The 71,633-nt window shown below is 49.2% G+C and overlaps 2 protein-coding genes and 1 long non-coding RNA gene across 3 annotated transcripts; all 3 read right to left on the reverse strand.

Annotated features, from left to right (window-relative positions):
* Positions 1–14,759: 14,759 nt before the first annotated feature.
* Positions 14,760–22,834, reverse strand: LOC149344943 (uncharacterized). Its single transcript, XM_089547323.1, has 2 exons — positions 21,880–22,834; positions 14,760–14,785 (listed from the first exon to the last, which is right to left on the reverse strand). Exons 1-2 carry the CDS (start codon positions 22,832–22,834, stop codon positions 14,760–14,762), a joined length of 981 nt encoding a protein of 326 aa, XP_089403449.1.
* A 10,357-nt stretch (positions 22,835–33,191) lies between these two features.
* Positions 33,192–41,509, reverse strand: LOC149344944 (uncharacterized). Its single transcript, XM_089547324.1, has 2 exons — positions 39,407–41,509; positions 33,192–33,338 (listed from the first exon to the last, which is right to left on the reverse strand). Exons 1-2 carry the CDS (start codon positions 41,507–41,509, stop codon positions 33,192–33,194), a joined length of 2,250 nt encoding a protein of 749 aa, XP_089403450.1.
* A 22,451-nt stretch (positions 41,510–63,960) lies between these two features.
* Positions 63,961–66,030, reverse strand: LOC149344945 (uncharacterized). Its single transcript, XR_016282802.1, has 3 exons — positions 65,624–66,030; positions 64,949–65,005; positions 63,961–64,849 (listed from the first exon to the last, which is right to left on the reverse strand). It is a non-coding gene; the product is annotated as an uncharacterized LOC149344945 (long non-coding RNA).
* Positions 66,031–71,633: the final 5,603 nt, after the last annotated feature.

The following is a 71,633-nucleotide window of genomic DNA, read 5'->3' on the forward strand; positions in this document are numbered from 1 at the left end:
TGCTTTGGTATGGAGGCTTATATGTTAAGCAATATGGACTTCCTGTCTGGCTGTCTTTACTATGCAGGTGTATTTCTCCCGGAATTTTTTATCTGCGGACAGATTGGTTGCTTGATGCTGGTGTGACTACGTATGACGGGTTTGCGCCATGCGGCTTGGTTAAGCAAAGCTTTAAGCCTGTCGGTGTTTTACTTTCATGCAGTAAAGAAGAAAATGTGCCTGCGTGGCCTATGGGTAGCGTGTTGGATTCACAACCGAAGGATCAACGGTTCAACAGCCCATTGATTTCCTTCGTTTTCTTTGCAGCGCTATTAAAATACTCTATATTCTTTGCATGTCGCTATGACGTTTTAGTCATGTGCCGACCTTTTAATCACACTTATGGAATGTTTTAATCGCTTTTGAATTCTGCCGCTCCACGTGCGGCGTCACAAAAGTTTCGACCAACTCAGATCTTCCGCTCACAACTCCAGCGATTACTACACAGATGACGCCGGATTTTCGCCACAACGAGAGCTTTAACGCGGTCACGTTAAAAGGCGCCACAGTTTTTTTGTGTGCTCTCAGAACATCCGCACGGTGGTGATGGAATAGGGTCCACAAGAAACTTAAAGCAGTTCTGTCACAATAGGAACTATATAGATAAATGCTGGAAGTCTGATGTTTCAATAGAGCTTATGATTAACGAGTATTGTCTTTCTTACTCTGTAGGGTACAACTGAATGCTACCTACGCGCCGTTTAATAAAACTAGCGGTAAACCATCTACTGCATTCGTTGACCGAGGTAAGTTGCTCAACACGTATCACTGCTAGAGAAAACTGTTGCGACGCCAGACTAACAGTTGAGGATGTCATTTTCCGTGCGACCTTGCATAACCTTGTTTGTGCTTTCGGCGCCAGAGTAACTAACACCGCCTCGTGGTAGGCGAGCTGGTGCCAGGCCGTGCAGGTCTGATTCGGAAGCAGAGGTACGGATATTTGGATGGGCTCAATACCAACGCGGTGGTAGAAATGGAAATGCTTCAAATAAGGACAGGCTTTCCGGCGACTATTGCATGTAGAAAAGGGATAGAGATTAAAAAAAAAGGCGGGGGTGAGGAGTGTACACAGGTGGATGCGGCGAAAAGCGCTTTTCTCGGAGATGGTAAGAAATTCTGATAAATAGGGAGGGTACAATAATATTGCCTACTGTTGTCGCAGTGTAGACTTAATTCCTGTTTGACGAGGACAATAACATGCCCACGTTGGTGGAGCAGGACAAGCGGTCCAAGGCGCCTGGGTTCGATGTTCGCAGGCGAGGAAGTACATTCTTTCATTTCTGTAATCTAAGGATGACCGTACATTGACCTTCTTGTGATTGTACGGGGACGAAGTTGGGCACGCACCTTGATCACATCGTCCTCGTTCAGCTTCCACATCCACAAACGTTTGCGCCTGAGAAACAGACTGTGCATGAGGATTTATCTTCGCGCAAGCTTAAGTAAAAAAAATCGACAATTTGTTTTTTGAGATAATGCCACCTACAACACATGCTTTAAGAAATCTTTAATTTCGATTGTGAAGAAAAGGAGCACTTGCAACATCAAGTGTGCGCCTAAAAACCATGGTAGCTACGGCTTCTATACATTACGTCTTTTTCTCTGTTTCCTGCCTTTTATAGGCCCTAAGGCCACTACAATCTACACATTCCTTCGCACCAATAAATACTGCGCTGTTGTCAACAAGTGGAAACGGCCAGCAGAAGAAGGTAAAGAACACAATTTCATAAATAAGTTCTTCATAATGACCGGGCGTACATTTAGGTCAACGCAATATGCACGCTTCCACGTAACATTTTTATACGCCATATCAGCATGGGAACAGAAGTTATCCGTTCACACATTCTGATCTCGAATATAACCTTTCAAATCACATATCGCAGCGATGGCACTCAGTGGTTTCCCAGGAACTTAGCAGGTTATCGTCCTGCTCTGCGCCGCCGCGGTGGCTCAGTGGTTATGGTGCTCAGCTGCTGACCCGAAAGACGCGGGTTCGATCCCGGCCGCGGCGGTTGAATTTCTTTGGAGGAGAAATTCTAGAGACCCGTGTACTGTGCGATGTCAGTACACGTAAAGGAACCCCAGGTGGTCGAAATTTCCGGAGCCCTCCACTACGGCGTCTCTCATAGCCTTCAACAGAATGGTGTAGGTTGTTCATGATGGAAATTTGTGGGCGCTTATCCACCGCTTATCCACCGCTTATCACATGGCCTTAGACACGTGGCAAAAGATATGATGTCAAATAAGCCTTATCCGCCCCTTTGAAATTAGGTAGATTATGCCCCCTTGTACAAAAAAAGGTGTGAAAGGTTGACCGTATTTCCCGCGCATGCACAGTCAAACACCGGGCTCCGTTTGTGCGCTGTGAAACAGGAGTGGTGTACAAGATCCTTTTTCTCTGTGGTCTGGTGTACACAGGGCAGACTGGGCGTTGTTTGAACATTCGCCTTAAAGAGCACAACAATGGCAGTGCCTCAGGGGTAAGGGAACACCTCGACGAATGCAATAATTGCCGGCCTATCTTTGTGGCAACAGAGGTTCTATTCCGTCCCCCTGAACAAAGAATCAGAGAGGTGATGGAAGCTTTCCACATTGCCTCGCACGGTAATTGCGTGAGTAAGCCGTCAGTATCGCTCACGAAAAAAGGACATAGGTTATCTGCGTGAATTTTGAGTTTGTTCAGTCATAACATGGAATCTTAACTGTTTTTATCTGTACCTACCTGCGATATGTTTTCATATTTGAGTGTTTGTTGCCTTCCCATTAAACTAGTTGTGAAAAAGGCGCTTGTCCTGTGGTTTCTTCGCTGTCTTTTGTTTGTTCGCGCCCACAAATTTTCATCTCATAGCCTTAGTCGCTTTGGGACGTTAAACCCCATAAACCAAACCAAACCAAATCGTCCTGCTCTGTGCTGCTCGTGCATTGCAATCACGTTAGCGGTTGCCTCTTGGGAATGGGGAGTGGCAGCTGCACGACTAGATGCACAGCAGCCATTGTATTAGCCTAGGCCAATACGTCTAAATTAACTTTTTAACTATTACCAAGTAGACAAGTAAAGGGAAAGGATGTGCTCGTTATGACTTACATGACGGAAGCGAACAGTCACGGAGACCAAGGAGCGTAGGGAATATTTCAGTGTTAATTACTGGAAATTAGCAAATGATTTTATTGCTTTAAAGATAATTGATAAAAAACAAGAAAAAATAACCACATGCCGCAGATTCGATCTCAAACCACGACCTCCGAATTTCGCAACCAGTGCTTCCTCAACCGAACTACACGACGGCTGTCGAATCTTCTGCTTTCGGGTGCATTTATGTCTAGTGTACCCGAACCTTGACAGTGTTCGCCAGCGCCACCCCCATCCATAGCGGCGGACGTAGTACGTCCTGTATAACCGCGAGTACCACGCAGGAACGTGGTCAAGCGGTGAGGGCGGAAGCTGTGCGAGAACCCCTATATGCTACCTATTGCATCAAGACTGCCAGATTCGAGGCCCTCGATAGCTGTTGACCAGACAAGAGAAGAGAAAAGAGGAGAATGAAAATAAAACACCACAAACTTGAAGAAAAACATTCCGTATGCTCATTGGTTTTGGTTACTTTTCACTTCCGTCATGTATGTCATAACGAGCCTATCTTTTCATTCCGCTGTCGGCTGAATAGTTAAACGCGGGGCTCGAATTCGGCGGTCTTGTTGCCATAGGTAGAGCAAGAGGGTCTCTCACAGCTTCCGTCCACACCTTTCCATAATGTTCCTACGTGGTACCCGCGGTAATAGAGGACGTGCTACGTCCAGCGCTATGGACGAGGGTGGCGCTGGCGAACACTCTCAAAGCGATTACACTAGACACAGATGCCCCCGAAAGCACTAAATTGGAGCGCCGTCACCACAGATCAGTTGCAGTGCACCAGACGCGAAATTCCGTGGTCGTGGCTTCGGATCCAACCGACAGAATGTGGTTGTTCTTTTCTTATGAAAGGGACAAAAAATCCTTTTGTACCTTGAAAAGGACAAAAATCACAGTATCAATCTCGAATAATTACCACCACGAACTGCGGAGAGAAATAAAAACATCCCCTATGCTCCTTCGTTTCGGTGACTGTTGGCTTCCGTCATGTTTAACTATTATCATTAGTCTCTTCATTTATTGCGAGGCGTGCAGCCCAAGATTGCTAATATCCCTATCAGTTTTTACAATTTCGAAAACGCTGTTACTTTCAGCTTTCTGGCCGAACGAATTTTGCCTTCATCGCGCCATCCAGTGCGCTTCACTCGTCGAAATAGCCAAATTTGTTTGGGCACTGTGCCGAAAGTAACTGCATTTTCAAAATTCTACCAGCTGAGAGGAATATTGCTTACACGCCTCTCAATAAGTTAGGAGACTTAAACATGATAATGTCCGAAATTGCTTAAACATGATAACGCGATAGCGTTAAGACTGCGTTAAGCAGAAAATCCGGTGCCGGCGTTCTCAGCGATATATAGCGTAGAGTAGGCTGTTTCTGGCAGATAACCCCGGAGAAGCAACCTATGTGGGCTACCTAGGTCACGTGACATTGAGGCGACGTCACAACAGACCAACCTGATTTTGATCGAATTAAGCACCCTGTCAGGTGGCACTTAAATTAACGGTTGATCGCGAGGGGTTGCTCGGGAAGAGCAACTTGGGTCGCACAAGACCCACCGGCGGCAGCACCTGCCATCGCCGGGCAGTGGGGAATTTCTTAACCGCTGCGCCACTGTGCAAGGAGTGCAATGAGGACTCCTGTGGACATGCGAATGCAAAGTTGGAAATTACCAATTCCCTCTATCCCCTTCAGCGGCGGTGTGTACAATTGTACACATCAAATTTGGCGCCGCGTGGCGCTCCGCCCTTGCATCAAACGGGATGGTACATCACGTGGGCATCTACACATGCCTCCTAAGTGGACATCTAGCACCATCTAGTTTTTTTGCAGCAAAGCTGAAGCCCAAGCAGACATTGAAAATGGACGCCACCGCCTTTTACGGAGCAGCGCGTGAGTGCATTGCAATAGACGATATGCGAAATGCGCAGCGTCATCTCTCGACGCTCCGAGAACTAAGTCCTCCATGTTGGCACGGTACAGAAAACGAAACCGCTGCCCAGCGTTGGGTTAAAACGGCTGCGCTTCGTTTGAAAAGTAAAATGCCGATGCAGTGTTGCGCTACCCTCTCCACTGTGAAAAGACACTACGATGCGTGCCAGAACTAGGTGCGTTCCAGCTTTTCGCTTTTCTATTTTTTTACTCCGTTCCAACGTTTTAGTAACACAAAACGCCATGCGAGGTATCATGTGTCAGCACGCGGATCAGTGCGCAGCTTTCGCTTTCTGCGCTGATTTTTGACAAATCTCTCGAGGTGATTTGCGTTTAAATTAAGATAAGGACCACAGTCTTTGTTGTCTCTGATCAAAATTAGAAGCCGATTTCGTGCATTTATCAACTCCCCGGTCGGGCGTGAATATATATAGACGCATACTTGAACAACGTAATAGAGAAGGTAATTTTTTTGAGCGGGCCAATCGCTCGTGCCGTGGCGAAATAAGTTCACTCGAAGAACCATATGCCGATTACTGCTTAGTTTGCTACGTGTTGAGTTAAGTTTTTCCCGCGTTCAATTAGTTTTAGAAGGGCGAGCAAACTCTCTGGACATTACGCATATGAAGCAATACACCCTACGTATAAAAACTGAGGTGCGAATGCTTTATTTCTTGAGGATTCCTATACCTTCCATATCTGCGGCGACGAAAATCTAAAAAAAAAGAAGCGAATAATATAGCTACTTTATTATGAAGGAGGGACGCATTTCTAAGCTAGAAAGTTCGTGCAACAGTGTTCTGAAAACGCTTCAGGCCATCAGATTTTATTATCGTTGTGGCAAGCTTCAACAGCTTGCTTCGCAACAAAGCCATTTGTCCAAGTTTGGGAGTAAGCTAATTAAGTTTCGGAAGCAACCGAACATGCTAATTTCGCCCCTGCACACACAGCTTGACCAGCGTATCGAGTCCGTGCAGGCACCTACAGCTGTAGGCTCTTTCTCTAATCAAGCCGCCGCGGTAGCTCAGTGCTTATCTGAAAAAAAAAACTGCGTCTTTGCTTACATTTTGAATTATATATGCCCACTTTCCTCTTGGTAATAACGACTGACAACATCGCAATACTCGCTTCAACTGCGTCTTAAGCAAGACGCGGTTTAAACGAATTGCGGCGAAAATCAACCGACGCCGGGCTCTGAAACGGTGACGTTGAAAACCGCAGATGCGCATTGCACATTACAGTAAAGGAATCGAATTACGCAGCTGGTCGAGGGTCTTGTGTGATTATACTGCAATGCACGAAGCTCCTGGCGTCGGCGCGAACGAAAGTTCGCACTATCACAGAAGTTTGTCAACACACGTGCGCACTCACCGCAAAATAACCGCTCGCTACCCTACCAGATGAATTCACATCCACCTGGGAATAAAATAGCCATGGTAATGCGTGATGCTTGAACTGGTGCTTTAATGCGAGCATTAAAACGACAACAGCACACGGTCACGGTTCGACTTTCCAACCCACTTTCGAGTGCCGATTATTGCGATCATCAGCGCCAGACTTCAAGCGAAGCTGAGGACGCGGTAGGAGTAAGCTGGCGCTTATTGAAAGCACCTACATTTAGTCAAAGATCAGCTGTGAAAACAACGCAGCAGCTGAAGCTTGCCTGTTGAAATTCCACTCGCAAGAAGAAAGTACGCATAGCAAACGATGCACCAGCTCGACGAGCTCGACCGCGCCAAGATGGAAACCGGAAGTTGTGGGCGCGGTGTTGCCAGACCGCCAAGCAATTTCGCATATCGTCTATTCTTTATCTTTTTTCGCTTGTAAATTATATTTAGAACAATGATGTTTTATATCAGCGTAATATATAAGGTTTGTGCTTTTCACATGCAAAATGTTTTTGCAGCATGTGTTAAGGATGGCTGTGCGCCGCAGAGTGAAAGATGCGTGTGTACAATTGTACACATGGCGCCTCAAGGCCGCCTCACCTGATAACGCTGTTTATGCTTTTTATTTCGTATCTAAGTGGTAATGGAGAACTTATGCACATCTGTTATGTAGTATAGGTCTTAGAGAGTACTCAGTATGCCGTCAAACAGCATCGACTACGTCCGCTCAAGCTCTTTTGGCCAGAATAGCCGATGGAAACATCTCGGATGGGGACTTCTCAGACGATGAATTCGAAGAATCTGCCGAAATTGTGTTAAGTTTTGCCACTACCCGAAAGCAGTTTTAAAATTTACTTCATGGTTAAACGCCACATCGGAAGAAATCAGTTTTCATTGGCATTATGATACGCATGGGAATCTTGCAATTTCCGAGAGTCAGGATGTATTGGCAGGAGGACACAAGAATACCATGTATTGCTGATGCAATGACATGCAACTTCATGGTTTTATAACTCTTTTATTTTATTCTAGCCTGCTTAAAACGGAGATCCTGTGCTAGTCGACCACAACATCAGTAGCAGTGACGATGAAGAGAATGTGCAGCCGCCGCCAACGAAAAGAAAGAAAATCGTGGTCAAGTGGATTAAGAAGAAATTCTGACCGCTGGACACTGAGTGCAAGTTCATCCCTAACAGAGGATCAGCTGTCCTTGAGCCGCTTGAGTACTTTCTGAAGTACTTCCCAGAGAAAATGTTTGATGACCTGGCACATTTTACGAACATTTACGCGCTGCAAAGGGATGGAGTTGAGTTAAACGCCACATCGGAAGAAATCAAAGTTTTCATTGGCATTATGATACGCATGGGAATCTTGCAATTTCCGAGAGTCAGGATGTATTGGCAGGAGGACACAAGAATACCATGTATTGCTGATGCAATGACATCCAAACGATTTTTCAAGCTGCGAGCGGCACTACATGTTACTGATGTCAACGCTCCATAAGATCCACCCCATAACAAGTTTTGGAAAGTGGCACCAATAATTGAAGCCGTCAGAAGTCGATGTCTTGCTTCGGAACCCCTTGCAGACAGCAGCGTTGACGAACAGATTGTGCCCTTTACAGGAAGGGTCCCCACTAAGCAGTCTGTGAAGAACAAGCCAAACCCCGCAGGAATTAAAGTATTTGGCCGCTGCAGTTCGGACGGGATGGCTCATGACTTTGAGTTATATTAAGGGATAGGCACTGGCGTAAGCAGCGACCATTCACACTTGGGCCTCGGCGGATCAGTTGTGATGCGGCTCGTGGAGGCGCTCCCACATGGTCTCAGCATGAGATGCTGCATGGACAATTATTTTTCTTCGGTGCCGCTTTTCCGAGAGCTGCAATTGCTTGGGATTTTGGCCTCTGGTACGATCAGGGCCAACAGACTTCTAGGCTGTGAGCTCAAGAGTGAAAAGGAATTGAAAAAGGCGGGGCGCGGAAGCTACGACTTCAGGATTGCTGAAGAAGAAGAAGACGTAGTGATTGTTCGCTGGCACGACAATGGTCCAGTAAACATGGTCTCTACATTAATAGGAATAAGCAACACCACTAAGGCGAAAAGGTGGAATGAAGCAGCAAAAAAACATGTAGAGATCGATTGTCCGCAGGTAATCGCCCAGTACAATCAATTTATGGGTGGCGTGGACAAGCTCGACTTTTTGATGTCCTTGTAACCCACCATTCAGAGACAATGGCCAGTGAGAGTAATCGCCCACTTCATCTCCTTCTCCATCTGCAACAGTTGGCTTGAGTACATTCGCGATGCTAATGCAGAGGGACTTCTCAAAAGGGAAGTAAAGGATGTAATGGCGTTTCAGTCAGACATTGCACAGAGCTTGATTGCAAGCAACAGAACTGCGCCGAACAGGAGGGGAAGACCAAGCACGAGCACAGCAAAGCCTGCCCGAAAATCACATGTCGGCTCACCTCTGCCGACAAACTCCACAAGATTTGACGGAAACAACCACTGGCCCATTCACATCAATGCCAACTTTCCGCAAAGGTGCCGAAACGCGGGCTGTCTGTCAAAGTCTCGAATCTGCTGTCGTAAATGCGGAGTTTTCCTCTGCCTGAGTGCCACCAAGGACTGCTACTATGAATTTCATCACAAAAAGTAGGAACCATCCAAGTAGGCAAGCTGAGAGGCATTGGAAATGCACTCTTAGCTACTTGAAAAAAGTTAACAGCACCTGAAAATTGTTGTTCCTTGTGTAAGTGGACATAGACATATTTCGCGGCATAGAGGCGCCATGTGTACAATCGTACACATCAAAAAAATTTTTGTTCGCTCAATAAACATGCTTTTTTTCATATGACTCAGTTCGCATAGTTATTTAGAGGCAATATGTGAAGGAATCGCAATTTTCTTTTGTGTTTATCTTAATTCGCGCCCGAACTATACGGCCCTTGCATCATTCACGATATATTGAGTCATGTTCTGAAGTTGAAGCTTAAGTGCTACCATCAATTTTTTTAAAAACTATGAATGACGCTGGTCAAACCCCGTCTAGAAATGAGCGTTGTCTCATTCCGCGACAACAAAAGAAAACCAGTAGTAATGGTTTATTCAAACAAAAATACAAAGAAAAGAGTTTTGAGCCACAATTTCATTCTTTTCAAGACGTTCAGGCAGTGTTGAAAACATTAGCGTTTTGTAATTTTTCTCGCTGGAGGAAAGTGCAATTACAGGAGACACCAAGAATAAATAAAAAAAAGGCGCAGAGTACTTTTTTCTTCATCCAACACCATGGCCCTATTTCATCCGTGTCGCTGCTAGAACGCCCAAGTGTACTTTAACTTGCAATAATCAGTCAAAAGCTGCTCCTAGCCCCTGTGTGCACTGGCCGGAGCCCGGCTAAGGGCCTCGACTCCAAGCCCGGACGCGGCCAAGGCCCGGCGAAACAGCACAATTGAAGTCCATGTAGTGCCCTTAGGACCTGTAACATTTTTGTATTTTTGTCTGTGTATTTTCGTCAGAGGTAGTTCAAGAGCTCCTCTCAGCATGTCAAACCGTACACCGTGCGACTACTGCCTACCACCCGCAAACAAACGGCCTCACGGAGCGATTCATTCGCACTCTGGGCGACATGCTCGCAATGTACGTTGCGTCAGACCATTCAAACTGGGATCAGCTACTTCCATTTGTCACTTTTGCGTGTAATACTGCCCATCAAGCGACGACAGGTTTCTCGCCTTTTTTCCTCTTATATGGCCGTGAACCATCCTGTACCATCGACACCATCTTACCCTACCGGCCCGATTCTTCCGAATGCACAGCTATCTCCGACTTTGCCCACGAGGCTGAAGAGTGCCGACATATGGCCCGCATCTTTACTTCCGACACCCAAGTATACCGCAAAGACGTGCACTACAATGCCAGGCCTGATCCGACGTTCTCCACTGACTCTCTCGTTTGGCTTTGGGTTCCTGCCGACAGCAAGCTCTCCATCAAGTACCGTGGCTCTTATCGCGTCATTCAACGCACGTCTCCTGTCAACTACCTCAATGAGCCAGTCACCCCTTCTTCGGACCACCGCCGTCGTGGTCGCGAGGTTGTCCACGTTAGCCGCCTCAAACCGTACTACAAACCGCCTGTCGTTTCTTCGCCGTAAGTCGCCAGGATGGCTATTCCTTCTCGCCGGGGCCATTGTAAGAAGAAGAAGAAGACGACTCCGCAGGGCCGCACTTCGTCGTCATCGCAGGTGGTTCGGGCGCGAGTCTCGTGCTGGAGCTGCTTCCTTTGGCTGGTTCTGCCGTCCTGCTACGACCTGACGGCTGCGTGCGTTGGTCGCTGTGACCCCTTAATAAATCCACTGTTCAGCTGTTATATACTTCCATCATGAGGTATATAAATGCACTTATAATCATTACATGAGATTGTTTGCCACATGCGCTCCACCTCATTTATCAAGACTAGGTTTTTTCCCACTCGTGCGACGGACCTGGGGTCACTACCTTCCCAAAGTGGATGCATTCTTTTGAAGAACATCTTAGACGGATGTCCACCTGGTTGCATATGAAAAATAAAAGCTGAAAAATGCTGGCATCAATAATTACTGTCAGCAGACCAACGTTTCGGCACCAACCCTGCCCCTTCTTCAGGACCTACTGAGAGATGAGCGAACAGCAGGGAGCGGCTATCGCTGCCGCTGCATTTTCTCATGACGAAGACCGGCAAGAAATGTGGAGAGCATTGTTCCCGCAGACATGCTCACAGTTGTCTTTGTGAGCTGAATCTACCGCGATTCGACGTGGCGCCTGTTGCAGGGATTGTGTTACAAGGTCAACACTCCCACTTTTTCGAAGGCGATTTGTGATCGGCACGCTCGCCGTGTTCTTTGAGGGGTTGCTTGCTATGTTCACTGACGAGATGTTATTTTTGTGTCGCCCAATTCTCTTGTTCTTCTTGCCGGTTTATGAGGCTGGGCACTCGCACCATAAACTTTCATAGAAAATTGCCGGGTTGTTCCTCTTTGGGGACGCAGTCTTCGGGCCGTGGGAGAGAGAGACTGATCGTTGAAATGGATTGGTGGGTCACGCAGATGTGTTTTTGTAGAATGCCAGCCAGCGCCTCGATGGCGCCCCTGAGGTATGGCAGCCCAATGCAAGTGCATTTTGTTGCTTCAGTGATGACTGACTTCTTTGTCCCCCGGGCCAGATGGCATGAAACGCGTTGAACGAAGCCAGACGTGCAGCCATTCTTCTCAAGATAGGCGAGCACCTTGAGTACTTTTTTTTTCTCTCCGCTTCAGTGCAGATGGACTTGGCTCTCATCAGGAAAGTGCAGCCGACGGATGCACTGTGGCTAATTGGTTGACTGGAGTAAAAATTTAAGTAACGGCTCGTATGAGTCTCCTTTCTGTGCACGCCGAACTTTGGGTGTCCCCCTTGTGTTCTTAAGCCGACGTCAATAAATAGCAAGGCGTTTGCCTTTCCTCCTTCCATCGAATATTCGACAGAGGGCTCGACCGAGTTCAGATGCACAAGGATATTTTTCAGCTTTAATTTATTTAGGATACAGAAAGAGTCGTCAGTGCAGCGCATGAAAACTTGTCCTCTTTCTTGAAATGACTGCTGTGTTTTTCGTTCCAGTCCTAAGAAGCTTATTGTACTCTGTTGTTTCCATCAGAAACAGTTTAAAATTAGTTTAGATGTTGCATTGCAGGCCTCGATTACTTTAGTCATTACCTCTAATTTTACTTTATTGAAACCTAATTGTAATGCACTGATACAGTAGTGATTACCATAGTAAAGTTGTAACCAATGAACCGTAAGCAGGTCAGTCTAAATTCTTTATTCAGAAACAGCTTTTCTTTCAAATAAAATGAAATCAAAGACTTCATTTTCTTTCCAACGATTAGTTCTAAAAAACACACTAATCACCAGAAACCATCCACAGACAACCCTTAATAATGCGTTCCAACGAGCAACCACCTTGAAACGAGATGTAGTTCTTAAAAAACGAACAAAAGCTAACAGTCAACGACCTCCTGCACTTATAACGAAATACTCAAACGCGCTTCCAAACATAAACAATATCCTGCGGAAATACCACCCCATTTTAACTGGTAACGACCGTCTCAAGAAAATATTTCCCGACGCACCAAGGGTAACATACAGACGCAACACAAACCTGAGGGACATCCTGGTGCATGCTAGGCTCGGTAAGAAACCACCACCGACAGTAACTTCATGCTCTCGACCTAGATGCAAGACATGCAAACATTTACAAAGGGACACTACGGTTAAAAGTGCGGCAAGCGATTTCAGTTTCGATATAAAGACCAGTTTTGACTGCACATCGTCCAATATTATCTACATGCTCCAGTGCTCCTACTGCCAGAAACAATATATCGGGGAAACCGGACAAACAATGAGTGCCAGATTAAACGGGCACCGGGCTGACACAACACGGAATGAACAGAAGGCAGTGTCGACCGATTTTAATCAACGCCATCACTAATTCGACGAACTCAAATTGTTCATTCTTCAGTCAGGCTTCAAATCGACTAGGGACAGAAAATACAGAGAAGCATTCCTAATCCACAAATTTAAAACACTGCAACCAACAGGGATTAACATGTCCACAGGAAACCTGGAATCTCTCAGGTACATTCCAGGGTCAGCATAATTTTAAATTAACAAATGTCTTGCACGTGGTCAGACTATTTCCTAGAACCTCACATAAGTATATTGTCGCTCCTTGCACCCTTCCCACGTGTATATCTTCCACCACATTTCCGGCCTTCTCACCCTCTCTCCCTTTGTTCACCTTTTTTTTTCTCTCTTCTTTTTCTCCTAATCCCCTGCTACCAGTTCTCGGAAACCATGACACTCCTGTTACCCCCTCCGCCCCCACTTTTTGGCTTTCTCTGAACACGAGCCGTTCCCCCCCCCCTGCCTTGTCCTTCCTTGGAAATGCCCCCCTCCCTTTCTCCTTCCAGTGCCAGCCTATTTTTTTTTTCCTTGTTGTCATTTCCCTGTACCACGCTGACTAATCCTTTTATCTGAGTTTTGCAGGTTCACCCAGCGCCTCCCCCCCCCCCCCCCCCGTCGCAGCCCCTTCAAAGCCTTTTGTTCATTACACACCCCCCGGATATAAGTTGTTCCACTATTGCAGCCTAACGAATCATGATTCACCTCCCTCCCCTTCCTGACACGCATCCCCTCCCACACCACTTTCCTTCCCCACCCCCGGGGTCTTCCTCCTCGGAGCGAAGGCCCTATTTAATCCCTGCCGATGATGAACGCTTTGCCCAGACGAAGACAAGTCCCCTTGTCGAAAGGTTGGCTCTAGCAACCTGAGGTTTTCCCCTCCCTTGTGCATTTTGTGATCTACCAGAGCTTTGGTACACTATCTGTACACCTGCATGAATGATTAAACCTGTACCACCATGCACGTTAAAGAACCCCAGGTGGTCGAAATTTCCGGAGCCCTCCACTACGGCGTCTCTCATAGCCTTAGTCGCTTTGGGACGTTAAACACCATAAACCAAACCAAACCAAACCAAACCATATTTTATACATCAGAAATTTTCAGCACGTTAAGTTTCGGAGTCATCATCATCATCAGCCTGTCTACGCCCACTGCAGAGATAAGGCCTCTCCAATGTTTCTCTAATTAACGCTGTCCTTTGCAGTTGCGGCAAACGTATCCCCACAAACTTCTTAATTTCAACCGCCCACCTATCTTTATCCCGCCCCCTGCTACGTTTGCCTTCTCTTGGTAGTCAGTAAGTCAGTAAGCTGGAAGTCAGTAAGTTTTTTTTTCCAGCGGTTTCTAATTTCGAAATCTGCCGTTCGCTCTGGTTTGCAAGATATGCACGAGAAGGTTGCACATTAATCACTTTCGGGCTCGCTGGAGTTCGCATGAGGCTGCTTGATGGGCCACGGGTATTCTTGGAAGATATGGAATAACTTTTCCTTGTGTTCCTGGTTTTAAACAGTAAAATATATTTTCTGGTTCATTCAAGTTGGGAAGTGTGCGGATGTCTGCTGTGATTTAGTCCCCACGATCGAAGTTGCTGTTTCCCTTATGCAAGTGATCGAAAAAGTGCCTTCTTAAAAGTGGAAGCTAAGACGTAGGGTGTCGTGGATAATGAGACAGCTATGCTTGAAGTATCTGGCCTACAACGCCAAAGAGCGAGTTTTGAACGCCTAGATTCGTCGTGGGCCGCATTGTGCATTGGAAGCAGCGAGTGCTTACCATAATATACGGTCTACCTTCGTTCACCGCCTGAGTGCAAGCAGCACTCCTAAAGGAAGGAGAGATGAACAAACCTCATATACAAGACCTGACGGAAGCAAAAAGTCATCGAAATCAAGGAGCAGAGGGACTATTTTTTATTCTTCTAAATATTAATAAAAAATGCATCCCCTATGCTCCTTGATCTCGGTGACTGCTGGTTTCCGTCGCGTGTGTTATAACAAGCCCCTCATTCATCTTTCCTTGTCTGACCCAAAGAGATCACTAAAGTTGATAGAAAAAAAGAGGAAAGCACCTATCCCGCTCTGTTAGTTCTTTGAATACTTTTGTGCAATTTTTTTTTCAATCTGTCAAATTGCGATATTTCTCGCTAGTTTTTAAATTTTTTTTCATTCATCACATTAGGAACACGGTGTTACTGTTAAAGGAAACGTTACAAAGCAACCACGATCACTTGCGCCAGCTTATATTGTCACGAATCTTCGCGCTGTTTATTCACGCGCAAAGCCATCTCCACTCGGGTTTATAATTTTGCCTCTGTCGCAAGATGTGAACAAATTTATATCGAATGATCGAAGCCAGGCGCAATTGCTTCCAAATTTTTCAAGATTGTTGTTGTTGCTGTGGCGCCTTATCCCGATGGATTTTCGCCAGCTCTAAAATGAGATCCGCCGAGAACGGGAAGCATTCTGTTCGACGAGTGCCGAGCAAGGTTGTTGCTAACGCTGCCGCCAAGTCATTCAGTTTTTTCTGGGCGCGAGTCAACCCATTCTGTTCGAAACTCTTTTCGGCTGTCTTTTTGACTGGGGGGACTGCCGTCATCACTACGTGACAATGTCATGGTTATGACTATTGCCTTGGTTGAGGTGCATTCTGTCCAAATTTTAAACTGAGTGCTGCTCAGAGCGGCAGACATTTTTGCCGCCGAATATTCGAGTAAAATTGCTGATACTGCCTACGTCCGGTGGTGTTCTTACTCGGCAAATTTCTGCCAAAAAGAAGTTCGCTTCTTGAAATGACTTCTGCGTGCCTACATATCTGCTTGTCTGCCTTGCTGCCAGAACTCTGCACCAACGCGTCTACGATTGATAAGAGCCTGGCTGTACAGCTCTTCAGAACTACCGTCATGGCGAAGTACCAGCACGCTCCCTCCACGTGGCAACGCCAAACGCTGCCTAGTTGCGGGAGATATCATGGACGCCGTGCAAGCAGAGTTGACTAGAATGCTGCCGCCCTCACTACAGCTTCAAGTACCGTCACATTCGGGCGTTATGTCAAAGGAACACGCACTTAGCTACGCATGCGCTGCCAGAGCCACCAAATTTAGTGAGGAATACCTCCAAGCGAATTCATGAGCTACGCCACTGCTGCACTTAGCTATGATTTTCAGCCTGGCTGCGCACCGCCTCGTCAGTAGCCGCGCACACGCCAAAAACCTACCTAACCGCGACCCCCAAAGGAAGGCAGATCGTGGGAGAACTCGATATAACCGATCCGCAGACCTTCACTGCGTCGAACCTGCCGCTTAATCTTACCCGTCCCGCACAATCAGATCGTTAAGAAGTTCTTGTTGAGTGAGTTGGTGCATACTGTTGTAGGTACGAATTGCGCCCAAAAGACACACACAGAAAAAAAAACACACGAGGGAGACTGAAAGAGCGCTCTTTCAGTCTCCTTCGTGTGTTTTTTTCCTGTGTGTGTCTTTTGTGCGCAATTCGTACCTACAACAATTGGATGGTTCTCCGCGGTTCTTCTATCCATGTGCCATGACCTCGATTGGCAAAACGAGTGCAGAAGATTGAAAACAACTCACGGTTGGAACCCACGCGCTGCCAATAGAAACATAAAAAAGCACAAAATAACTGCCGCAAGTCAAGCGTGCACAAGGTAAGCTTGTCTTATAGCTCTTGCTTTGTGCCTTGTAGGTTTCTAGTCGTAGCGCGTGGCATCCATCAGCAAGTGGCATCAGTTACATGCCTAAGTATTGATTGGAAAAGAGCATAAATTGTCCCCATTCTCAAAACAGGTGACCGTGTATGTCCAGCCAACTATCACCCAATTTCTCTGACTAGCATCCCTTCCGACCTACTCCAGCGCATTATATCTTCAAGCTTAAAGACCTATCTTGACGAAGTTAACTCCTTTTATCATCATCAGCCCGGCTTCAGGAACTCACTCTCGTTGTGAGACAGAGCTCGCTAAATTCCCACATGGCATTCTCCAGGGAATGGACGGAAACTTACAAACTGATGGAATCTTTTTACCTTTTTCTAAGGTATTGAATCACGTATCTTACTATCACCTACTCGCAAAGCTTTCACGCCTCACATTGCCCACTAATTTAATGCTTTGGCGAGAGAATTTTATAAAAGGATGCTCACAGTTCGCATCCGCTAATTACTTCCAATCCCCTATAACCTGCGACACGACCTGCACATTATTTCAACATGGAGTGAAAAATGGCAGGTAGCTTTTATTTATTTATTTTATTTGCTAAGTGAAAATTATTGCTAAGGGGAAATCATTGTCCTTTGCTCGTAAAACACCTTGGCACATGATGCTTACAACGTTTCGCAAGTCCCTATCGATGTAACACAAACGTCAAATATCTAGGTGTACATGTGACATCATCAGTTTCAAGGGTCAGTCGCATTGAAACTATTGACTACTACGCTTCACGCTCTCGTTGTTACCTGCTACGAAATCTCAAATATTCATCTAATGGCATAAAACAGCATACCAATCATTTGTACGCCAAAAATTACAGTACGCATCTTCATTCCGGCACCCGCCGGGATCTTACCTATCCATCGAAATGGAATCCATTGAAAATCCCGCAGCTCGGTACATCACCTCTTGCTATCAAGAGACACCAGCGTCACCAGCCTAAAGCAGTTGCTTCGTCTCTCAACTCCAAAACCACGGTCGGTAATTTCGCACCTATGCTTAATTCATGCATTCATCATAATACCAAATATCATTATTAGAAGCATATCATTATTAGAAGTGACAGAGTATAAATATTTGGGCCTATGGATTACTAACAACCTTTCGTGGTCAAAACACATAGACGCTGTAGTAGCAAACTCAATGCGGAAGCTATTTTTCTTGAGGCGCTCCCTAAAGTCATCCCCATCTAGTGTTCGTCTATTGGCCTACAATTCTCTCATCCGTCCATTACTAGAATATGCCGTAATCATTTGGGACCCTTTCACGTTAACAAACATTCAGAAATTAGAGCGAATACAGCATAAAGTGGTTAGATTTGTTTTTAACTCATATGGCCGTGCATCTGTAAGTGAGCTCGTGAGGCGAAGTGGGTTACCCCCCGTCACTGAGCGCAATCGTGTTTGTCGACTAAAGTTTTTTTTTCCAGCTTATAAAAGGGCATTATAAAGTTGATACCTCTAATTATTTTTCTTACTCCTCAGGTTATAACACGAGACAAAGGCATGCACTAACAATCACCCCTTTGAATGCGCGAAATAACTGCTTTAAATATTCTTTTTTTCCGAGGACAATTACTGATTGGAATAAACTTAATAGCGAGACTGTTAATCAAAATTCTTTACTTCTGTTTGAAAAGTGCCTGTAAATGTTGTGAATTTGTGTGTGTTTATATGCTTGTATTTTGTTTTGTCCCACCCTGCTATTATCTGTACAAGATCGCAGTATCTATAAATAAATAAATAAATAAATAAATAAATAAATGGCAAGCTTTGCTAACCGCCGGAATAAGATCACGACCCTGCCTCAACCACCGCCGGAATAAGATCATGACCCTGCCTCAACCACGATAACCCGATGGCCCTCATAAGCGGCCACACTTCCGCTTACAGCCAATAATTTTGCCCCAAAGCAATGACACTCTGAAATTTGTTAAAGACATTGCTTCATGCATGGATCATAAAGCATTTCGGGAAAAAACAACATATATTTGAGATGTTTCATCATTTATGCGATAACTAGCACCATGCATTGCAATTTTGCTTTCTGCAATGTTGAATATGCATCCTGTGTCTGGAACATTGATATTGTTACAGGTTCTATTTACAAATACTATTTACAAGGCAGGTCGAGAAGAGCCTGGTGCGCCGGCGGCAGGATACTGGACTTTCTCTTCTTCTTCCAGCCGCCGCACGTCTTCTTTGTTCCTCAGAACCCATGCGCAGCACGTGACATTTCCCCGTTCGCAGACGAAGCCCTCTGGGCCAGTCAATCAATCAGGGTCCCGAGAGTGGAAGGGCTTCAGATGTGCGACATGCACGACCTGGGTTGTCCTTGAGCGGCGTCCTTAATTGCGTTGATTGGGGAGAGATGACATAGTTGAGGTCATTGAGGCGAGCAACAACGATGAACGGGCCTGTGTAGTGGGATAGCAGCTTTTCTGATAAACCACGCTTGCGTAGGGGCGTCCACAACCATACAACGTCACCGGGCAGGTAGGAGACATCCTTGCGCCGACGGGCATAACGCTGCTTAGAGCGATGCTGTGATGCCAAGGTGCGTATCCGGGCAATCCGACGGGCTTCTTCAGCGCGACATAGAGTGTTGGCAATAGAAGGCTCGGTGTCGAGAGAGAAAGGTAAGATGCTGTCGAGGGAGCTTCGAGGCGGACGGGCATAAAGAAGGAAGAATGGGCTGTAACCAGTTATTTCATGCCTCGACGTGTTATAGGCGTATGTAATGAAGGGAAGCACGTCGACCCAGTTCTTATGGCGGGTATCGACATACATGGCCAGCATGGTCGTGAGTGTCCGATTGGTACGTTCAACCAGTCCATTAGTCTGGGGGTGGTACGGCGTCGAGTGGCGAAAATGGCATGAACTAAGACGCAGAAGCTCTTCCACAACGTCTGCCGTAAACTGGCGACCGCGGTCACTGATAACAACTCGAGGAGGCCCATGCCGGAGGATGACAGCACGAAGAAGGAAGAGCGAGACCTCAGCAGCGGTGGCGCAAGGTAGGGCGGCGGTCTCACAGTAACGGGTGAGGTGATCAACGCACACTATAATCCAGCGGTTACCGTTGGACGAGTGGGGAAACGGGCCGAGCAGATCGAGTCCAACTTGTTCATATGGCGTGCTTGGAGGTGGCACAGGATGCAGGCGTCCAGGCGAAGAAGTCGTGGGAAGCTTGAACCGCTGACACTGCACGCAGGTGGCCACGTAGCGCTGAACCATGTGACGCATTTTTGGCCAGTAAAAACGTTCTTTGATGCGGTTAAGGGTCCTGGCAAACCCCAAGTGCCCAGCCGTGACGTCATCGTGCATTGCCTGCAGAACAGAGGAGTACACAGTAGCCGGAACGACGAGGAGAAAGCGCGCACCTCCAGGCAAGTAATTCGTTCTATAGAGTAAACCGTCGCGAATGCAGAAAGGGCTTGCGGATGTCGGGTCACGGGCTTCGGCAAAAAGCGGCGCCAAGTGCTGATCCTTGCGTTGTTCCGTCTGGAAAGTGCCAAGATCTGGAAACTCTTGGGAAACGGCAGCGAGATAGTCGTCGAAGTTTTCATCATCGGAAGTAGTAACCGTGAGCGGCAGCCGCGAGAGGCAATCTGCGTCGGCGTGTTGGCGGCCACTTTTGTAAGACACTTTGAAGTTAAACTCTTGGAGGCGTAACGCCCAGCGGGCCAACCGACCGCAGGGGTCGCGTAGATTGACCAGCCAGCACAGAGAGTGATGGTCTGTGACGAATGTAAAAGCACGTCCATAAAGGTACGAACGAAACCGTTGCACGCCGAAAACAACGGCGAGACACTCTTGCTCTGTTACAGTGTAATTGCGTTCCGACTTGCTGAAGGACTTGTTGCGTTCCGACTTGCTGAGCAGCCCACGGGCTTGAAGATTCCTGAATGATGCCGCGGTGCAACATGTCACGGACTTGTTCATCGATTATCTGACGTTCGGAAGGCGAGACGCGGTATGGCTTCTGTCGAATCGGCTGTGCAGATCCAGTATTGATCATGTGATGGGTACGGGAAGCTGGAATCGGCGGTGGTTGGTCGCGACCAAAGTCAAACACGTCCGCATGCTTCATAAGAACGGCCACTAGTACCTGGCGGTCGCTAGTGGGTAGGAATTTGTTGACCATGGCTAGGAATTGAGAGTCGCTCAGATCGCGGCGTCTAGTTGGACGAGACACGTTGTCAGTGATCGCGGCAACTGGTACAGAAAAACGTTCTTCAAAGCCAGCAAGTTTTAAACCACATGGCAATACTGCAGGTTCGTTGGAATGATTGACAGTCCAAAGAGTGGCATGGCCCTTGGTCACATGGACGACGCTGCGGGGTACTAGCACACTTTTCTTTGCACAGTTAAGGGAACAAGGTTCCACCACAGCATCGAAGGCATCAGAAATCGTGCTCGAGGACACAATGGGAACGAATATGGCAGACATTGCTGGAACGACGGTATCTTCAGAGACAGAAAACACTTGGGCAACCACTGGCGAGTCTTCTATGAGAGCTGACCGAAGGCCAGGACTTAACGATATGCCACACTGCGGAAGTCGAGAGTAGCGCCGCACTGGTGCAAAAAGTCAATACCGAGGATGATGTCATGCGTAGAACGAGGGAGCACCGTGAATTCAGTTCGGAACATGTGGCCAGCGATCACTACATTCACAAAACAAATACCAATCGGAACCAATGATTCTCCCCCTACACCCCGGAATATAACAGCACGAGCCCAAGCGAACATTATTTTACGACCCAGACGGTTCTTGAAAGTTGTACTCATCACTGACACCGTGGCACCAGTGTCCACTAAGGCCATGACGCAAATACCGTCCACTAAAACTTCAAGGCGGTTCCTTAACATAACAATGGGCAGAGGAATTGGCACTATCGATGATCCGGCGACCGCACCTCCATCGGCCGCACACGCTAGTTTCCCGGGGACGGTGGGGAACGACGTTGGGGAGAAGGCGAGCGGCGAGAGCGGTGCGGAGGTGGAGTCAGACTTCGGTCAGAGGCAGGGGAGTCGTTCCGTGGTGGCGCGTAACTCGATGGGCGCTGAGACGATGTGAAGACACGGTCATGAACAGGCGCATTGAAACTCGGGCGAGGGTACGACCATTGGCGTTGGGAGCGGGAAAAATGGCCCCGGCGACGGCAGAATCTAGAGATGTGACCGATCATACCACAGCGGTAACAAAGTGGTGGGTCGGGGGGGCACTCGGGATAACACTCCTCGTAGCCAGTGTCGAAACGACCATCGTACTCCGGCTGCCGCAGGTGGCGTTGCGGACGAGCTGGCGCCCTGGGGCCGGGGCGGGTGATCCGGGGAGCGTCGCTGTAATCAATGCGAGTAGCACTGGTAGGGGCCTTGCCAGACAAACTCCAAGGGGAGGAGCGGTAGGCGGGAGCCGCCTGCAGAGAACAGCTCTCATACGGGACCTCACTGCGGCGCGCAAGATCTTGATGCCGGGAGAGTTCGTCACGCACGATTTGACGAATGACGTCAGGGAGAGTCGCCGCATTCACAGGCTCGTGGAAATCCACGCTGGCGACGGTGGTGACGTTGGGCAGGCGACCGAACTTGGGAGTAATTCGACGCAGTTTTAGAGCTTCAAAGGTGCGGCAGTGCTTGATGATATCCGTGGGCGAGTCTAAATTTTCTTTACTAATAAGAAAGCTGTAGACGTCCTCTGCGATGCCCTTGAGGAGATGACCAACGCGATCTTCGTCGGACATACTGGGATTAACGATTTTGCACAGCTTTAAGACCTCTTCTATATAAGTCGTGCAGGTCTCTCCAGGCACTTGCGCTCTCTGAAGCAAAGACTGCTCAGCGCATTTTCCTTTGGCAACGGTATCCCCGAAGCAGCTGCGGAGCTCTTCCATGAAGCGGTCCCAACTCGTTATTGATGCCTCATGGTTTTCGAACCAAGTTAGCGCGGTGCCATCGAGAAAGAAGACCACATTGGCCAGCTGAAGAGTGGCATCCCAGCCGTTGTATTTGCTCACCCGCTTGTAATTGGTGAGCCAATCATCCACGTTTTCGCCAGCCTTCCCGGAAAACGTCCGCGGCTCGCGGTAGTGCTGCCAAGCGGGCGTTGCTGCGCCGGTCGGACGTGCGTCGGGTTCCTTGGGCATTTGCACGGGCAACGGTGGCAATCCGGCGATTCTTCGGCTGCAGCGGTTGCGAGAGGGGTCCATGGTGATCGACCCAGCACCTGCACCACACTGTTACAGGCACCTGCACCACACTGTTAGTGTTACAAGGCAGGTCGAGAAGAGCCTGGTGCGCCGGCGGCAGGATACTGGACTTTCTCTTCTTCTTCCAGCCGCCGCACGTCTTCTTAGTTCCTCAGAACCCATGCGCAGCACGTGACAATATCATTCTTGCTCTATGATGCCTGTTGTGTCTTGTTCTTTTTCAGTTACTCTGCTTTTTGAAGTTCTTTTGGTTCCCATGACTTTTTCTGTTGTCGTTATGCATGCTTACACCGCAATTCGCCGCATCGAAACCGGCAAATCCCCCTCCTTACGTAATGCCTTGGGGCTTTTAAGGTTATAATAATTGAAATGAAATGAATTGTGCCACCAACCAGCCCCAACTGCCGCCTTGCTTGACGATAACTTGGTACGAGTAATGTGAGCACGGATGCATTTATTCTACGTCGAACAGTTACAAACAAAAGGCTTCAAATACAGACGGCAGCGTCTCCGCTCGCGGCTGAAGGCTCTCTCCCCGACTCGGCACTTCGAGAGGGAACGCGCGGAGACAGTCAGGGTTGCCAGGCCACTTATGAGTTTGGCTGTTCTAGGCGGTGAGTGGCTTGCACCTCACATCCCACCCCGCCTGCAAGTCCAAGTCCTCTTGGACAGGAACATTAGTCTACTTTGGCAAAGTCGTAGTCAAGCAGTCGCCTGGGTGGTGCACGGTGACGCTGAGGTCGCTGACTCGCTGAACCAGTTGGCTGATCCGGCTCATTGGTCATAGGTGGCATTTGCTCGGCATTGTCTTCGTCAGGACTCGGGATAGGTTGCACGGCTTCGCATGTGGGCTCCACTAGCACTGGGTCGAGTTTGGAGACCCACAGTGCCTGATCATTGTTGCATAGTTTTTGGAGGACGGTCACAAGTGTGGCATTGACACGTTCCACCAGTCCGTTGCTAGCTGCCCTGTAAGCTACTGCGAAGTGTATGTTCACACCATGCGTATGCATGAAGTTCTTGAACAGGTGTGATTCAAATGACTTGGCATGGTCACACAAACAATGGTCAGGAGCACCGAACCTGTAAAACACTGAGTGGAGATGTTTCAAGGCATCTTTTGTAGAGGTTATAGGCACAGCAGTTTCATTGTGGAAGTGTCCCAGTATAGGTGCTGTTGTAAGTGCGGCACGAAAGGCTTCAAAGGCTTGTTGACACTCAACTGTCCACTCGAAGTCAGCCTTTCGGATGACAGCTTGCAGAGGTGCGGCAACTTTCGAGAAGTTCGGGATGAAGCGGCTCTTTTTGTCTTTCTGCGTCACGACAATGGCAGGAAATCCCCAAGGTCTAGATGAAGAACGGATGATGTCATTTTGAAGAAGAGATGCTGTTTGGGTTTCGAGGAACTTCCGATCACTGGCTGTGTAGCGGTATGGTTGCCGTCCATAAGGCTTTGCATCCGGCAGTAAGTTGATCTCGTGCTCGATGCCTTCATAAAGGCCAATGTCATCAGGACTGGTAGCGAAGAGACGTGAGTGGCGGTGCACTTTGCTTCACTGCTGGCTGTTCTTCGGGCTTGAGTTGGGTCCCGATGACGATATCAGGGAAACTGTTGGGCGTGGATGAACATGGCTCAGAAGGAAATACGCTGCATGAGGCTGGCTGGGCTGGGCTCTTGTAGTCTGCTGGCTGAGTTTGAGACTGGGCTGCCTTGTTGAGCTTGCTCCACACGGGCTCGTGTTCGTCTGGTTCAAAATCCACTTGTAGGGGTTCGCTGGTGGTATGCGGTGGGTCAAAGCGAGACAAAGTTGATGTTTTAAGTATCACTGCATTGGACATCCGCGGTAACAGTTCCTCTTTGCACAGCACGACAGTGTTTGTAGAGGGTTGGCAGATAACAGGAAGGTGTGGTGGTCTGAAATGAAGTTCCGCTTGAGCAGCATAAAACCAGTCCTCTCCCAGAATAAGGGGAAGGGCATTTCTCTGAAGGACTGCTGCTTCCACAATTGCAGAGAGGGGGCCTACGCTGATTTGCAAGAAGACAGATCCCTGAGGCGCGACGGAGGCTCCTCCTACGACGAGAAGGGGTGGCTTTGTCCACGGCTCTATGCTGAGGTTTTCAGCTAGGCTGGCAGCGAGGATAGTGACGTTGGAACCACTGTCTGGGAAGGCATTGATCTCTCCAAGGCCCTTGACGTGAGCATTAATAACCGCACTCCTGAGCATGGATCCAAGCAAAGGGTCCTCAGTGCGGCCAACACAAGCTGTTGGCGTTTTAGGGATTGTTTGCGTCTTGTCTCGGGAGGGCTGTCCTTTCTCAGTGCAGTTGCTAGCCAGATGGCCCTTTTCCTTGCAGCTATAACATACTGCTTCGCTTAGGTCTTGCCCTCGTCTGTAGGCAGGTGCACCATACTTGGAAGAGATTGCCTCGTACCGATGTTCTTGGTCAGCAGGTGGCAGGTTGGATATTCTTGAGGGCGGCAGCCTTGCACGGTTTGGTTGCTGGTAGGTGCTATTTATAGGTTGGGAAGGCTGGCGGATGTCTGCAGTGCTCTCGGTCGTAGCTGTAGCACTGGAGGTGATAGGATGCGGCTGTCGACTTGAAATTGGCGCGGATGGCTTTGACAGTCTAGTCATGCGGGAGTGGTCCATGGCACGATCAACTTCTGAAGCGATGCTGACGAAATCCTGGACAGTCTTCGGGCGTTGAACGACGATCGCTGTAGCCACTTGCTCATCACGGATGCCCTGAATTAAATATTCGATGCGCTCTTTGTCAGTCAATGAAAGCGGGCACCTTCCAATTATCTTGAGCTTGGCGAAAGTATAGGTAACCAGGCTCTCACCGGGGCTTTGCTCACGCGCACCGACAAGTTCCTGCCACTGTATAAGCGACAGTCGCTCGCCGAACTGCGCTATAAGCGCTTCCTTCCACTCTGACCAAGTTTTTAGCTGGTGGCCAGTGATTTCCTTCCAGTCAGCGGCTGGGCCACGAAGTTTTGAGAGGGCGATGGCTAGCAGGGTAGCGGGTTCCCAAGAGGCAAGCTGTTGGGTGCGCTCGAGATCGTCTATCCATCGGGTTACGGATAACCCTCCGTCGCCACTGAACGTCGGAAGCGTTAATGACAAGTCCGGCAAAGTTGTTACGTGCACTGCTCTCGTAGAGGCTTGTGACAGTGACAAAGCTAGTTGATTTTGAAGGTAGGCGGTCAAAATCTGCATATTCTGTACGGGGTCGGCGCTGAACACTGGCATAGGCTGGAAAAACTGGTCACCTTGAGTTGGAGCGGGCTGCGTCTCGGTGACTGATCCAGTTGTTTCCGGTAGCAGGACTCGTTTTGCGGCAGTGTCAGCAAGGATGCGAGAAATAAGTTCGTCCTTGGAACCAGTATTGTCCAAATTGCGTTGCGATAGTTCATCTCGCAAGAAGTCCACTGTAAAACCAGCGAGGTCCGAGGCGGTGGCTTCCTCCCAGTTTATGAGCGGCATGGCGGCGGCGGCGGCGGTGAGACGGGCGTTGGGCTTTGGCTGCTGGTGCTCGACACACGTTGACTCTGGCTTTCGGTGAAGTGGCTTGCGGCTTCGAATGGGCGGGCTACACCGAGGTTCGGGACGTCGACTGCGCCATATGTGAGCACGGATGCATTTATTCTACGTCGAACAGTTACAAACAAAAGGCTTCAAATACAGACGGCAGCGTCTCCGCTCGCGGCTGAAGGCTCTCTCCCCGACTCGGCACTTCGAGAGGGAACGCGCGGAGACAGTCAGGGTTGCCAGGCCACTTATGAGTTTGGCTGTTCTAGGCGGTGAGTGGCTTGCACCTCACAGTAAAATATGTGATAATGTACCTCGCTTGTTTCTGGAACCTTCAATCTCAAGCTTTCTATATCAGATTAGAGAAGGCCATCAACTATGTCGAATGGCTGTACAGAATCTACGGAATACCGCGCCATGAATCCGTAAGGCCAAGACCACATAACCGACCGAGCACACAAAAGCGCTGCAGCGGCACGCGTCTCTGCTATGCCGATCACCAAACAAGTCCGCAATCAGTCTCCGATAAGAGTTTCAGTTTTGAAAAGAGCCTGTGGCTTGTAAACGCTTATCAAAGACTGTAACGTTATTGATTCAGTGGACACCAGAGCAGTATAAGTGGTCACTGAAACTTTTGAAGCGCTAGCTGTGGCGTTTTAGGACGGCAAATAGATCCAACGAGCAGAGGTCACCCATAATGCCGACTTAGATGCGGGTTCGATTCCGGCCGCGACGGTCGCATTTTGATAGAGGCGAAATGCTAGAGGCCAGTGTTAAACATAATGTCAATGTACGTTAAATGGCCACATGTGGTCGAAATTATTCGCACCCCTGCACTACGGCCTCCCTCACTGCATGCATCGCTTTCGGACTTATGGCGCGTTCACACTTGGGCGTTTCGCCGCCGCAGTGGCTCAGTAGATATGGTGCTCGGCTGCTGACCCGAAAGACGCGGGTTCGATCCCGGCCGCGGCGGCTAGAATTTCTTTGGAGGAGAAATTCTAGAGGCCCGTGTACTGTGCGATGTCAGTGCACGTTAAAGAACCCCAGGTGGTCGAAATTTCCGGAGCCCTCCACTACGGCGTCTCTCATAGCCTTAGTCGCTTTGGGACATTAAACCCCATAAACAAAACCACCAAACACTTGGGCGTTTCGGCTGCGGCGACCAGCGAAATCCGCCGCTGCCGAAATGCTGCCTCGTTCACACTTGCTGGCCACCACGTCTACGTTGGTCGTCTGCTCGCGGCGTACAGAGATATGGCAAGAGGTTAATCGATTGTATCTTTATGCCATAACCGTGTGCACGCTTACGTACGCTAAATGTCGGATGTTAAGCGATTTCTAACATTCTCATTTTTAAAACAGAAGCGCGACGGCGTTTAGCCTAGTGACGCCACGTGGTGGTTAGGACAGGAACTGTTGTCATAAAACCGACGCCCCTCTTAAGCCTACAGGGGGCAGAATCGCCACTTTAAATAACAAAAAATAAAGAAATTTTTTTAATCATGCGTTTTCTTGTGGGCGAGATGAGACGAAGCGAAAGACCTGTGGCCAATTTATGGCCAGTGAAGGCGCTGAAGAAGGCAGTAACAACGACGAGTCCAGTCCGAACCGAGGCGTCAACCATCGAAGGGCACCGCCATACTTGTCGCCACGGGAATGCAACTTCGTACTCGCCGTCCTACTGGCCGATGAGAATCGGCGGAATTTTTTTCGGCGACAGAATTCGGTCCTGGACAGAGCGGGCTTTCCGCTGGGTATGCCCGCGGAATCTCTGCCGCGGCGGCAGATTCCGCTCGCTCTCGCCGCCGAATTCCCAAGTGTGAACGTGACTTTAAACTCCGCAAACCATGCATCATGAGCCATAATGCTTACACGAAGGTGCTTGGCTCAATTGCCGATCAAATATCACGCGTAAAGGAAGATATTTTTATTGCGTTCATGGTGCTCGTAAGATGCGATCTCATGCATAACATTTGTCACTGTGCACATAAGAGATCACTGACGGCCGAAGTAACTCCCCATTATCTCAGTGATGCCCTTGGTGAAGCCAACCTGCTTTCAATGACTATCGCTTTCCGCTGAGGAGGCTTTTTTTGTGTTTGCGAGAAATCATGAAAGCGCCTTTTTCAAAACATACCGTCCAAAAGAGCACACATATAATACAAGACACACTACGTACAACACAGGCAAGATAAGGACAAACTACGGTATGCAAAAGCTATCTTTTATAATTCCAGATTTCCTAAATCATCATCCTACCATCCTCAGTATTGTAAACGAATTGTCATCTCTAGGAAATTTCAAAAAAAAAGTGAACTTGTACCTGTTATCTATTCAGATATGATTGTTTTCCTTGAAAGTGTAACATGCTTTCACTGTTTCTGTTATTTATTGCATGTAACTTACCTTCCATTTTAAGTGTATGTATATACTTTATGTAGTTTTCTTACCCCGTGTTGCTCGAGTGTTTTGTGTTTTCAGAAAGGGAACCGACAGTCAGGCATTCGTTGCCTTTTTGTCAGCCTCCTCGACAGACTTTTTGTATTTCTGTCCAAATAAACATTCATTCATTCATTCATTCATTCATTCATTCATTCATTGTGAAAAAAAATTCAAGGCGTGAAGGTGCGGCTTCTAATGAGTGTTCAGCAATTGTTCGTCTGTGATTTTGTAACAACTTTTGCGGAAAGGTTAGGAAAACATGGGTTGGACAAAAACTCGTTTGCTATCTCTGGGCCTTTATGTTGGTCCAAGGCCTTCTATTAGGCCTTCTGCACACCTGTACAGCCTGCCAAATCTTTAGCTGGCGTGCGTGACGGCCGCTTTTTCTGGGCTCTTGCGCTTTGCGAACAAGCAAACTTGCGGAAAGCCCAATATGCTAAATATAATTTGGATTTTGATCTTTGTAACAGAGAACATTAGCTAACATAAACGTGGAGGTAATAATATCGTTTTTCGATATCCTGATAATTTTGACATTAAGGCGCGAGCAAAGCAAGCTTCCGGTGAGAGAGGAGGAACCGGAAAACATGATTTCCCACACAAGCTATAAATCACTTGCTTCCAGAGTTTTCAGGACGGAATGCGCAACGTTCGTCACCATCTCTCTTGTTAGTTTTATCCTTACTAGTTGAATTCTGTCTGTGTGAGCCTTTAGGATGCCTAATGCTGTTTCGGACCTCTGAGCTTTGTCCTGCAGACCACATAGAACAGCCCACTTGGTACCATGTCTACTAGTATAGTAATGTCTGGCTGTCAGCAAATACTCGCAAACCAGCAGTCCCTGAAGTAACGCATGGATGACTTCTATCGAGTTGTATACCTGAATCAATGCTGCACTTAATGGAAATGAAAATAAATGGCAGCTGCAATGAAAGACTAGTTCTTTGAGAGAGAGAGAGAGAAAACTTTATTTACAAAGGAATTCGGGGCACGCCCCAGGGTCCCCGCACGACCCCACTTCACTCAAGTGTTTATGTTCCTGAGGTCCATAACACTGGCAGCACGGCCGGTGGCGATGGTCTGCACGGCCGGGTCCTCCGAGTGCAGCAGGGTCTCCCAGTCCTCCCAGGTCTTGAGGTTCTCTAGGTCCCGCGGGGGAGGGTCCGCCGGGCAGAGGGAAAGGATGTGGAGGGAAGAAGCGAAGGGTTCTGGGCATAGGGCGCAAGCAGGAGTGGGGAAGGAGGGATGATAGTGGGTTAGGGTAAGGGGCGAGGGGAGAGTATGTGTTTGTAATCTGCGCCAGAGTGTTGCGTGTCTGTTATCTAGGGAGGGGTGGGGCGGGGGGTAGAGCTGGCGAGAGGCTCTGTATGCCTGGGTCAGCTCACTGAATGAGTGCATGCGATCCTTCGTGAATCCCCGATCCGAGGCCACCTGAGCCCGGTTTAAAGAACCTCGGGCTAAAAGGTTGGCGGCCTCGTTTCCGGGATTCCCGGAGTGCGCAGGCACCCATATCAGCTCCACTTGGCGGGGCGGGGGTGCATCGGGCGAGTCCAGTATGCCAAAAGCAGGGACATGAACTCGGCCTCGAGCAAAATTTAGAATCGCAGTTTTAGAGTCAGTTAAAATATACCGGGCTTCCGTGCGGGTTATAGCAAGGGCAATGGCGGCTTCCTCTGCAGCCTCTGGGGACGTATCTGGAGGGAGAGGTAGTGTGAGGAGGGTGGATGAAGAGGAGTCCACCGCAGCTGCTGTCGCTTCATCACCCGTGCAGGCAGCGTCCACCCATACGGCGTCCGGCTGGGGGCCGTACGCTCGATGGAGTGCCTTCGCACGGGCTCTGCGGCGCTGCTCATGGTGGGACGGGTGCATATTCCTCGGGAGCGGCCTGATGAGAAGCTCTCGGTGAAGGGATCGTGGGATGGCGAGAAGGGTTGGGTCGTTGGCCGGTATTTTTATTCCCAGGGAGTCCAGGATATACCGACCTGTGGAAGTTTTTGTGAGCCTGATGTATTGGGCCTGTCGGTGGGCCTCCACCAGTTCCCCGATCGTGTTGTGGAGGCCCAGGCCTAGTAATCTGTCTGTGGGTGTGTTGAGGGGAAGATGAAGTGCTACCTTGAATGCCTTGCGAATCAAAGCATCCAAAGCGTTTATGTCATGTTTGGATAGTTGTAAATATGGGGTAGTATACAGTACACGGCTGATGACAAAGGCATGAATGAGGCGACATAGGTCGCGCTCCTTCATGCCTCTATGATGTCCCGAAACCCTGCGGATGAGGTGCGATATCGCGCCTGCAACCTGCTTGAGTTTCTTGAGGGTAGTGGTGTTTTTGCCATCGTTCTGGATGTGCAAGCCCAATACACGGAGGGTGCCAACCTCAGGTACCGGGTAACCATTCAATTCAATGGCAATGGGGGAGCGGGGACAGCGGTGGTTCTTAGGCCGGATGAGGAGCAGTTCGGACTTCTGTGGGGAGCAAGACAGTCCGATGGTCCGTGCGCAATTTTGGGTGAGGGTGGCTGCTTCCTGTAAGGTGTTCTCTATGTCGCCTTCACTGCCGTGGGTGGTCCACAGGGTGATATCGTCGGCATAAAGAGTGTGCTTGAGGTGGGGAATAGTTGCCAATTTCCGGGCGAGGGGTATGAGGGTGATGTTAAAGAGAAAGGGGGAAAGGACGGACCCTTGAGGGGTGCCGATACTCTGAAGTGTGTAGGAGGTGGAAGACAGAGGCCCGAAGTGTATCTCAGCCGTGCGGTCAGTCAGGAATGCTTGAATGTAGGCATACGTGCGCACACCCACATTCAATGGGGATAGAGCAGTCATGATCGCCTGATGTTCAATGCGATCAAAAGCTTTGGAGAGATCCAAAGCTAAGACTGCCTTGGTGTGACCTGGAAGAAGCGGGTCAAAAAGGTCGTGTGTGAGTTGCAGCATGGCATCCTGTGCGGATAGATGAGGGCGGAATCCCACCATGCTATGCGGGTAGAGATTGTTGTCCGCCATCTGACTTGTGAGTCTCGCTAACACAACATGCTCGAGGAGCTTCCCGAGGCATGAGGTTAGCGAAATCGGGCGAAGGTTTTGAATGGTGAGTGGTTTGTTGGGTTTTGGTATAAATATTACCTTCGCGTGGCGCCAGGACTGCGGGAGGTTACCCTCCCTCCAGCACTGGTTGAAGTATGTCGTAATGTGGGTGATCGATTGGTCATCCAGATTACGGAGCATGGAGTTTGTGATTTGGTCTGCACCAGGTGCGGAGTTGGCGCGGAGAGTCAGGAGGGCCGCTCTGACTTCCGTCTCCGTGATGTCGGTGTCGAGTGTTGGATTTGCTTGTCCTGTGTAGTGCGGTAGAGGTATGGGGCCGCCTGGAGATGTGTACATGGTTTGAGAGAGATAATTGCTGCTTTCATGGTTGTTCGCGGTCTAGGATTTTAGCATAAGTGATTGAAACGTGGCACGGGAATGTTTAAAAAGAATGCTTCACAAGAAATGGCGGTAGATGTACTGGTTGCTAGACACAAGAAAAGAGCCCTATGTTTCTTGAATGGGGCTCAGGCAAATGTACAGAGCGTCCCTGTCATTCCACTATATCCTGTTTCACTGCTGTTTGGTGGCTACGCCGAAGTACTGGCCCAACTAAGAATCAAAGGTCAGGAGTGGTAATGCAGTAATATTGCGATTTGCTTAGCAACTGTCACTATGAATCAGAAAATGCACTTTGCTTTCTGATCGTTTTTTTTTCAGGTTTTGGAGACATCTGTGAGCTATGGGTGAACGACGAGTATTTTAAAAGTGCGGACGTTAAGGCACAGTCTTTTTGCAGCAAGAAATTTAAAAAGCACTGCAAAGCTGGATTCTCATATGACAAACACGAATGTAACTGCTGAATGAACTAAATATGCAAAATAAAGACCTTTTCCCCACTTCCTTGGCTTGGACAAAAAAGCAGGAGTCCTGAGTTTTTTACATGCACTTTAAGAGCTTACCTTCGGGTCAAAATTATACCTCTAACTCGGTGCTTGATCTCTTATTTCTAATACATACATTTAATTCCTCTCTTCAAGCGTGAGGCACCACCAGCCTTCATCGTCGACCCGAGAATTTTCTTGTGATAATTCCTTACTGTTAATATGATATGTCATTATTCATAATAATGTGCATCAGATAGTCTCTCTGTGAAGGTAATGTCGCTGAGTGAATTACGTTCAATCGGGTACAGTGCGAAGAAGCAAGAAAATGCAGCTTCCATTTTCTTTTAATCGCCGTTGAGCTGGAGGCTACGCCGTGTATTGCTGCGGTAGCTTCTTCTATCTTCTCACTTCTGTGCTTTGTCGATTTCAAGCAGGAAGCCCATTACTGACCGTTTCATGGCACGTTCGCGCTCTTGGAATGCTACCGACGAAGTGTATATCTGAAACATAACCGAAAATGTGGCTTCTTCGGTGAGGACTAGGCCGAAACCCTGCACCGCGACAACAAAAGGCTTGAACGAGATATACTCCAAGCGTCGCTTGGCAATCTTCTTAGCAATATATGCTTCCGTGCTGCACCACGCGGCTGCAATCTAAAGAGTTTAGTTTAGTTTATGGGGTTTAACGTCCCAAAGCGACTAAGGCTATGAGAGACGCCGTAGTGGAGGGCTCCGGAAATTTCGACCACCTGGGGTTCTTTAACGTGCACTGACATCGCACAGTACACGGGCCTCGAATTTCTCCTCCAAAGAAATTCAACCGCCGCGGCCGGGATCGAACCCGCGTCTTTCGGGACAGCAGCCGAGCACCATAGCCACTGAGCCACCGCGGCGGCCTGCAATCTAAAGAACTGTGATGCATCCCTTCGTAAGTTTGTTCATTTAGATATGCTTTTAGCGGTCATATCGAGGTGTGAACTTACGGAGCTTCGTGTTTGCGCTTGTGTGCTGTTTTTACTTTCTTACTTAGCCATTTTTCTTCAAACTCAAGCTGCCTATGACTCTGCATGTGGACATGTCTGACGATAGCCTTCCTAATGAATCTACAGATCTTAAAATGGATCGCCTGTCCTACATTCTCATCTCCTGCTTTCTGCTGAATTCTGCAATAAGAAATAAAATAACTGTCTTATTTCATTTTGGAATTAGAAAGACTGTTAGGCATTGAGCCAGGCTTTATTTTGTAAAGAGTGGTCAAAATTGCGCAAGTGATTATGTAACCTTTTCTCGGCTGTTTCAGTCCCATATTCTTTGTATAAAACGCACAAGCAGTGATGAATCACGCCTCCTTCTTTCAGGTCTGTAGCGGGACATTCTTACGGCACTAGCAGCAGTACTATCACTTCGCAAAAACCCGGCACATTCTACATGTGAAGCCCCGAATGAAGAGGGCGCGGAAGGAAGAAATTTAGAGTGCACTTAAGACTGCTTACGCTCTATGAAGCCGAAAGTATTATTGTGTCGTGCTGTTCAACGTCAAGAAAGCCTACCATTACCGCCTTGAGTGGTATTCAAGCACGCGACGGCGCGTAGAGTTAAGCTTCACTTGCCGCTCGGCTATCGCTGCTGCCAATCGCTCCGCCTGGTAAACTGGCAGCTTTTCGCGCTCTTCTTCGGATCTCGCCGTCTTCAACTTTTGTTCGTGCGCGCAACGTATCGCAAAAAGTGAGCTGTACTTTAACTACTGCTGGACCTGGTTAGAGAGCGAAAGCTATGGCGTGTCGGGCAACTAGGCGCGGCTTGACGTCTGTAACGTTGAGTGCGTTCCGGACAGCACAAGATCGGCAGCGGGCCACCCTGGCATCCTGGCGACAGATTTGCTCGCCTAATGAACGCTGCAGCCTATTAAGGCGAAAGCGTTCAATGCTTGAAAGAAAAAAAAAATTACCGACGATTACGTTACTTCCTAATGCGAAATTTGAGCGCAGCAAATAAGCTGTTTCACCTTTTCGATAGTGAGTCAACCCCAGCTGCGGAGTTGGTTTCAGGGACAACGCCGCCGATGCCGACACAAACAATATGATACCCTCGCTTCCGCAGCGCTAAGAACCAGGTCTAGCCGTGGGAAGGTGGTCACGTATTCGTCGACGTGCCGGGGCCTACGTGAAATAACCGGCGCGTCGGCAACTGAAGAGCACCCTATCCGCCACACAAGAACAGGGGGGGGGGGTGACCCTTTCCTCCTTTTCCTGCATGGCGGCGACGGTGTTCTATGCAGTCACGTTATCTTGACTCTCTAGCGGCGTCAGCGGCATCCAGCGGTATCAGTGGGTCGTTATCAGTCGGTCGCACCTAGCGCTGGGGGGATGAAAGGGGGGCGGAGCTGGTTACGAGGCCGACGCCGACGACGACGCGAAACCCAGTAACGGACGCCAAAGAGCTGCGCTCTAAAATTAGGAGTCACTTTGGCGACTAAAGTGGTGCAAGGCGAAAGCCTTAGTACAGCATTCTGTCACGAATGTGGTTGTGAATGATGAATGAAGTGCTGCCAGCGAATGACGCGTCCATTGGCTGTCTGCGTGTGTTACTGATGTGTGGTTAACATGTTAAGCTTCGCCTGTAAGAGTGGAACGCGATAGCGTCTTGCAACGCTGCCAGGGAGTCCACAGAACCCCATCGCCAATTCGGCTGTACGCCTTGCTGGACGGTAAATTTATTTTTTGAGGAAAGGAAATGTATCTCTCTCGCATATCTGGGTGGACACCTGCACCTCGCCGTAAGGGAAAGGGGGAAGATGGGAGTGAACGAAGACGCCGTATTAGCTAGACGTGGCCTTTGTTCATTCCAAACCATTCAGCTGGCATTACGGAGTGGCTAGCGTGCTCGTATCGCACTCCGGAGACCCTGGTTCGATTACCCAACTCGACCAATTTCGTTCTCGGTTTTATTGATTTATGCGGTCTAACTAGAAAGGTTAATTAGGCTATTTCATATTTATATTATTGTATTTCTATCCATCGTGTTCTGTCATTAACCTGTCAATTGTTGGAACTGTCTAGGATGTTCGACACAACGTATATGAAACGAGCAACGTCTTACTGAGTGGGGAAGTGCGTGGTGGTGGAGGGAACGCGGCTTCGTACTTATCTGTTTTTTTTCAGCAGCGTCTCCTTCCGCGGACGCTGTTGTCGCTGCGGCGCGCGTCTTTCTTTTCTTTTCTTCTGACCTCTTCATTCTCCTCTATATTAATTAGGCTAATTGATTAATTAAGCAATTAACTAAACTCAGTCCAACTTAGTTGCAGCATCACTATACGATCCCTTTGATTGGTTGCATGGTTACTAGCCAAAGTACAATTGGCCCCATTTGAAATTCGCGCACTGTGACGTCACGAGCATTTCGACCAATTGAAAAGCGTGACATTGGGGGCGGAGCTGGTTACGAGGCCGACGACGACGCGAAACCCAGGAACGGACGCCAAAGAGCTGCGCTCTAAAAAACTGTAGCTCAACCAAGACGTACACAAGAGAGGACCGCACAGGACTCTGTTGTGTACGTCTTGGTTGCGCTACAGTTTTTTTCTTTGAAACATGCACCATCTAGCCCAACAAAAAGTTCTAACGCCTTCAATGCCTCACCGTTGTCCGTCCGTCCGCGAAAACTGCCAGTATACCTGTCGATCATCTTGACGTCATCAGTGGTGTAATATGCCGCAACCAAAGTTAATCAAGTCGTCGTAAAATAAAAATAACAGAATTAGATAAACATATAAGAGTTACAAAAAAATATAAATGGAAATAAAAATAAAACAATGCGAAACAAACACGCACGCACGCGCGCACACACACACACGCATGCACGCACGCACACACACACACACACACACACACGCACGCACGCACACACGCACACACACACACACACACACACACGCACACCCACACACACACACACACACACTGTCACGGGTTCGGTGACTAGTCGACATCATCACCGAGTCCGGACAATGAGGGGGTGGCCGTTTGGTGCCCGGCGTAGCCGGTACGCAAACGCAGTGACTGAGACCGAGGCGTGTTTAAGAGGTAACAACAACAAAATAACGTTTATAGTTTCGATTGAACAATGCGGCAGCTTTTACAGACACATAATTTACATTCTACAAAACAATTGCGGAAAGCACATAGCAGTAAACACACTGAATTAAGTTATACATTGAATATTTATACACAGGTAAGAACACAAGTGAGAGGCCAATTAGATACAGTCGATCAAAAGTCAGAAGGTGAACAATCATACAGTGAACCGGGAAGCGCGGCTGCAGTCCATCCACAAAAACGCAGTCAGTGCGGCCCCCGAAGGCGACGTCCGTCCAGGGCAGCTTGCGGTTTCGAGGATGCGGTGCGGCGGCTCGGAGACCCGGGAGTTCGCGGCGGCAGCGTTTCCACCGACGAGCGGACTGAAGTTCGTATCCATACGGCCCCCTTTTAAAGCCCTCGGGCGCTAGCGAGCGAGCACTCGCGGCGCCACAGCGTCGGCGTAGAAAAAAACAAAACACCAAAAAGCGCGACGAGAGCACGTAGGCACCTACGCTTTGACTCTGCATGGCCGCCATCTTAGAGGAGGAAAAAATTAACGCACAACTAAAAAGAAGCCCCAGGCTTCGACTCTCGATTCGGTGACCTTGGAAACGAAAAAAAGTAAAACACAACCAAAAGGGCAGTCATGTAGGCCGCAACTTCTTTCCCGGCTAATGGTCAGCTCAAGACTTCGGCAGTATCGGGGCCGTCTTTGAGCCGCCTCCGCTTTCGCAATGCGAGGGGTTGTCTACATAACCGAAAAAAGCGTGCATGCATTCTTGCTCTTCCCGAGACACATACAAAGAAACGCGGACGCCTTAGTTTTATACAAACAAAAGTAATTTATAGGTTGCCGCCACTTCTGTGACACGGCCCCCCACTTTCAGAATATTATCCGATAATATTCTAGACCCACAGAAGTCGGCGAGCAGACCCGTGCACAGATATACAGCGCGTAACAGAACCTCCTATATAAATCTAGCACACACACACTACAAGTCACCGTGTATACATGCACCACAATACTTGAATAAATTAATAGCGAAAATTAATAGCGCGCGACAGATCTACAGCCTGCTAAGAAAATCAGCACCGACATTGTCCTTGCCCTTTGTATGCTCGACGGTAAACTGATATTCTTGGAGCAGCAAGCTCCAGCGCAGGACTCTGCTGTTTAGCTGTTTGGCTCTTTGGATGTAGCTCAGTGGTTGGTGGTCCGTCTGAACTAAAAACGGTACTCCATACAGGTAGGTGGAAAACTTCTGTATTCCCCAAACTAACGCTAAGCACTCCCTCTCGATTGTGCTGTAAGCTGCTTCCCTGGGGAGCAATTTTCTGCTCGCGCATGCCACCGGGTGAAGCGTTCCGTCATGCCGCTGCATTAGTACCGCGCCTAGGCTGGTATCAGAGGCATCCGTGCGCAGCACAAACTGTTTGGAGAAGTCTGGCAGCCGTAGTATCGGAGGGCTTGAGACCCGTTGCTTGAGCTCTTCGAAGGCTTCCTGATGGGCCGGCGTCCACCTTACGACGTTCCTCTCTCCTTTTCTCGTCAGCTGGGTGAGGGGCTCGCTTATTCTTGCGTAGTCGGGGATGAAGTCGCGGTAATACCCCGACAAGCCAAGGAAAGCGCGTACCTGACGCTTTGTTCGAGGAGTTGGCGCCGCCTGTATCTTGTCCAGCGTTTTCCCGAGTGGTGCCAGCTCACCTCTGCCAATGCGATGCCCGAGGAACTCGATGCTTTCCATCCCGAATTCGCATTTGCTTGGTCGTACTGTCAGGCCGGCCATCTCGATTCTCGCAAACAGCTGCCTCAGCGAAGAAAGATGCTCCTCCCACGTAGCACTGGCAATGAGGACATCATCATAGTAGTGCTGCACTCCGGGAATTCCCTCCACCACTCTTTGCATCAATCTTTGAAAATACTGCCGGGGCAGTTTTTATGCCGAACGGCATAAAACGGAATTGAAAGAGACCCGATGTCGTTGAAAACGCCGTTTTGGGCTTGGACTCCTCAGTCAATGGGATTTGCCAATATCATTTGGCAAAGTCTACCTTTGAGAAGTATTTCTTCTCTCCAGCTGCAGCGAAGACCGCGTCCGCTCTGGGCATTGGCTCCGAATCGGCAACCAGGACGTCGTTCAGGCGTCGGAAATCAATGCAAAGCCGGTTCGTGCCGTCAGGTTTCTTCACCAAGAGGACCGGTGAATTGTAGGGTGACTGGGACTTTTCGATTATTCCCAGTCGCTCCATCTGCTGCATCTCTCTTTCTACGGCTTCTCTCGTCGCAAACGGAAGTGGGTATTGTTTTAGGTGGACCGGAGTGCGGGTAGTGAGCTCTAACCGGCACTCCGCCCAGTCCGCCTTGCCTCGGACGTCGGAGAAGATGCGAGAGTGCTCTGATACTTCTTGGAGCTGTCTCCGTTGATCCGCCGTCAAATCATTAGAAAGCTTCACATCTCGCTCGCCCTCTGATTGTTCAAGCGCCGGAACATGAATGGCTCCCTCGCTGTCTGATTCGGTGACGCCGCAGATCGCGTGGCACACGCGTTCTATTGGGTGGCTTTCCTGCTCTTCGTACTTTTTAAGCAGGTTGGCATGAAAAATCTTCCTCCCTCCGGCTGTCTCGATAACGTAGTCGGCCTCTCCTTTCTTCTCCTTGATCTCGAAGGGCCCCTTCCACTGAAGCAGTAGCTTGTTGTTGTCCGTAGGCAGCAAAATCAGGACCTTGTCTCCCGGATCAAACATCCTCTCTCTGGTTTTCCGGTTGTACAGTTTTGCGTAGCGCGCCCCGGCCTTTTCGAGCTCCTCGTGCGCTAGCTTGCACGTGTCTTCCAGTCGATTACGGAGGTCAAAGACGTACTGGTATGTGGTCTTCGCCTCCTCGTCGAGGTGATGGTTTGTCCAGAGCTCCTTCAAAATGGCCAGGGGTCCCCTCACATGCCGCCCATACAAAAGCTCAAAGGGCGAAAAGCTAAAACTTGCCTGTGGGACCTCCCTGTATGCGAAGAGCAACGGCGCCAGATAGCGGTCCCAGTCTCGCGGCATTTCGGCGCACATTCTCTTCAACATAAATTTCAGGGTGCCGTTGAATTTTTCGACCATCCCGTTCGCCATGGGGTGGTACGGCGTGGTATGCAGCTGGCGTATGGAGAGAAGTCGGGCCACCTCCTTCATCAAGTCGGAAGTGAAATTGGTGCCTCGGTCGCTTAGGACTTCATTAGGGACTCGAAATCGAGAAAACATTTCGACCAGTGCCTCAGCGACCCTCTCAGTTTCCACGCTCGGCAGCGCTACGGCCTCTGGGTAACGGGTAGCATAATCCATTGTCAGGATGTACCGGTTGTCATGTTTGGAAGGGGGCTGGATTGGACCCACAATGTCTATGGCCACTCTTTTGAATGGCGTTTCGATGAGCGGCGTCCTCCCCAGCGGCACCCGAGCGACCCGACCCTTCGGGATTGTCCTCTGGAATATGTCACAGGAGGCTACAAATCGCTTCACGTCCGCAGTGATACCCGGCCAGAAAAAATTTTCCAAAATCCGGTCCTTCGTCTTTTGGGCGCCTAAATATCCGGCCACTATTCCGTCGTGCGCAGTTTTCAGCACCGCCTCTCGATGACACTTTGGAACGACGAGCTGGCGCACGATCCGCCCAGTTTTCTCGGTGTAGATTCGGTACAGTACTTCATTCTCTTTCTGGAATTCTATTTTTCCTTGCGAATCCCTACACGTCACTTTCTTGCCAATTTGGGAGAAGCAGTGCTTGAGCGACTGGTCCTCTGCTTGCTCCTCTGCATAACTCTTCCTGCTTGGCTCCACTGCGACGCCGGGGGTTTTAAGCGCTTGGAACTTCTTGTTTTGCTCCCTTGCTTTCGCTCTTGTTACAACCGCTGCAACTTCCTCTTCAGCGAGCTCGTTGCTGACCGGTTGTTCAACCAATTCCTCCGGGTCATCTGGAGCTCTGGCGCCTTCTATGTTTCCGAGAATTAAGTCATACAGCGGCTCCTCCATGCAGAGCGCCGAGATAATCCCAGAAAAATACGGGGTGTCCATGTGAACCCGCGCCTCAGGCAGCATCTTAGCTGTTCCATCCACTAGATAAACTGGCCTCTTCTCTCCTGTGAGCTGGTCGTCGTTGATGAGCTCTCGTCTCACGATCGCCGTATTGCATCCGGTATCCCGCAGTACCGATATGCTCTTGCCTGCCAACGTTCCAGCCACCACCGGCAGTCCTTCAACGAGGAATTTCGGTCGCGTCTGCATGACCGCGTTCACAACGGGAATTTTATCCCCATTTTTGAGCTCCAGGTAGCCATCGCGAATCCTCTCCTCATTAACGTTGATGGTGGGTGAGTAGACGCACGATGACTGTGGCCTATCCTTTACCGCTGAGCGGCACGCATCCGCCTTGTGTCCCTTTCGACCGCACTTGAAACAGGTGACGCTAGTACTGTTACTGCTGTGGGTACGGCACTGTGAAGCCTGATGCCCAATGCGGTTGCAAAAGTAACAGCGAGGAGGTGCTCGTTGATTGATTCTCTTTCCTTCGTTTTCGGGCCTCCCGGCATCGTCTCGGCTGTCTTTCTTCAATTTGGAGAGATTCAGGCTTCCTTGCGCATCTAAAAACTGATCAGCTAGGTCCAACATCTCTCCTAGCGATTTTGCCTTCCTCTCCTTCAGGTAAAGTGCCATGTTTGAATGACAGCCTTGTAGGAATCTTTCCTTAATGAGGAGCTCTCTGAGTTCCTGAAACTCTGTCTTGATGCCTGAAAGTTCGATCCAGCGGTCAAAATAGTGGCTGAGACGCGTTGAGAACTGAGCTGCAGTTTCGCCATCCGCCGGTTTTCCTGTATTGAATTTCTCTCGAAATCCTTCTGCGGTGAAACGAAATCTCTTCAAAAGGGCGGTTTTCACCTCCGTATAATCCGCTGCATCACCCGGCGGCAAACGCCCATAAACACTAAGGGCTTCCCCACTCAGACAAGTAGCTAGCGCTGTCGACCACTGGCTCTCCGGCCACTTCTGGCTCTTCGCAATGCTTTCAAATCGTCTGATATACGCATCTAAATCATCCTTCCGGTCGTCAAATGGGATCAGGAGTTTACTTGTGTTTAACTTCAAATCACCTTTGTCCTGGCTCCCTTCTTTCTCTCTTGTCTCTTTCTCTAGTCGCTGACTCTCTATTTTTAAACGCATAATCTCTATCTTACGTTCGTCAGCTGCCTTCGCGGCCGCGCGCCCCGCCTCCGCGGCCGCGCGCTCCTGCTCCGCTCTCTCTCAGGCAAACGCCCACTCTTCGCGCTGCTTATCTTCGACCCATTTTCTGAGCTCAGTGCTTTTCAGCCCCAACTGGCTACCCATAGCTATCAACCTTTCCAAATCCATGCTTCTTTCTCCAAGCACACTTTCAATAACACAGCTACAAGCTCAGCACAAAGCAAATCCTGTTGATACACGACACCTCTCTAAAGTCGGCACAGTTCAACACCTCAACAAGTCTCTCTCAGTTCACCACGTTCCCTTCGCATCAAACGTCCTGTCGCGGACGCCAGTTAATTGTCACGGGTTCGGTGACTAGTCGACATCATCACCGAGTCCGGACAATGAGGGGGTGGCCGTTTGATGCCCGGCGTAGCCGGTAAGCAAACGCAGTGACTGAGACCGAGGCGTGTTTAAGAGGTAACAACAACAAAACAACGTTTATAGTTTCGATTGAACAATGCGGCAGCTTTTACAGACACATAATTTACATTCTACAAAACAATTGCGGAAAGCACATAGCAGTAAACACACTGAATTAAGTTATACATTGAATATTTATACACAGGTAAGAACACAAGTGAGAGGCCAATTAGATACAGTCGATCAAAAGTCAGAAGGTGAACAATCATACAGTGAACCGGGAAGCGCGGCTGCAGTCCATCCACAAAAACGCAGTCAGTGCGGCCCCCGAAGGCGACGTCCGTCCAGGGCAGCTTGCGGTTTCGAGGATGCGGTGCGGCGGCTCGGAGACCCGGGAGTTCGCGGCAGCGTTTCCACCGACGAGCGGACTGAAATTCGTATCCATACGGCCCCCTTTTAAAGCCCTCGGGCGCTAGCGAGCGAGCACTCGCGGCGCCACAGCGTCGGCGTAGAAAAAAACAAAACACCAAAAAGCGCGACGAGAGCACGTAGGCACCTACGCTTTGACTCTGCATGGCCGCCATCTTGGAGGAGGAAAAAATTAACGCACAACTAAAAAGAAGCCCCAGGCTTTGACTCTCGATTCGGTGACCTTGGAAACGAAAAAAAGTAAAACACAACCAAAAAGGCAGTCACGTAGGCCGCAACTTCTTTCCCGCTAATGGTCAGCTCAAGACTTCGGCAGTATCGGGGCCGTCTTTGAGCCGCCTCCGCTTTCGCAATGCGAGGGGTTGTCTTCATGACTGAAAAAAAGCGTGCATGCATTCTTGCTCTTCCCGAGACACATACAAAGGCGGACGCATTAGTTTTATATAAACAAAAGTAATTTACAGGTTGCCGCCACTTCTGTGACACACACACACACACACACACACACACACACACACACACACACACACACACACACACACACACACACACACACACACACACACACTTTTGGCCGTGTGCTTCTGTTACCGCTGGCTGGCGCCGCTTCGAGGAACAGGGCAAATGACGGTCCTGTTCGTGTGTTTGTGTGTATTCCTGTCTCTTTTAGGGCGCGCAGGCCGACTTCCTGAGGGGAAGATACTCTGTTATGGTTTCGTGGCGTTTTGCTTGTGATGTATCTTATATCAGTCACGTGCACTGTGGGCCCGCCTAAATACACTGCCACAGGCAACTGTTACGCCACGAGAGGGCCGGCCCAATCAGCGATGAGATGAGGTGTTAAGAGGAGATGTTGGCGGGAATCTGGGGGGTTCTCGCCAGGAGCTTTTGACCGGGAGAGCTCTGGCGGCTCCACTCTGTTGTTGCTCTCCCTTTGTTCGATTCTGTATTCACTGTACCATCATGCTAATCTTATATGTATAAAGTTTTTTTGTTTCTACAACGAAAATTATCGTCATCGTCCTTCGCGCAAATGCCAATCACAAGACCGGGCCGTAACGGCAACGAGACGGCCTGACCTCGCTAAGCAACAGCAAGCGAGGAGAAGAAAAAGAGAGAGAAAAGAACCTCAACTGGCGCAGTCGACAGGATTGGCAGCCATCGCCTCTGGCTCGAGCGAAGATACCAGAGTCGACGGGGCCACATCACCGCAAGACAGCGGTCGACTGACCGTCAGCGACAGCGAACTGCGTGACGGCGGTGCTTCAGAGGCACTTGGATCCAGGGACCTTCGGGGTACAGTCGTCCCAAGCAGCCTTCAGGAAGCGGCTTCACGGCAGGGAGCGGCACGGCGCATCGACGGAAGGGAGCGTTGGCGTCAACACTGGTGAGCGGGATTTCTTACGATTCTCTAGAGGGCTCAAGGCTCGAACTTAAAGGGGGTATGGACAGGACGCGGAGCATGATGATGAGCACGGCGGACAGTGAGACAGAGGAGAGCATTATGACAGAGGAAACTCCCCTTGGCATAAGAGCTATCGTGGAAACACAGAAAACATCCACGGATGAAGCAGTTAACGTAGGAGAAAGCAGAGCGCCCCAGGGCAAGGCAGCTCAAGTCGAGATAGGCAGTGAGCTCCTCGGGGTGGCAGCTGACGTAGAACCGGAAGCTTATGCCTTGCGGCGCCTAGAGTTAGATTTTGAGTTGCAAAGACTCAAACTGGAGTCAGAGGAGCGCATAGCCATGAGGAGGGCTGAACTGGAGTTTGTGGGTGCCAGGCAGTCCCCACCTGTCTCTGATGTGAGCGAGCAGCGGCAGACAGGCCTGGACCCGACCACTCAGTGTGCTAAAGTCCTAAGGGGCTAAGGCTGCCAGCCGACTCAGATGTACCTATGTGGTTTGATGAAGTCGAACGACTGTTTGCGACTTACAACGTCTCCGATTCCAGTAGGGTGCACTTAATAATTCCGACTCTAACGGAGCGGGTCCGCTACTTGTTGCGCGGACTGGGAGACGAAGCGTGCCGCGATTATGAGGCGGTGAAGGCAGCGGTCTTGAACGAGCTTCAGCTAAGCCCGCCCGAGTACTTAGAAAGATTCGAAGGCGCGTCTAAGCGCAAAGAGGAAACATGGGCACAGTTTGCATCACGAGTAAAGACCTACTTCGAATACTACCTCCGTTCAAGACAAGTGAGTGCAAAGGATGAAGTGGTTGCACTCATGGTAGCTGACCCGATGAAGGCGAGCCTTAGTGCGGAAGGCCTTGAGCACATTCGCCTACGCGAAGGCGAGAAATGGCTTAGGCCCGAAGAGGTTTCGCGGGCGATGCAAACTTTCGAGCAAGCAAAAGGAAATAACCGTGCTGTAAGACAGGCGAACGCACAGCCGGCACGCAAAGAACATGCTGCCCCGGGCAGCGCGCCGCTGGTCCCATCACGGACCACACACAATGAGAAACGGCAGCCCGCATGCTACGTGTGTCGCGCTGCAGGTCATCTGGCTAAAGGCTGCCCACGAGTCGTTCAAAAGAAAGACGATGACCGTAGAGACGCCCGGGCAAACAAGGTGACAATAGTAGACCCAGGGACGGTTAATGACGCCATAGCTATTAACCCTGAGAACGCTTTGGTCGCAGAAGTCAAAGTGCCTCAGCGAGAAGAAATACGAAAGTCCAGACCGCAACAAGTGCAGCTAGACTGCGCTGGCGTACCCACCGTGGCCATACTGGATACCGGCAGCGAGGTCACCGTTGTGAGGGAGGAACTCATGCCGAACGCGTATCGTGAAACATCGGGCACCATTAGGTTTGTGGCAGCCTTCGGTAACGCAATCGAGGCAAAATTAGTACGTCTCCCCGTCGGCCTGAGATCGTCCGCGTTGCTGTTAGATCCGCAAAAAGCGCAGATTATGTGTGCACTGACCAGTAAGCTCGCCGAAGTGGTGGACTGTCTTCTTTCTAAAGAAGACTGGGACCTGATATCACAGGCCATCGAGAAGGAAGCAGTAGCAGTCGCGGCTGAGATGCCTAAATCTGACGCGAATATTGGCCAGCCGGAGAGTGAGTTTGGTGCAGGAAGCGAAACGGTATCCGAGGCGACTGTACTTGAAACAAGTGCAGATGCCCTGCCGACCGAATTGCAGGGTGAGGAAATGACGGATGCACCGGAGACTCTTAGCCAGCGGGAAAAAGTTCGTTCAGCGCAGGTGAGCGACGAAAGTCTCCGACAGGCGTGGTGTGACGCGAAAACCGGAAAGGGGGGCATGTTTATATCGGAGGGACTGCTGTACCACTGGGACACGATCGCTGGTGCGAAGGTTAGGCAGTTGGTGTTGCCCCGCGAAAGACGTCAGGAGGTACTGCTGCTGGCACATGAGTCCCCGTGGGGAGGCCATCTCGGGCCCAGGAAAACGAAGGCAAGGATAAAATACAGCTTTTATTGGCCTGGCCTGGAGTTAGAAGTGAAGCTGCACTCTAAAACAAGTCGTGGAGTACCAAACCAATCCCTTGGTCAGACGAAGCCCAAGGGGCGTTCAAACAACTGAAAATGTCATTCTGTGGGGCGACTATGCTGAGCACTTCGGATCATAACGAGCCTTATTGGCTGCTCACAGATGCATCTGAGATCGCAGCTGGCGCCTGTCTGGCACAAATGGACGATGGCGGTCGGGAGAGGCCGATTGCTTTCGCCGGCCACCATCTTACTCCGACACAGTCAAGGTGGTCGACAATCGAGCACGAAGCTTTCACCGTTATCTGGGTGCGGAAGAAATTCGACTACTGGGTATTTGGGGCGGAAATCAATGTCGCCTCCGACCATAACCCTCTGTCTTATTTGTCCGCGTGCCCGCCGCATGGGACAAAGCTGACGAGGTGGACTCTCGCACTGCAGCGCTACAACGTTGCGATCACCCACCGGAAAGGTGCCGACAATGCGAACGCGGACGCTTTGTTTCGCCTCCCCAAAGTAACATGGGAGGGAGCGGATAGAGCCTGAGCCCTGCGGCAAACGTGAATGTTCCCGCAAGCCGGTATGAATGTGCTTCTTTTTGTGTTTTGTGTGCGCGCGTGCCGTGAAAACACCCCCACTCCTACTCAGACTGGGGGACTGAAACGGGCGACAATGTACAGGGAAAATGTGAAAAAAAAACGGCCGCACTCCAGCGTATTTGTGTGTGCGTGGGCGTGTTTTAAGGCGGAAGCCTTTAATGTCTCATCGTTGTAAGCAGCAGTTGTCGACAGAAAATGTCACGCTTTTCAGTTGGTGGAAACGGTCGTGACGTCACAGTGCGCGAATTTCAAACGGGGCCAATTGTACTTTGGCTTGTAACCATGCAACCAACTGAAGGGATCGTATAGTGATGCTCCAATTAAGTGGGACTGAGCTTAGTTAAGTGCTTAATTACCCAATTAGCCTAATTTGCTTTACTAGTCAGGCCATATAAATAAATAAAACCGATTAAGAAATTGGTCGAGCTCAGGAATCGAACCCCGGTCTTCGGCGTGAGAGACGAGCATGCTATCCACTGCGCCATGCCAGCTCGATGGTTTGGAATGAACAAAGGTGCGTCTAGTGGATACGGTGTCTTCACTCACTCTCATCCTCCTCCATTCCCTTCCCGCGAGGTTTAGGTGTCCACCGACAAATGAGAGACAGATACATTTTCTTTCCTCAAAAACTAATTTACTGACGAGCGAGGCGTAGAACCGAATGGACGATGACGTTCTATGGACTCCTTGGCAGCGTTGTAAGATGCTGTCGCGTTCCACTCTTAGGGGCATAAGTGACCACACTTTAGATCAAAAAAGTGCCCCCCTGAATTTTGTGAGACAGTTACTGCGTAATTTCCTTTCCTCAAATACAATTTTCATTTTCTTCATTACGGCTCCTCTTTATCTATCTTCTTTCACTCCCACTTCCTCCATTCCTCTACGGCGCGGTTCAGGTGTCCACCGAGATGACAGAGAATTACTGCGCCATTTCCTTTCCTCAAAAAGCGTTGCGTTCAAAGGGCAAGGCATCGCGCTGAACGGGTGGTGTTCCGTGGACTCCCTGGCAGCGCTACAACGCGCTGTCGCGTTCCATTCCTAAAGGCGAAGCTTAAGCGTCATTAATTAGCAGTTAATTAGTATTCAGGTATTAATCAGTAATTAACCATTAATTAGTGATTTGTCATCACTTAGTAATTAGTACTCAATTATATGTGACGCCACCGGTGCCACAGAAACAGCGAAGGTGGTGCGGAAAACGCTTCCGCCTCTACCCACTTTAGACAGTCAAAGTGCGCCCTGAATTTTTTTGTTTGTTGTTGTTGCATGAGCTCAGTGTCTCATTTGTCTTATTTTCGGCTAGTCTGTGCTAATAGCCCAGATATCCTCTTGAGGGGGAAGTTGTAGAGCCACTGAGCTTAAGACTGCCACGCAGCGGCCAAAATATATGTGTTCCCGCCGGCCTGCAAGCTGTTAGTCGACGCGGTTGACACGGTCGCGCCGACGAGTGCCCGCGCCGAAGAGCTAGCCGGGTACGCGTTACGTGAGTTACGGCGCGCCGGCAGTCTCCTCTCGGTCCCTTTGAAGGATCCCCGCCGCGAGAAACCCTAAACGGCACTTGCACCCGCACCGCTTTTCGGGGGAGCGCTCCTTTTTCTTTTGCTTGTGCGTGTGTGCGCCGACTCCGCGTATTCACCGTGAGGGAAACGGCGCCGCTTCTGGGCGACGCGCGGGAAGCCGAGAACACGGACTGTGTTTGGTCGGTGTCAGTGGCGCGCTTTCCGAACGCGGGCATTTAATTTTCTTTTTCTTTAAGGCAACGGGCGGCTTCGGCGGCGGCATGCCATAGTTCTTGAGCTGCGCGGACAGATATACGCTTCAGCTGCGCACATTTCCAGAACTTGAGGCCTAACGGCGGCGCCGAGACGATTTTTCTTTTGGCCGTGTGCTTCTGTTACCGCTGGCTGGCGCCGCTTCGAGGAACAGGGCAAATGACGGTCCTGTTCGTGTGTTTGTGTGTATTCCTGTCTCTTTTAGAGCGCGCAGGCCGACTTCCTGAGGGGAAGATACTCTGTTATGGTTTCGTTGCGTTTTGCTTGTGATGTATCTTATATCAGTCACGTGCACTGTGGGCCCGCCTAAATACACGGCCACAGGCAACTGTTACGTCACGAGAGGGCCGGCCCAATCAGCCATGAGCTGAGGGGTTAAGAGGAGATGTTCGCGGGAATCTGGGGGTTCTCGCCAGGAGCTTTTGACCGGGAGAGCTCTGGCGGCTCCACTCTGTTGTTGCTCTCCCTTTGTTCGATTCTGTATTCACTGTACCATCATGCTAATCTTATATGTACAAAGTTTTTTTGTTTCTACAACGAAAATTATCGTCATCGTCCTTCGCGCAAATGCCAATCACAAGACCGGGCCGTAACGGCAACGAGACGGCCTGACCTCGCTAAGCAACAGCAAGCGAGGAGAAAAAGAGAGAGAAAAGAACCTCAACTCATGATCACTCAAATAATCAAATTCTTTTGTCGTCAACGCTAACGATGGTGACCTGACGCAAGCATCACCATGTTTGGCAATCTGAAAGGCCTCAAAGATTTCACGAGCCTTCCGTGATTTTCCGCAGCCCAGGATGGTGACATCTTTGAAACGTGGGGAACATTTGCCGGGACATCTATTACAATGCAAAGCAAGATTGCCATCTTCACCAGCGGCGACTTTTGTTCTGTGGTTGCACAACCTCTCGTTAACACAGTCCCCCGTCTGACCTATGTAAAATTTTCCACAGGTCAGCGGGAACTTGTAGATCACTTCGGTCAGGCAGTTTGTGTACATAGTTCTATGTATGGTCGTACAGCGCTTCTTATTGCCGCCAGGCATAATTTGTGCAGAAAGACCTGAAAAGCTTAACTGGCGCAGAAAAAACCAAATTGACCCTTCGACGCTCGGCGACTTTCTTAACATTGTGCGCGACTTTGTGCAAATAAGGCATGACTTGGACTTTTTTCCTTTTGTCAGTGGCATCATTGTTTCCCTTCTTGGCCATGCCGTTCATCTCCTTTAATACGGATTCAGTAACCGCTGTCAACATTTCTACTGGGAAGCCTGCATCAGGCAGACGTTGGGCTTGCGTTGTGACACTGGTTGACACGGTGTGGCAGCAAATTTTTTTCACGGCGTTATGGAAACAAGCCTTGGCAATACCTCGCATGACTAGTTTAGTGTGATTAGAGTCAAAGGATAAGAGCCCTTTTTTTGTTCTTGGTGAGTGCATCCAGCACACTGCCTGTACTCAATGAACAATTCAGTTGTTAGCGCAGCCGTTGTCCTGTGTCGTTCTCTTCGTGTGTTTTTTTCTTTTTTGGCTGGTTTTCTCCCTTGACTGTCCCGGGGGACCAGTTATGCACCTTTCCCTTCCTTTGCTTTATCTGAAGGTCAAATGAAGGTGAAATCCACAAGAACGTTGACCATTGCTTTACCTAGCGCAGGAAAGCATCCGCTTCAAAAGGATTAGGTTTGCCTGCAGAGGTGCGCCATCACCTTTCAATTGGAAGAATAGGACAGCCAAACAGCGCGAAAGGCTGCCATTTTAACACGTGGGCAATCGGCTGAGGCGATATCCGAGCGGCAAGTGAAGCTGAATTGTTCGCGCCTACGAGGTTTGGAATTTCAATCAGGGCTATAATGGTAAGTTGTCTTGAGGTCGAACACTTACGGTGAGACACTAATACCTTCGCCTTTAGAGCAAGTAACAAGTCTTACGCGCGCTCTGAAACTCTTTATCCCTCACATCCTGTCTAGGCGAACTGTTCGAACATGTAGTTCTGGACGACAATCACGACTTGTTCCTCCAAACGATGGTTGGCTTCAGCAGTCATCTGTTTACACAGGACGTTATGCTCCATATTTCGCAGGAGACGATCCACCGCAGAAATGCATAACGCACGCTAGCAATCGTAGCTTTGGACTTAACCAAAGCCTTTGACAACGATCACCACTCCGCCGTCCAAGAAGCGCTCTCCGCCCTGGAACTACGACCACGCACCTTATACTATATATCAGCTTTCACAAGGCTCCGCAAAGCCGAAATCTTAGAGGCACCCCGCAAGGGTCAGTCCTCTCGCCTCTGTTCTTCAGCATAACAATAATCCCATGGCCAAGGCGTTAAACACCGCATCTAATCTCTCGCACACCTTCTATGCCGACGACATTACACTAACAGGAACAGGAAATGAGGGAGCCATAGAAGAAATATTGCAGGCCGGTTCCGACCTGGTGGCAGCGCAGGCTGCAAATGTCAGACAGGCCTGCTCCAGCACCAAATCCGAGTTACTCATTGTTGACCACCTATATGTAGGACCGCCGCCTCCAATACAGGTAACCTTAGACGGGACTCCCATCCCAGAAGAAGAAAAGGTCCGAATCCTACCCATCCTACTTTAGAGCAACGGCAAGAACACCGCCACAATAATGAAACTAACGAACACGGTCCATCAGACCGTACGGTTGATACAACGTTGCCAGCCGACATAGCGGCATCACAGAACATCAACGCCCTGATTCGTCAGGCATACAAGACCTCGTTCAACCCCCCCCCCCGACACATTTCCAAAGAGAAGCTCACCGCACGGGAAAACTTAAACGCCTTTCCTCCACCTAACCCAACCAACACACTCCGACCGAAGTACACCACACACCGGAGCCACCCTGAAACCTTTAACACTCCATCCACTCCCAACAAACGTGCACCCAGCCCTCCACCAAGCTCGACGCAGAGCAAGAGCCCATCTACAACAAAAACGTTATAACCAACACACGGAGGCTGTCTGTGTAATGCCGCGGAGTACACCACTCAGTAGGCCTTTGCCATCAGCGCAATTGGCCATAATCTTTCACTCTAGCAGCTATTTTGGTACCTCTAGCAGCTGAGCCGCTCATGACAATGCTTGAGCGTACGTCAACCGAGCAGGCCAAGCCGCCTAGCCAGGGACCGCCCGTGACCGATGATCACACATAACGAGATCTCATTCCACTACAGGGAGCAACGATTCCACTATCTTCCGCCTTACAAATCACTCACTAAGTTATATTTATTTATTTATTTATTGTACCCTCAGGGCCCGAAGGCATTACAGAGGGGAGTGGGAATACATAAAAATTTCAGTCTAAACAGCAACAACAAGAGAAAACAAAAATAAACCAGGAATACATGACAAATTGAAAACACAGGAAGGCAATAAGATTAGAATGCAGTAGGGATATATTAAAACAGTGTGTAGACAGTGAAAGGCAATTTTTATACAGTAATAAACGACACATACTCAGAAAGAAACATTAAGGACTTGACGAAATGCATTGTTATCAGAAATACCTGCGATGTCGTGGGGAAGGTGATTCCAGCTGGCACAAGTTCGAGGTATGAATGAGTCATGAAAACATTTGGTGTGACAAGATGGGATTCCAACTTTATGACGGTGATCGACGCGTGCTGATATGTAACATGGTCTTGACAGTAACTTAGGATTGAGAAAGCTGTTGTGGTAAATTTTATGAAAAAGACACAATGAGGCTATTGATCTGCGGTGGGAAAGAAGTGGTAGGGACAAACTTGATTTCATGGCGGTTACACTGCTTGTTCGGTGATAATTAGAAAGAATGAAACGGCATGCGTGGTTCTGCAGAGCTTCCAAATCTGAAACAAGTGAATCGATGCCAGGGCTCCAGGCAGATGCAGCATATTCTAACTTGGACCGTACCAATGTTTTATAAAGTAATAATTTTATTGAACTAGATGAACGTGAGAAATTTCTGCGAAGGTACCCAATCATGCGATCAGCGTTATTTATTATGTATTCAACGTGAGTTTTCCAAGACAGGTTACAAGAAACGTAAACACCCAGATATTTATAACATGACACGGTTTCGAGAGACACGTTGTTAAAGTGATAAGAGGAAGGGGCATTAGAGAGACGAGAAATGCGTACATGTTTACACTTATTAATGTTTAGTTGCATGTTCCAAATAAAACACCAGTCAAGAATCTTGTTAATATCGGATTGAAGACAAGAGACATCATTATCATCTTTAATTTCGCGGTAAATAACACAATCATCGGCAAAAAGATTAATTGAAGAAGAAATGTTAGCCGGTAAGTCATTTATATAGATGAGAAAGAGGAGGGGCCCAAGAACTGACCCCTGAGGCACTCCGGAACGGACAGGCAAAGAATGCGAGTTTATATTGTTCGCTGTTACGAATTGTGAACGGTTAGAAAGAAAGCATTGTAGCCATGCAAGGACATTAGGGTCTATGTTAAGATTGCTTAATTTAAGAAAGAGAAGCTCATGCGAAACAGTGTCAAACGCTTTCGAGAAGTCCAAAAATATGCAGTCTGCCTGAGACCCGTGGTCAAGGATGCAATGAAGGTCATGTGTGAAACATATTAGCTGAGTTTCGCATGAAAAAGACTTACGAAAACCATGCTGGGCAATGCTGAAAAAGGAGTTCGATTCTAAAAAAGAGATGAGATGAGAATATATGACGTGTTCCATGATCTTGCACGGAATACTAGTGAGCGATATAGGTCTAAAGTTATCAGGAGAATGTTTATTTCCGGACTTATGCAGTGGAATCACCTTCCCAATTTTCCAATAATTGGGAATACAACCTGTTATAAGAGACTGTTCAAACAATTTAGTAAGAATTATGGAACAATAGAACTTTGTATTAATTAAAAACTTCGAATTAATATTGTCAACACCGCAGGAAGAGGAAACCTTAAGATTTTCTATGATGCACTGGATGCCTGACGCGTCGAATACAACTGGATCCATAGGAAGAGCCTCAAAAACAGGGCACACGCGATGAACAAGAGAAACAGTGCTAGAAAATGCCGCAGCAAATGTATTGTTTAGAACAGAAGAACATTCGTATGGAGGAAAGGCAACACCATCAGAAGAAGTAAGTAGAATTGTGGAAGCGTCTTTCTTATTAACTACATTCCAAAATTGTTTAGGATTATTGACCAGCATAGCAGGCAGGGTGTGGTTAAAAAAATGTGTCCTTTGCGTTTTTTAGCGCACCTTTGTACTCTGCAGCTGCGGAAAAGTAGGCCTCCCATCGTTGTTTAGAATTCGACAACATCGCAGAGCGGAACAAGCGCTTCTTTTTATTGCAGAGTCTTTTTTAAAACATTATTAAACCAGGGCGATTCCCGATCGCACTTCAGAGATCTTAATGGTACAAAAGTGTTAATGAGATGTTCAACGATATCCTTGAACAAATCCCAGTTAGTGTAAACAGAACGCTGTGAAAAGCCTGGTAAGTAATCGTCCAAAAAACGAGCTAGTTCGCAGTTAATAGCGTTAAAGTCAGCCCGTTTATAATCTCTAATTTGTTTAGTCTGACTAACTCGGATAGATACAGGAATTTGTACATCAAAATGAAGCAAAGAATGATCACTGAGACCAGGTAGGTAAAAAATCGAAGGGATAAGATCAGGCACGTTAGTTAGAACAAGATCTAAAACATTCGATGAGGATAAAGTAGTTCGAGTAGGTTTAGAGACTAACTGCGAAAGATTGAAATCCATACAAGTTGACAAAAACTTTTTACACTCCGTAGAAAAAGAGCTGAGATAAGGTGATGTATTAGTCCACACGATACTAGGGTAGTTAAAGTCGCCAGCTAAGACAATAGGTGTACTCGGAAATCGTACAGTGATCATGTTAAGGGAATCATGCAGTTCATCAACGAATGTTGGGCTCGAGGACGGGGGACGGTAACATATACCCAAAATCATTCTCTTAAAACGTACACTAAGTTCCACCCAAACCAGTTCCAGGCTAGTTGGAATATTAATAGGCGTTGCTACAAAGTTATCCGCGACAGCTATTAAAACACCTCCTCCAGATCTCTCACTTCTGTCAGATCTAAACACGTTATAGCATTTTTTACAGTCAAATAGTTCAATGTCCGCTATCTTGGAAGAAAGCCATGTTTCGGTTAGTAAGACGACATCAGCATCACACGAATCAATGATAGGATTAAGTTCATCCCGCTTGGGTAGTAAGCTTCGTATGTTGGAAAAAAGAAAAGAAAGCGAGTTGCCAGTATCGGACACCGGCCCACTGCCCCTCGCGCAGCCCTACGGCGCGTAGGTCGAGCCAGAGGTACCGTGATTTGACTGCTGATTGTGGACTGGCGAAGGAGACAATCGATCAGTCTGCTCAGCATGTGACGAAGCAGCGCTACCGTGACTCGAGTTACTATCAAGAAAAGTTGCTGATGCCCGAAGATTAGCCTCCATGAAAACGCAGTCGCGAGCAGGGTTATAACTGTAGCATTTGTTCTTAATGTACAGTTTGTTGTACCTAAGCTTGTAAAATGAGTCCTTACCCTTAGCGAACTGAAGCAGCTTTTTCCTGGCCTGACGCGTTTCTAACGAGTAATCTTCACTTACGGTGATACCTTCATCTTTAAGTTTGGCTGACTGGGATAAAATTTGTTGCTTTGTTTTAAAGGAGCAGAACTTCACGATGACCGGGCGACATTTATCATCCGTAAATGTACCAATCCTATGAATACGTTCAAACGCATCCTTCGTAAGCGCCGGACTGAAGCAGTTAGAGATAACGCTCAAAAGCTTGTCTTCCGTTCCTTCCCATGTTTCCGTTGGACTGTCACGTAAGCCAAAAAACAATAGATTGTCTCTTCGCTGCCTGTCTTCAAGCTGTGACTGACTAAGCCGCAATTTGGAATTCTCGCTAATCAGGTTATCAGCGAGTTCGCGCAGGGTCAGCAGCTCTTGTTGAGCCTCGTCAGAAGCAGACGCTTGAAGTTCAACTGCCGACAGCCTCGCATCGATATCGGAGATATTCTTTTTCATATATTCCTGATTTTCTTTTATTTCAGATATGGAAGCAATTAATCGTGACTGTTCGGTTTCCATTCTAGCAGTGCGTGAGTTAACGTTCTGTAATAAAGTTAACACGTCATTAAGCTTTTCCTGTACAGAGTCATCCGTTTCACTGTTCTTAGAACGCGTACCAGGGCCAGGGTTAAGTTCGACATCACCCGACTGCAGAACCAGCTGAGCACACACATCAAATGACTGCACAAGCAAACCTAATAGCACTTGTGGGCGTGGGAACAGCACAAGACAAACATTGCTAGATTTCTTTGCAAACATAGGAACGTCATTACTAACCTGCATGAACAAACGCATGCTGTCAAGCAACCGTGCCACGATGCTGTTCACACGCCCACTGGAAGGCGCGGACCGCTGGCGTTCGTTTATATCCACAGGAAATGGTGATGTCGTTGGCGATGAGCTGAACTTCTGGGAAGGAGCCACGGTCCAAGAGGGTTGCCAGGACGGGTCATATGAAGCCAGGTCAGCATAACAGCAGTACGGTGCAGGTGCAATCCAAGTGATGTCTGTTGGAGCGGTAGATGCCACGTAGATCTGAAGATATCCCGCTATCTGCATGAACAAACGCATGCTGTCAAGCAACCGTGCCACGATGCTGTTCACACGCCCACTTGAAGGCGCGGGCCGCTGGCGTTCGTTTATATCCACAGGAAATGGTGATGTCGTTGGCGATGAGCTGAACTTCTGCGAAGGAGCCACGGTCCAAGAGGGTTGCCAGGACGGGTCATACGAAGCCAGGTCAGCATAACAGCAGTACGGTGCAGGTGCAATCCAAGTGATGTCTGTTGGAGCGGTAGATGCCACGTAGATCTGAAGATATCCCGCTATCTGCATGAACAAACGCATGCTGTCAAGCAACCGTGCCACGATGCTGTTCACACGCCCACTGTTCACAGCAGGTGATGTGGCGCCAGCTACATTCTTGGACCTTTCTCTCCCCCACCCATTTAGCGCTAATGCACCCAAGGGTGTTCTCGACAGAGTGCACACTATGTAGAACCCCAAAAGCTGATTTCTACCGCACACTCTACATATGCTCCGAGTTACAGCTGCCATCAGAGTGGCTACTCACTGACATCGAGCGATGGGAGGTCGCGATGTCTACTCTGACCAAGCTGTCCAAAAACAGTTGGTGGGCTGGGGTTTGGAAATCGCCCAGCGTAACCGACTGCCCGCCACTTCACGGGACTGAGAGCCAACCCAGGAATAGTCTAACATAAAGCTCAATATTTATTAAAGATTACTACCGTCCCCATGGCTCTCCTCTGACGACGAGATTTTAGCCACTGCGGAGTCCTCCTGCAAAGCGGCGAGGCAAAAACACAGAAAAACGTTAGAAGGCACTGCGGAAACCGCATTGGAGTAATGCGAAAGCACTGACGCCTCCTCGCTGCCTCTAATTGGTCCTCTTTGCATCTGGTTGCTCCTCTTTGCCTCTATGTCGATTCCGACGTTACGTTTGAAAATCGAATCGCATAATTCACCTTAAACCACAGTTAATGCGCCTTGCTCTATACTTAATTCGCTTATAATTCACATTTATTTTTTCAATTCCCACCTTACTAACTTAACAGTTTTCGCAATTAATCCACATTTCGAACGGATTCGTTTATGTCACACTTCATTCACAATTAATTCATAATTGATTAACTCTAATTCACTTTCAATTCCAAAGTATCATTAAGTCACATTATGCCCACATTTATCCGCCCTAATTTATAACTAATTGTTCTTAATACTCTCTAATGCATCTTAATTCATCTTCATTTACTACTGCGTTTTCTATAATTTTTTATTGATTAGAGACATCAACTCCAAAGCCCCCGTCGTTTCACCTAATCACATCACATCACACCACACGGTGTGTCACGTGCACCGTACTTCCAGCGATTCAAATTTCTCCCCACTCCCGGCCCAACCTCGCCCACTTTTGGTCACTTTTTTGGCTCTAATTAATTAGCTAATGATCCCATCGGCACCAACATTTTTGCGTTGCATCCTCTCATCATCCTCCTTCGATTGTAACCAATTCTGAAACGATATCTCTGTATAATTTCTTACAATCGCTTCGGACATGGTTTTGATGACAGAAAGCCGCCGACATAGCCTAGTAATATGCTTTCGCAGTAAAATCAAACTAATAATCAAACAAAAAACACATCTGACAAAGGAATAAAGCCCCTCTCGCACCTCCTGAGTACTAGCAGAATGCGCCAATCATTAAGGCACAAGGCCACCACTAGGCTGCCAATTCCAGCATGGGTTCTATTCTCTGTTGTGACGATCGGAAGCCAGTTAACGCAGTGTCACTCTCGTTAACAACTGGTAACCGCGATCATTAAAGCGATTTGCAAACCAAAAAATCAGTCATGATTGATATGAGTGAAAATTCAGGGTGGGAAGTAGGTTCGTGAACACATATCTATCGCACGTAAGGAACCTCGATGCTAGGGCAGACTTCTGTCGCATCATTCTGAATGATTTTAGGTCATACGAAGGCACAACATGCAACGGACACGAGAATGGAGGACAGGACGCGCGTCGCCGTGTCCAGCTCTCTTGTGCCGTTTTATGTTGCGCCTTCCTATGACCAAAAACCATGTACCAAATAGCCCAGCAAGTGCTCTTATTCCGCTTCGATTATGAACATCATATGCACCCGACCTGTACGTAAGTTTGTGGGGTTTTAAAATGGGGAGATATACACGTTCTCCCCGTTTAAGCGCGGCTGACCCAGTTCAGAACCGCGCGGACCCCACCCCGTGGTCGCGTACGCTACCGAGCGCTCGCCGACCACGGCGGGCCTTGCTCTGCGGGAACAAAGAAACGACACACTGGCTGACAAAAACAAGGCATTTATTGCTATAGCAACAAAACACCAGCTAGCAACAAAATACACTGAGGAATCGAGGATGTCCGACTCACCAGCACGGTTACGAGCGAACGTTCGCCCACGCTAGGGCAAAGGGAAGCTCCGAGGCCAGACGGGACGGGCTCGGCGGGAGCAAGTTCCGACCAAGAGGCGCCCGTCGACGTAGAGCGGAGCCGCGAGCTAAACGTCCGCTCGCTATCCCGGTCCCAGGGAGAAGAGAGCCCGTCGTTCCCCGCGAGCGCGCAGCAAAACGCCGTCCGTGGCGCTGGTGTCGCACGACGCGAGCGCCTTCCCCTGTTAGTTAAACACAACTAAGGGGAGTACGTTGCGGTGAAGCTAACCACAGGGAACTAGTGCTTTGCGGGAAAGCGAACGCAGGGGACGAAGGCGTCCCCACAAGTTATAGTGTAATGTGACGTTCCGTGCGTGAGCTACCAGGGCCCATATCTTCGGCGGAATCTTCTCTGTGCTCAACCGTCCTACTCCCTTGTCTCCCCTTAAACGGTCCGCGTTCGGCGGCGCCGCGTAGACGGAGCCCCCAGCGGCGGCAAAGCCACTGAAGGGGTACAATGGTACAAAGACGCCGACGGGAGGGAAAGCCAGCCCAATTAGGCTGCCTGGCCCTACAAGGACGCAGGAGAGGCTGACAACCCGACAAGAGAAGAAAGCTGCCGGCGGGAGACAAACGACATTCCAACGAGGGAGGTCGGGGGTGCCGCAGGCGCCGCCGTGGAAAGGAGGAAGAAGGAAACAATCCAGCCTGGAAGACAGGAGATCGGGCGTGGCCGGCGGAGCACATATAGCTGGCCAGGGCAGACGAAAAGGACGCTCGGGACGACATCGTAGACAAAAAAGGGTCCTTCAGCGCCGAAGCCGGACGGCGCGCAGCTTCTGCCAGCAACCGACGGATCGCAACTCCGGAGCCCCTCCATCGCCCCCATGACGGCGTCGCCACGTAAGCTCGGACACCCCAGCCTCTGATGTACAATGTATAATTATTGATTACATCATTTTGTTTAAACTGAGCCATACGGTGTCTTCTTGCCTCTCCGTCCCGTGTGGACCTGCGCATTATGTGGGGTCGTCACAGTAAATATATTTCTTATATAATGTACCGCCCTGCCCCCTCCCTTATCCCCTTATCCTTTCGGCCTGTCCTCTCTCCTATTTCATTTCATTTCTCCGGCCTGCCTGCTATCTTTTCATTTCCGCTGCCACAGCTCAGGTGCTTGCCGTAGCAATGGGAGATTCCAGGGCTAGCAAAAGTCTTTTACCCGCCGCGGTGGCTGAGTGGTTAAGGCGCTCATCTAAGGCGGTCCTGTTTCGATGGCGGCGGAACGCTATCCATTCTGGAGCAGAGAAAATGCGACTGTACGGACTGATAGGGTGCGGCCTGCTGTGCGGCATGCACCCCGTATGGCATGGGTTGGGCCGGTTCGCATCCTCTGGGGATGCGAACCTCATTGGGAGTGACAGCGACTCCCACGCGACTGTGAGGGCCAGTCGAGCTCGTAAGGTCCGATGCCTGAGTGGAGGCAAGCCTGGGATTATATCCAGGTTAGAATAACGAAATCCGGCACCGAAGGCATGTCCAAAGTCAAAAGGTTTTCAAATACATGCTACTTTCTGAAATAACTACGACGAGCATCGACGAAGGTCTAGCAGAAAAAAGCGTTTATTGCCAAGAGCATGGTGTTCTTATAGTGCGCCGATAGCGTGCCGTGCGCAGCTTATCAGCAGCACGGGATGACACGTCAGCGGCTCGCTAGGCGCTCCCGCTATCACACTTCCTCCGCTCGCTGAGGCTTGCACGTCTGGCAACCGACAAGCCGGTTTCTGGTTCCGGAAAAACCAGGTCCACGCGGGGGTTCACAGTGGCCAGCTTCTAAAATGACGCCTCGGGGAAATGACGCCTGCGGCTTGACGGCCGGCCTCAGGGATTTAATGGCCATTGCGGGACGCCGAGGAAGGGGGGCGTAGTACGAGCATGAAACGTCCAGTGCAAGCCGTTGATGTTTTCGAGTACCGGCGAAGTAGGCCCGAGTCATCTCACCCTAATCCACGTTCTTGGTTTCTGGCCCGGTGAGCCCAGCCTTGAACTCTCCCTCCTCAGTAGGAGAAGAGCAAGCTAGGAGAGAAAATAAGTGCATAGTTAGCTGGTTGGAAGCACAGGTGAGTCACCCCGGAGGTGTTAGGAAATAAGGGAGTAATTACTCATTGACATCCACCCGAGCACAGCCATACGGCTACAAAGGAAAGCTATACAGCGTTCTCAGAAACTTCGTAGTTAAAGAAAAATTCGTCCTGGTCCGGGGTTCGAACCCAGGACCACCGCTACACCGGAGCAGTCGCTCTACCAATTGAGCTATTGTACGAAAACCAGCGCTTACGAACACGGACAGAGGACAAGGGAAACAGACTGACGGCGACCCACACACGACCATCGGGGTGGCAGTAGTTCGTCAGTCCGCCACGCTCGATGGGAGGGTTTTCGAGCCCGAGGACGACCAAACCTAAATTGGTACAAGAGCAGTCTCTGGTGAGGGGCCGCACCACGCATTTTGTGCAAGAGACTTGCACTTGGGAAGTGGCCTGACCCTGGCCTAGTCTGTGTATGGCCGGGGGAGGCTGTCACGGGTTCGGTGACTAGTCGACATCATCACCGAGTCCGGACAATGAGGGGGTGGCCGTTTGATGCCCGGCGTAGCCGGTAAGCAAACGCAGTGACTGAGACCGAGGCGTGTTTAAGAGGTAACAACAACAAAATAACGTTTATAGTTCGATTGAACAATGCGGCAGCTTTCACAGATACATAATTCACATTCTACAAAACAATTGCGGAAAGCACATAGGAGTAAACACACTGAATTAAGTTATACATTGAATATTTCTACACAGGTCAGAACACAAGTGAGACGCCAATTAGATAAAGTCGATCAAAAGTCGGAAGGTGAACAAACATACAGTCAACCGGGAAGCGCGGCTGCAGTCCATCCACAAAACACGCAGTCAGTGCGGCCCCCGAAGGCGACGTCCGTCCAGGGCAGCTTGCGGTTTCGAGGATGCGGTGCGGCGGCTCGGAGACCCGGGAGTTCGCGGCGGCAGCGTTTCCACCGACGAGCGGACTGAAGTTCGTTTCCAAACGGCCCCCTTTTAAAGCCCTCGGGCGCTAGCGAGCGAGCACTCGCGGCGCCACAGCGTCGGCGTCAAAAAAAAAAAAAACAAAACACCAAAAACCGCGACGAGAGCACGTAGGCACCTACGCTTTGGGTGCGTTAAGTTAGCCTGCTCCGAGCTCCGAGGCGGAGTACTCGAACGCGACACCTAGGAGCTCAATCGGAGCGCAACTTAACGGCCATTTGATTCCCGTGCACGCATGAGCGCGCCACCTGAAGTTTCCACCATTCCCGTTTCCGGGCATTATTTCGCGCGCATTTTGACCATGGCAGCAGTCAAGCGCAACTTACTTCAATTCTTGCTAGACGACGACGAACTCGACGAACTTGACGCCCGTAGGCGCAGGCAGCAGCAGCGGTTTACCTTCATGCTGCAAGCTGCCCGTGTTGCCATTCAAGGTAAGATTCCACTGCTTTATCGCATTACAGAATATTAACTTTCTGCTCTCTCCGTATGAAGACCACAGAATCGCCGAGAGGAGCGTCCGTGGCATTGAAGGATACGTACTCAACGTAGTACCTCGGTACACAGACATGCAGTTCAAGGAGCATTTCCGGATGACCCGAAGCACCTTCGAGGTAAACTACGCGATCAATTTTGTTGTGCAGCGCTAAAGAACGACACACAGAGCACAGGATGGTGCTGTGCTTCACTGTGTGCCGTCCTTGAGCGCTGCAACAGCTTTTAATAACTATAAACCAACAAGCCCAGCTGACAGTTTTGCTACAATTTTGTTTGTCCACCATGGCGAATACGAGTGTTATTAAGAATGCTGTATGATTTGGGTGACCGGCGTCGCGGGCGCGATCCGTAATTCGGCCCCAGTGGCTCCCTAAGCACAAGCAAGCACTAAACACGCTCGTGAGCGCACTTTATGACGGTAAAAGGGCAACACTTTCTATACATTTTGTAACTGCAGTGAGCTAGTATCTTAAAATGCACTGGCCCATTTTGTTGCTGATGAAATTCATTATATCTAAGTTCATATCTTGAACAGGAGCAGCAACCACTGGACATTCAAAACTTTGTGGTTGCCATGCAGGTGCTGCTGAGAATCACGCAAGAGTGGCTCATCATGGAGAGGGCACCTCGAATACCTCTGCAAACTAAAGTCCTGATGACATTGTGGTTGCTGGGCAACCAGGAATCGTTTCGTGGAGTGGCAGATAGATTTGGGATCAACAAGGGCTTACTGTTTTATCTAACAGATCGCATTATAGAGGTCTGGGCACGTGCTGCAAAAGAACTCATCCGTTGGCCTGCAAACCTGCAAGATGTTGCTCGGGAATTTGCCCGAAAAGGGCGCTTTCCAGGAGTTGTTGGAGCTGTGGACGGATGCCACATTGCAATCAAGGCCCCTGAAAACGAACAAGATGCATACTACAACAGGAAGGAATTCCACTCAGTCATCTTGCAGGGTTGCTGCGACAGCAATATGATATTCACTAATGTACACGCAGGCAGCCCAGGACGGATGCACGATGCCAGAGTTTTCGCCACATCTGGCCTTGAAGAGGTAGTAGGCAACTTGCCGCAGAATTTCCATACCCTAGGTGATTCGGCTTATCCCCTGTCAATGGGTCTCATGCGGCCGTACAGAAACAATGGCCGCTTGACAATACAGGAGGTCAAGTTCAATGAAACACTAGGGGCGGCAAGGTCAGTAATTGAGCGAGCTTTTGCTCAGCTGAAAGGAAAGTTCCGAAGGCACATGAAACCCACTGTGAGAATGAGCAACTATATTGTGGCATCGTGCCTCGTTCACAACATAATCCTTCAATGCAAAGACACATTCGGTGACGACGACAGCACCATCGAGGAAGAGAGTGATAAAGATACACCTCTTGATGATGAGGACACAGAGCCTGCCGACAGCCACGCTGCAATGAAGAGGGTTTCAATAACACGCTTCCTGTGCAGAAAGTAGTGTTAAGGTTTACAACAGGTAGGGTACTTTAAGAGCGTACGTTGTTGGGCTAGTCGGTCAATCATGGTGAATACAAGGGGGGGTACTGGGGGGTAGGGTACTTCCAGTCCCGAAGTACTATGCATGCAAGATGCATCACACGCACAAGCTCTATGCGGTGAAATTATTTATTGTGTACATGAGTTGATCATTTTTGGCCAGAAGAACTCTCACTGGCAATAAAATGTTGAACACAGTGTCTGGATGTTTTCTCTGAATAAAAACTAAACTGGGCGGTACTGGCCTGTACCACATTCACTGACTAGAATATAAACTGAGAAATTGCACAGTATACAAACAGCAAACGCATACAAAATGAACAAAGTTTTTGCCCCAACATGACACACAAAAAGAACACCACAAAGTTCACTGCTGCTTATCCAGTGCTGCGAGGCGTTTCAGCATACCCAGTTTAAGCCTCTGCATCTTTAATTGCTGCTGGTATCTTTTTCTTTCTTCATCCTGCCATGAGTGCAAATTCAGCAGAATTTCCTCCAATACAGCTGCCGGTGTTCGACGACGCTTCGCATTTGGTTTGCTTTTCTGGTCCGGAGCACCATCATTTCTTGAGTTCTTTTCGCAGTGCACAGTTTCTTCTGTTGTCGGTGGTTCATTCATGCTGCCCGGGGTGGCCACAGCTAATGTGCAGGCAGCTGAGGTGGAGGGCTCTGGAAGCTGGCTTGACGCCACTGGAGCCTGGTACTCTATGTTATTTGCAAGCAAGTCATCCATCACCTGAAAAAATGGCCACTCCTTTCTTTCTCTTCCACTCTTCTTGTGCTGGCGGTGCTTGTCATATGTGCGTTTGAGACCTTTGAACTTCGTTTCACAGTCCGCAGTAGTTCGCGTGTACCCGTGCTTGCACATTTCTTCACTAATTTGTTTCCAAATGTCTTTCATCTTTCTCTTTCTATCACTGAAGTCTTATTTATGATTCTCATAAGATGAAATCAGGAGAAGTACCTCGGCGTGTACCCAACTTGAACTTCCTTTTGGGAGACCTACAGCATGAAGGAGAGCTACAGCTTAAGCCCCCGCATAAGAGATTAGTAACAGAGCATGAAAACCATTTCAATTCAAAGAAAAGAGGCTTTACTCACTGTTGTAGTTATGGTCGTAGTCATCACTTTCAGCAGTCCAGAGGGAAAACTGGTCCTCTGTAAAAGTCATTCAGTCATGGTGTACATCAGCCTACATCAGGACTCATTTAAGAATTGACGCTAAAAAAGTGACAAAAAAGAAGAGGTCTTCGTCGCCCTGTGCGTCAAAAATAGTGGCAGTGAATACCTCCAATAACCGCCTGTGTCGCGAGTACAGCGGAGAATTAACCCGGCAAAAAGTGAAAATTCATATCATGTCAAAATTTCTATCACTGAAAGTGCAACTCATGAAATTTAAACAGATTTCATATATTATAATATTCTCTCAAGAACCGTACTGTTGCAAGCACTTTGGCAAGAACGAGCGTTTGCCTGCACCAAGTACAACGTTTGAAGGAAGTACCGATTTCATGAATTTCCGAACGCGCTTTGTACTTATTTTCGCTAAGTGCGGCGACGTACAACATATCGCGCTCGACAACGTGCCATAAACTTAGCTACAACTTTACAATAAAGCTGGCTGCGCTACGCCAGCAACACAAGGCAAAAGCAAGAATTTAGATTTTTAACGCAAGATTCCCGCAGTTGTCGCTCGTAACTGCTCGTTTTCTGGAAACAAATAGAACACTCTTGATGGCTCAAAGAACGAAACAAGGCATTAAAACTCATACACACCTGAGTCGTCGCATTGAGCGGTTTCCGCGTAAACATCCGACCCTGTGCCCGCCGCATCTTCGCAAAGCTCAAGTAAGTCAGGTCCTACAGTCGCAGCAGCCGTATCAAGTACGAACCCTGCAAATGCACCAACGATTAAAACAAGGTCCCCGACGAACTAGCAACAGTTTACGTACGTGCCTGTGTTTGTGTTCACGACGAGCACAGACCGCGCAGCCATAACTGCCGTTAACCGCGAAAGGCGCCAAAAAGGAAGTAGCACCATAGTACCCGGAAATACGTCACGTCGCCAGACGAAACCAGACCCGCGCTCCCGCACACCGTCGTCGAGGGCGGAGCGCGTAGAGCGCGCTCTGCAAACACACACCGGAAGTCAGTTGTGGTCGTTTAGCTTACTTGGAGCGCACTCTGACGACTGGAGTGCGCTCGAGTCCTTTAACTTAACGCGCCCTTTGACTCTGCATGGCCGCCATCTTGGAGGAGGAAAAAATTAACGCACAACTAAAAAGAAGCCCCAGGCTTCGACTCTCGATTCGGTGACCTTGGAAACGCAAAAAAGTAAAACACAACCAAAAGGCCAGTCACGTAGGCCGCAACTTCTTTCCCGCTAATGGTCAGCTCAAGACTTCGGCAGTATCGGGGCCGACTTTGAGCCGCATCCGCTTTCGCAATGCGAGGGGTTGTCTACATAACTGAAAAAAGCGTGCATGCATTCTTGCTCTTCCCGAGACACATACAAAGAAACGCGGACGCATTAGTTTTATACAAACAAAAGTGATTTACAGGTTGCCGCCACTTCTGTGACACGGCCCCCCACTTTCGGAATATTATCCGATAATATTCTAGACCCACAGAAGTCGGCGAGCAGACCTGTGCACAGATATACAGCGCGTAACAGAACCTCTTATATAAATCTAGCACACACACACTACAAGTCACCGTGTATACATGCACCATAATACTTGAATAAATTAATAGCGAAAATTAATAGCGCGCGACAAATCTACAGCCTGCTAAGAAAATCAGCACCGACATTGTCCTTGCCCTTTATATGCTCGACGGTAAACTGATATTCTTGGAGCAGCAAGCTCCAGCGCAGGACTCTGCTGTTTAGCTGTTTGGCTCTTTGGATGTAGCTCAGTGGTTGGTGGTCCGTCTGAACTAAGAACGGTACACCATACAGGTAGGTGGAAAACTTCTGTATTCCCCAAATTAATGCTAAGCACTCCCTCTCGATTGTGCTGTAAGCTGCTTCCCTGGGGAGCAATTTTCTGCTCGTGTATGCCACCGGGTGAAGCGTTCCGTCATGCTGCTGCATTAGTACCGCGCCAAGGCTGGTATCAGAGGCGTCCGTGCGCAGCACAAACTGTTTGGAGAAGTCTGGCAGCCGTAGTATCGGAGGGCTTGAGACCCGTCGCTTGAGCTCTTCGAAGGCTTCCTGATGGGCCGGCGTCCACCTTACGACGTTCCTCTCTCCTTTTCTCGTCAGCTGGGTGAGGGGCTCGCTTATTCTTGCGTAGTCGGGGATGAAGTCGCGGTAATACCCCGACAAGCCAAGGAAAGCGCGTACCTGACGCTTTGTTCGAGGAGTTGGCGCCGCCTGTATCTTGTCGAGCGTTCTCCCGAGTGGTGCCAGCTCACCTCTGCCAATGCGATGCCCGAGGAACTCGATGCTTTCCATCCCGAATTCGCATTTGCTTGGTCGTACTGTCAGGCCGGCCATCTCGATTCTCGCAAACAGCTCCCTCAGCGAAGAAAGATGCTCCTCCCACGTAGCACTGGCAACGAGGACATCATCATAGTAGTGCTGCACTCCGGGAATTCCCTCCACCACTCGTTGCATCAATCTTGAAAATACTGCCGGGGCAGTTTTTATGCCGAACGGCATAAAACGGAATTGAAAGAGACCCGATGTCGTTGAAAACGCCGTTTTGGTCTTGGACTCCTCAGTGAATGGGATTTGCCAATATGCTTTGGCAAAGTCTACCTTTGAGAAGTATTTCTTCTCTCCAGCTGCAGCGAAGACCGCGTCCGCTCTGGGCATTGGCTCCGAATCGGCAACCAGGACGTCGTTAAGGCGTCGGAAATCAATGCAAAGCCGGTTCGTGCCGTCAGGTTTCTTCACCAAGAGGACCGGTGAATTGTAGGGTGACTGGGACTTTTCGATTATTCCGAGTCGCTCCATCTGCTGCATCTCTCTTTCTACGGCTTCTCTCGTCGCAAACGGACGTGGGTATTGTTTTAAGGTGGACCGGAGTGCGGGTAGTGAGCTCTAACCGGCACTCGGCCCAGTCCGTCTTGCCTGGGACGTCGGAGAAGATGCGAGAGTGCTCTGATATCACTTCTCGGAGCTGTCTCCGTTGATCCGCCGTCAAATCATTAGAAAGCTTCACATCTCGCTCGCCCTCTGGTTGTTCAAGCGCCGGAACAGGAATGGCTCCCTCGCTGTCCGATTCGGTGACGCGGCAGATCGCGTCGCACACACGTTCTGTTGGCTGGCTTTCCCGCTCTTTCTCTGTAGCCTCTTTCTTTAGTCGCAGATGCTCTATTTTCAACCGCATAATCTCTATCTCGCGTTCGTCAGCTGACTTCGCGGCCGTGCGCTCCGCCTCCGCGGCCGCGCGCTTTTGCTCCGCGGCTGCGCGCTCCTGCTCCGCTCTCTCTCGGGCAAACGCCCGCTCTTCGCGCTGCTTATCTTCGACCCATTTTCTGAGCTCAGTGCTTTTCAGCCCCAACTGGCTACCCATAGCTATCAACCTTTCCAAATCCATGCTTCTTTCTCAAAGCACACTTTCAATAACACAGCTACAAGCTCAGCACAAAGCAAATCCTATTGATACACGACACCTCTATAAAGTCGGCACAGTTCAACACCTCAAAAAGTCTCTCTCAGTTCACCACGTCCCCTTCGCATCAAACGTCCTGTCGCGGACGCCAGTTAATTGTCACGGGTTCGGTGACTAGTCGACATCATCACCGAGTCCGGACAATGAGGGGGTGGCCGTTTGATGCCCGGCGTAGCCGGTAAGCAAACGCAGTGACTGAGACCGAGGCGTGTTTAAGAGGTAACAACAACAAAATAACGTTTATAGTTCGATTGAACAATGCGGCAGCTTTCACAGATACATAATGCACATTCTACAAAACAATTGCGGAAAGCACATAGGAGTAAACACACTGAATTAAGTTATACATTGAATATTTCTACACAGGTCAGAACACAAGTGAGACGCCAATTAGATAAAGTCGATCAAAAGTCGGAAGGTGAACAAACATACAGTCAACCGGGAAGCGCGGCTGCAGTCCATCCACAAAACACGCAGTCAGTGCCAGTGCGGCCCCCGAAGGCGACGTCCGTCCAGGGCAGCTTGCGGTTTCGAGGATGCGGTGCGGCGGCTCGGAGACCCGGGAGTTCGCGGCGGCAGCGTTTCCACCAACGAGCGGACTGAAGTTCGTTTCCAAACGGCCCCCTTTTAAAGCCCTCGGGCGCTAGCGAGCGAGCACTCGCGGCGCTACAGCGTCGGCGTAAAAAAAAAAAAAAAAACACCAAAAAGCGCGTCGAGAGCACGTAGGCACCTACGCTTTGACTCTGCATGGCCGCCATCTTGGAGGAGGAAAAAATTAACGCACAACTAAAAAGAAGCCCCAGGCTTCGACTCTCGATTCGGTGACCTTGGAAACGCAAAAAAGTAAAACACAACCAAAAGGCCAGTCACGTAGGCCGCAACTTCTTTCCCGCTAATGGTCAGCTCAAGACTTCGGCAGTATCGGGGCCGACTTTGAGCCGCATCCACTTTCGCAATGCGAGGGGTTGTCTACATAACTGAAAAAAGCGTGCATGCATTCTTGCTCTTTCCGAGACACATACAAAGAAACGCGGACGCATTAGTTTTATACAAACAAAAGTGATTTACAGGTTGCCGCCACTTCTGTGACAGAGGCTGTTTTGGCAGGCCGAAAACTTCTTTCAGCGCCGTCAGTCTGTTTCCCTTGTCCTCTGTCCGTGTTTGTAAGCGTTGGTTTTTGTACAATGGATCACCACCAACTCGCCCAATCCTTAGTTCTTCTGCAGTTCATTTCTTGTGCCTGGGCTTCTTTTATGTGTAGCAACCTGGACCTTTCAAACACAGCTAAAAAAAAATCAGCGCCGTCAGTCTGTTTCCCTTGTCGTCTGTCCGTGTTCGTAAGCGCTGGTTTTTGTACAATGGATCACCACCAACTCGCCCAATCCTCAGCTCTTCTGCAATTGAGCTAACCGGGACGGCATGCTTATGGTAGGGCGAGCGCGAATTGATCAATAACTCGAAGTGGGAACATTGTTGGTCAAATGTTTTAGGGGAATCCCCCAAGGTGGAGTAGATTTGAAATAAGGGAGTAATTACTCGGGTGGATGTCAATGAGTAATTACTCCCTTATTACAAATCTACTCCACCTTGGGGGTTTCCCTAAAACATTTGACCCAGGTGTTAAGTCATGGTGCCGAGGAACTGTGCGCTGATAGGCTGAAGACCTAAGCCTCTACTGGCTGGATCACATGACACATACTTCCGTTGTCTGAAAAACCGCGAAAAGCACTCGATGGTTTGTAGCTGGCAGGTCGGAAACAAACCTCAAAGTCGTGGAGGAGCCGAGCTAGGTTCTCCTGTCTCCCGTGAGCGGGATCGCACCATTGGGCAATCTGACGCCCCCCTGCCCTGGCCAGGCAGGTCAGCAACGGTGCCGAGATATTTGAAGGATCGATCGAACAACTCGCTGTCCCCATTCCCACCCGAAATCCCATAACCCTTTTCCTGACAGCCATTCATGCCATCCACTTTGCCCATCGTTTCCTCTACTTCCCAAGGGAGATCAGGGGAGTCTCCCCGGGCCCGCTCCTCCGGTTGTGAGTCGCTAAAGCATCTTCCCCTTAGTAAGTAAAATTAGCTTCCTTTAAAGTAGGTTCTTTTTTCCCCACCAAAGGGTGGTAGAATTGGCATGGCCCTTGGGCCTTTTCTTTTACCTTCAAATTGGATTAAGCCCGTTTTATTAGTGGCGCGGGCAGGGACAGTTTATTTTTCTTTCTTTTTATGTTCCCACAATAATTTCTGACCATCCTGGAGGAAATCCAGGATGCGCCGCTGACGTGAAAGCAGGCCTCTTTCAGGAGTCCCTAAGAACATGCCAGGCCGCCAACTGAAAAACAAGTGGCACTTGATTATTCAGCGTCCGCACGCCATCCCTGCCACTGCCATAATGATGCTCGCTGCACGGAAGGAACGCCAAATTGCGGCAGCAGTTTTGAGTTTCTTGGATCTTATATCAGATGGCACCAGTGTCGATGCTGGAAGCGGTAGGAGTGCAGTGTCTGCTCAGAGCTTAGTAAATCCAGGATGCTCCGCTGACGTGAAAGAAGGCCTCTTTCAGGAGTCCCTAAGAACATGGCAGGCCGCCAACTGAAAAACAAGTGGCACTTGGTTATTCAGCGTCCGCACGCCATCCCTGCCACTGCCATAATGATGCTCGCTGCACGGAAGGAACGCCAAATTGCCGCAGCAGTTTTGAGTTTCTTGGATCTTATATCAGATAGCACTAGTGTCGATGCTGGAAGCGGTAGGAGTGCAGTGTCTGCTCAGAGCTTAGGAAATCCAGGATGCGCCGCTGACGTGAAAGAAGGCCTCTTTCAGGAGTCCCTAAGAACATGCCAGGCCGCCAACTGAAAAACAAGTGGCACTTGGTTATTCAGCGTCCGCACGCCATCCCTGCCACTGCCATAATGATGCTCGCTGCACGGAAGGAACGCCAAATTGCCATAGCAGTTTTGAGTTTCTTGGATCTTATATCAGATGGCACCAGTGTCGATGCTGGAAGCGGTAGGAGTGCAGTGTCTGCTCAGAGCTTAGGAAATCCAGGATGCGCCGCTGACGTGAAAGACGGCCTCTTTCAGGAGTCCCTAAGAACATGCCAGGCCGCCAACTGAAAAAGAAGTGGCACTTGGTTATTCAGCGTCCGCACGCCATCCCTGCCACTGCCA

The sequence above is a fragment of the Amblyomma mixtum genome, chromosome 5 (genome assembly GCF_055824585.1).
Source record: "Amblyomma mixtum isolate Tamu chromosome 5, ASM5582458v1, whole genome shotgun sequence".
Classification (NCBI taxonomy): Eukaryota; Metazoa; Arthropoda; class Arachnida; order Ixodida; family Ixodidae; genus Amblyomma; species Amblyomma mixtum.

Excerpts from the sequence above, each read along its gene's own strand:
- LOC149344944 (XM_089547324.1), bottom strand. The coding sequence starts at position 41,509 with ATGTTGGACCTAGCTGATCAGTTTTTAGATGCGCAAGGAAGCCTGAAT. Across the intron at positions 33,339-39,406 it reads AAAGCCACCCAATAGAACGC|GGTTTCGGCCTAGTCCTCAC; the intron begins GTGTGCCACGCG and ends GTCGCGGTGCAG.
- LOC149344943 (XM_089547323.1), bottom strand. The coding sequence starts at position 22,834 with ATGCCCAAGGAACCCGACGCACGTCCGACCGGCGCAGCAACGCCCGCT. Across the intron at positions 14,786-21,879 it reads ACCACTTTGTTACCGCTGTG|GAGTGCTGCTTGCACTCAGG; the intron begins GTATGATCGGTC and ends TCCTTCCTTTAG.